Here is a 69,573-nt window from a genome sequence, read left to right on the forward strand (position 1 = left end):
TGTATTCAGGAGACCTCTAGTGGTTACAGCAGAAATCCTTCTATTTGACCACTTGGACAAAATACACGGGAATTAGCTAAAAACCTCTGAGCGGCCGGAGAGGGGGGACTGGAGAGTGACGAGATGCCCCTCCTCCCGATCCTGCCTCGCGCTCCTGCCCTGCCTCCATTTCATGTATTGACAAAAATAGATAATTTTCTTTTTTTCTCCCAGACACTAAATAGAGGAATAAATAACCACAAAATTGTCTGTAAATGTGGTATATTTGGCTTAGGGGTAGAATGTACGTGTGTGATATTATATTATATTATATTATGTTATGTTATATCATGGGGCATTTAGGGTAGAAGCAGTAATGGTGATTTCCTTATCTCTAAAAATTTACTGAAACAAAAGCCGCCCCAGTGCCGTTCACAAGTCATCTTATTATAAATCGACAATTGAGGGAGCTCTCACAAAGTTCACTAGAAAAACGGGGTGCAGCTAAGTGTTTAAATAACGTACCAATCATCAAAAAAGAAGAGGAAGGTTAGACACAATGGTGGAGATTTATCAAACTGGTGTAAAGTGAGACTGGCTCAGTTTCCCCTAGCAACCAATCAGATTCCACTTTTCATTTTTCAAAGAATCTGTGAGAAATGAAAGGTGGAATCTGATTGGTTGCTAGGGCCAACTGAGCCAGTTTCACTTTACACCATGTTTGATAAATCTTCCCATATATATATATATATATATATATATATATATATATATATATTCAAGTGCACACCATTACAGTAAAGTACAATATAAATAAAAAATTTTATTGATAATAATAGAAAAAAACACATCACAACAAACACGGATTAAAAACAATTAAAACACCACATAGGTATATAACAAGCTAAGTAAAGGGATATATAGTACTCCCTCACTTCACCAGGATATCAAATAGTAATGGCGCTCCACATGACGACACGTGTTGGGTTATCAGTTCCCATGATCATAGGGTGACTACCGTATTTTCCGGCGTATAAGGCGACTGGGACATATAAGACGACCCCTGACTTTCAAGAAGATTGTCAGGGGTTCGCCTTATACGCCGGAAAATGTTAACTGCAGCTAAGTAAAAGACAAACAGTTAATAATAATAATAATAATAATTTTTATTTATATAGCGCCAACAGATTCCGCAGCACTTTACAATTCTGGGGGTACATACATAGACAAAAAATAGACATTACAGAGATAACTCACCTGGGGCCCGTTCCCAGCCTACGCGCGCCTCCTGTCCCGTTCCCGGCGCAGGCAGTGTGACGTACACTGACTGCGCCGAAGATCCCAGAAGCTCTCCCGAGTGTTTCATCGGAGAAGCTTGGAGATGCTCGGCTGCAGGGAGAGCTTTGGAAGAATGACGGAGGCTTCGGGTACGTCCGGGTACTTTTCTTCTTTGTGCAATAATTTGGGGCTAATAGGGACATTGCTAGCACGTCCTTTTGCACTTTCTTTACAAACGTTTTTGTGTTACCCTTTTTTTTTTTTTTGTATTTATTGCCCATATTTGCCTTACACTGTATTTATTGCCCAGGGTAGATTGTGATTACATTCATATTTATTAGTTCCTACCTTTTTGCCTAATATAATCAGGGGTACCTATACATACATAGTTAGATCATGTGGAAAGACATTACTATTTGATATCCTGGTGGAGTGAGGGAGTACTATATCTCTTTACTTAGCTTGTTTTTAATCTGTGTTTGTTGTGGTGTTTTTTATTTAATCATTTATTGTCTGTAATGGTGTGCACTTGAATATATTTAGTGTCTAGCTTTTCTCTTCTTTTATAAAAATCACAAGTCATCTTATTGTCTGCTGAGGTATGGCATCCCACTCTAGACCACCACCTCTAGACACACCTGCCCACACTGTAACACCACAACCACTAAACACACCTGCCCTGTACACTGTAATACCACCACCAATAGACACACCTGCCCACACTGTAACACCACCTCTAGACACACCTGCCCAATAGGCTGTAACACCACAACCACTAAACACACCTGCCCTGTACACTGTAACACCACAACCACTAAACACACCTGCCCTGTACACTGTAACACCACAACCACTAAACACACCTGCCCTGTACACTGTAATACCACCACCAATAGACACACCTGCCCACACTGTAACACCACCTCTAGACACACCTGCCCAATAGGCTGTAACACCACAACCACTAAACACACCTGCCCTGTACGCTGTAACACCACAACCACTAAACACATCTGCCCTGTACACTGTAACACCACAACCACTAAACACACCTGCCCTGTACACTGTAACACCACAACCACTAAACACACTTACCCAGTACACTGTAACACCACCACCACTAGACACACCTGTACAGCACAGTTACTGTACATCCAGTGACTCACAACTCATCTCCACAGAATCTGCCAGACAAACAATTTACGCTGCAGCACCATCCTCACCTCTATGGAAAGTCCTCATCTGTATTGCTCCACCCTGTATCGGTGCCCACTTTGTCCTCCTCTGTCATATGTAGACTCAGTTTGAGCCCTCAAACAGTACTTAGGCCCCCTCTATGCCCTTACATAGAACAGAGGCCACCATCTGTGCCCTCATATAGTAGATAAGCCCCCCTTGTGCATCCATATAGTAGTCAGATAGCCCCCCACCCATGCATCTATACAGTAGTGTGGCCTCCCTCTACAGGTTGTATTCTTCATTTAGCTTAAAATACCAATGCCAATACTGCCCTGATGGCAGCACCAGTGGTGGTGAAACTCTGTATCCCAGAAAGTCAATGACCTAAAGGCTTCCATACAAGAAGAGGGGGATGCCAGACAATAAGATGACTCGTAAATAGCATGAGACATCGTTGTCCAGCTGTAATTGATGCTCAAGGTCACATGACAAGTTCTAGAGACAGTCACATGTTGTTGGGGTATACCCACCACTAGTGTGAGTATACAAAGATGATTAGATCATTAGATCGATAGCAATGAAAAAAATCTCCATTTTTTCACACCTACACGATCCGCAGCAGATCCGCAGCAAATCTGATGGTGCAGATTTGATGCTGTGTTCAGTTATTTAAATGAAATCTGCAGCGGATCCGCAGCAGAAAATACGCTGTGGATCCGGTAAGTGTGAACGTACCCTTATACTGAAAATACAAGCACTCTATGGGGACATTATGAATGCAATACCATCCACCTAATGTCTAATATTATTATACTGTATACAACCCTGATCATATTACAGCACAGTTACAGTACATCCAGTGACTCACATCTGACTGGAGTCTTCCTCTTTTGTCTTCTTCCCCATTTCTCCCAGCCATCATGATGACTTCTTCTGCTCACAACTCGTCTTCACAGAATCTGCCAGACAAACATTTTAGGATTTTTGTACAGGCACCATCCTCACCTCTATGCAAAGTCCCCATTTGTATTGCTCCACACTGCATCGGTGCCCACTTTGTGCTCCCATGTAATATTTAGATCCTATGTGGGCCCTCAAATAGTACCTAGGCCCCCTCTATGCCCTTACATAGTACAAATCTGTGCCCTCATAGAGTAGATAAGCCCCCTTTGTGCCTCTATATAGTAGTCAGGTCCCCCCTCTGTGCATCCATATAGTAGTTCAGCCTCCCTGTGCAGGTAGGCCCCCAGTAGGTAGTAGTCCCCATTTAGCTATCCTCCCATAGGTACCCACCCCAGAGGTAGCACCCTAAGTAGGTAATCCCCCTCCCCACATAGGTAGCCTACCTTGTATGTAGTATCCCTTAGTTTTCTCCCTGTAGATAACATCCCCCAGTAGGTAAAAAACACATACTCACCTGGCTTGCACTGTCCTCCAGCGTCTCCTCTTCCTCTCCCTCCTCTGTCAGCGCAGGAGTGCCCCACTGGTGCACTGCCGTAACGCTGGGAGAGGGAGCAAACTCTTGTGGCTGGAGCAAAAACGCTGACTGTGGCCACAAGAGAGCCAATGGCCCCTTGCTATGTCAATCACAGGGCTGTTTTAAAGGGGTTGTCCACCTGAAAACTTTTTCATTTAAATCAACTAATCTTAGAAAGTTATATAGATTTGTAAATTACTTCTATTTTAAAATCTCCAGTTTTCCAGTACTTATCAGCTGCTGTATGTCCTGCAGGAAGTGGTGTATTCTTTCCAGTCTGACATACTGCTCTCTGCTGACATCTTTGTCCCAGACAGGAACTGTCCAGAGCAGCAAAAAACCTCCCCTGCTCTGGACAGTCCTTGACATGGACAGAGGTGGCAGCAGAGAGCACTGTCTCAAACTGAAAACACCACTTCCTGTAGCACATGCAGCAGCTGATAAGTATGGGAAGACTGGAGGTTTTTAAATAGAAGTAAATTACAACTCTGTATAACTTTCTGACACCAGCTGATTTGGGGGGAAAAAAAGCAAAAAAAAAAAAAAAAAAAAAAAAATATTTTTGCTGGATAACCCCTTTAATTCACCATCGATTTTGGTTTTGGAGATTTTTCTGTATTTAAAGTTATTTACAGCTCAAACTCAATACTAGAAAAACATCCCCAGAAAAGTTTCGAAACTTTAGGAACTCAAGTACTGTACAAGCGCTGCCCCCTCCCGACTCTCGTCTAATCCATCTGAAAGCGTCTACTACCTCCCACCAGCAGGTGTCGCTGCTGTTACTTCCGATACCTCCGCAGTCTCAGTGATGCGACGCTCTATAACAGGACTACCATCGCTCTATCGGCCGCACTTCCTGGTGACGTGTTTCCGGTGTGTCTTGTGCTGAGCTCAGCTCTGTAGGAAGATGGTTCTGCTTGAGAGTGAACAGGTGAGTGCGGTGTGTAGTCATGGCGGGGCACGGACTGACTGTTAGTGGCGGTGGAGAGCTCGGGCAGTCCCGGAGACACGGAGGAAGTAACGAGTGACCGGGGCATCATGTTACTTCTCTGGCTTGTAGTATAATGTACCGGAGGGGTTTATGATTGATAGACTGTGGGCTAGTGTAACCACCAGCAGGGGGCAGTACTGTGTGTAATGGACTGTGGGCTAGTGTAACCACCAGCAGGGGGCAGTACTGTGTGTAATAGACTGTGGGCTAGTGTAACCACCAGCAGGGGGCAGTACTGTGTGTGTAATGGACTGTGGGCTAGTGTAACCACCAGCAGGGGGCAGTACTGTGTGTAATGGACTGTGGGCTATTGTTACCACCAGCAGGGGGCAGTACTGTGTGTGTAATAGACTGTGGGCTAGTGTAACCACCAGCAGGGGGCAGTACTGTGTGTGTAATAGACTGTGGGCTAGTGTAACCACCAGCAGGGGGCAGTACTGTGTGTGTAATAGACTGTGGGCTAGTGTAACCACCAGCAGGGGGCAGTACTGTGTGTGTAATAGACTGTGGGCTAGTGTAACCACCAGCAGGGGGCAGTACTGTGTGTGTAATGGACTGTGGGCTAGTGTAACCACCAGCAGGGGGCAGTACTGTGTGTGTAATGGACTGTGGGCTATTGTTACCACCAGCAGGGGGCAGCACTGTGTGTAATAGACTGTGGGCTAGTGTAACCACCAGCAGGGGGCAGTACTGTGTGTGTAATAGACTGTGGGCTAGTGTAACCACCAGCAGGGGGCAGTACTGTGTGTAATAGACTGTGGGCTAGTGTAACCACCAGCTGGGGGCAGTACTGTGTGTAATGGACTGTGGGCTAGTGTTACCACCAGCAGGGGGCAGTACTGTGTGTAATGGACTGTGGGCTAGTGTAACCACCAGCAGGGGGCAGTACTGTGTGTGTAATGGACTGTGGGCTATTGTTACCACCAGCAGGGGGCAGCACTGTGTGTAATAGACTGTGGGCTAGTGTAACCACCAGCAGGGGGCAGTACTGTGTGTAATGGACTGTGGGCTATTGTTACCACCAGCAGGGGGCAGCACTGTGTGTAATGGACTGTGGGCTAGTGTAACCACCAGCAGGGGGCAGTACTGTGTGTAATGGGCTAGTGTAACCACCAGCTGGGGGCAGTACTGTGTGTAATGGACTGTGGGCTAGTGTAACCACCAGCAGGGGGCAGCACTGTGTGTGTAATGGACTGTGGGCTAGTGTAACCACCAGCAGGGGGCAGTACTGTGTGTAATGGACTGTGGGCTATTGTTACCACCAGCAGGGGGCAGCACTGTGTAATGGACTGTGGGCTAGTGTAACCACCAGCAGGGGGCAGTACTGTGTGTAATGGACTGTGGGCTATTGTTACCACCAGCAGGGGGCAGCACTGTGTGTAATGGACTGTGGGCTAGTGTAACCACCAGCAGGGGGCAGTACTGTGTGTAATGGGCTAGTGTAACCACCAGCTGGGGGCAGTACTGTGTGTAATGGACTGTGGGCTAGTGTAACCACCAGCAGGGGGCAGCACTGTGTGTGTAATGGACTGTGGGCTAGTGTAACCACCAGCAGGGGGCAGTACTGTGTGTAATGGACTGTGGGCTAGTGTAACCACCAGCAGGGGGCAGCACTGTGTGTGTAATGGACTGTGGGCTAGTGTAACCACCAGCAGGGGGCAGCACTGTGTGTAATGGACTGTGGGCTAGTGTAACCACCAGCAGGGGGCAGTACTGTGTGTGTAATAGACTGTGGGCTAGTGTAACCACCAGCAGGGGGCAGTACTGTGTGTAATAGACTGTGGGCTAGTGTAACCACCAGCAGGGGGCAGTACTGTGTGTGTAATGGACTGTGGGCTAGTGTAACCACCAGCAGGGGGCAGCACTGTGTGTAATGGACTGTGGGCTAGTGTAACCACCAGCAGGGGGCAGTACTGTGTGTAATGGACTGTGGGCTAGTGTAACCACCAGCAGGGGGCAGCACTGTGTGTAATGGACTGTGGGCTAGTGTAACCACCAGCAGGGGGAAGTACTGTGTGTAATAGACTGGGCTATTGTTACCACCAGCAGGGGGCAGTACTGTGTGTAATGGACTGTGGGCTAGTGTAACCACCAGCAGGGGGCAGTACTGTGTGTAATGGACTGTGGGCTAGTGTAACCACCAGCAGGGGGCAGTACTGTGTGTAATGGACTGTGGGCTAGTGTAACCACCAGCAGGGGGCAGCACTGTGTGTGTAATAGACTGTGGGCTATTGTTACCACCAGCAGTTTGTTACCACCAGCAGTTAACACCAGCAGGTGGCAGTACTGTGTGTAATAGACTGTGGGCTAGTGTAACCACCAGCAGGGGGCAGCACTGTGTGTGTAATAGACTGTGGGCTAGTGTAACCACCAGCAGGGGGCAGCACTGTGTGTGTAATAGACTGTGGGCTAGTGTAACCACCAGCAGGGGGCAGTACTGTGTGTAATAGACTGTGGGCTAGTGTAACCACCAGCTGGGGGCAGTACTGTGTGTAATGGACTGTGGGCTAGTGTAACCACCAGCAGGGGGCAGTACTGTGTGTGTAATGGACTGTGGGCTAGTGTGTACAACTACCCTCATAGATATGAACGTTAGAGATAAGCGAGCATGCTCACCCAATTATGCTCTTGAGAATCTGGCTCAGCAGCCCCATCCTATGTGCTGTGGTTGGGGCTGCTGGCACTGCGCCCCTGCTGGACACTTCATAACAATTACATCCAGCCCTGCTCTGATTCGTGACTTCACTGTTTTTAAAAAAAAAAGTCTGCCTGATCTACTAAATTGAGGGAAATAGCACTTTTTATTTATTTTTATTTATGCTCCCATAATTAGTGTATATTAGAAGTCTGTCTAACTTTCCTTATGTGATAACATATTAAAAAATACCTTTTGCCAGGAGTTGTCCTTTAAGTAGGGATGTTCACACGTACAGGATCCGCAGCAGATTTGATGCTGTATTTAGTTACATTGATATCAAATCTTCTGTGGATCGTGTGAACGTACCCTTACAGGGGTTTTCTAGCTTATGTTGAAATACCTTTTAATATGTCTAATTGGCCTCAATTGCCAGTTTAGTCTTTTTCATGTTCTCTGGGTTGGTCACATCTCTGACTAGGCCGCCCTCTAAGGGCCCTATTACACAGAGTGATGATCTGCCGAATCAGGCCGTGTAATGAAGACAACGATCAGCAGTATCTGAAGAAACGGGTCACTCAGCCAATCATTCAGCCAGTGGCGGAACTACCGCCGTAGCAACCGTAGCGGTTGCTATGGGGCCCGTCGCATCAAGGGGCCCGGCTCCGCCAGCTAGTCGTTTGTGTCTCCTCTCTTCTCAGAGTGCACTGCAGACAGTTTCTCCCCGGGTGGCTGTCTGCACTCTGCACTCTGTATCTGAACTATGGATGGGCCCACACCTACCCGTATGGGGCCCGCCCCCACATCTCTATGTCGCCGCCTCCCGCGTTGCTTCCTGGTTAATGGGCCGGCCGCCTGCGAAGTCACTGCTGAACTGTCTTCTCCTCCCCCACGTAAGTGCACGTACGCAGGTCCTCTCTGTTCTGCCGTACACTTACGCTGGGAGAGGGGGGCGGAGTCACAGTCCGAGGCAGGCGCCATTATGGAGGAGGAGGAGGAGGACGGACGGACGGGAAGCAAGTGACCTGGGCCGCAGAGTTATCCCTGCTGCTTAATAGCTGCCTGTGCAGTAACAGCTACCAGGGTCAGGTAAGAAGCCCACCATGCCCCCTCCTCCTCACCCACACAGTCCCCGGCTGGTTCTGATAAGCTCCGCCCCCATCACGGCAAGCCCCGCCCCCGGCGCCCACCGCGGGTGGGATATTAGCTTACTGGAACAGGATCTGAGGAGAAGACAGCCTGAATGATGGTAACTATCACTGCTAGCTTCCCAGCATCCTGTGTAATGGGGGTCACCAGCTATCCCAGCATCCCGTGTAATGGGGGTCACCAGCTTTCCAGCATCCTGTGTAATGGGGGTCACCAGCTTTCCAGCATCCTGTGTAATGGGGGTCAGTCAGCTTCCCAGCATCCTGTGTAATGGGGGTCAGTCAGCTTCCCAGCATCCTGTGTAATGGGGTCACCAGCCTCCCTGGCATCCTGTATAATGGGGTCACCCAGCTTCCCTGGCATCCTGTATAATGGGGTCACCCAGCTTCCCTGGCATCCTGTATAATGGGGGTCAGTCAGCTTCCCAGCATCCTGTATAATGGGGTCACTCAGCTTCCCTGGCATCTTCTATAATGGGGTCTCTCGGCTTCCCTGGCATCTTCTATAATGGGGTCTCTCAGCTTCCCAGGCATCCTCTATAATGGGGTCACACAGCTTCCCAGCATCCTCTATAATGGGGTCACTCAGCTTTCCTTGCATCCTCTATAATGGGGTCTCTCAGCTTCCCTGGCATCCTCTATAATGAGGTCTCTCAGCTTCGCGGCATCCTGTATAATGGGCTCACACAGCTTCCCAGCATCCTCTATAATGGGGTCTCTCAGCTTCCCTGGCATCCTCTATAATGAGGTCTCTCAGCTTCCCAGGCATCCTGTATAATGGGCTCACACAGCTTCCCAGCATCCTCTATAATGGGGTCTCTCAGCTTCCCAGCATCCTGTATAATGGGGTCTCTCAGCTTCCCTGGCATCCTGTATAATGGGGTCTCTCAGCTTCCCGGCATCCTGTATAATGGGGTCTCTCAGCTTCCCAGCATCCTGTATAATGGGGTCTCTCAGCTTCCCTGGCATCCTCTATAATGGGGTCTCTCAGCTTTCCTCAGCGTCTTAAAGCAGCCCGCACCCCGCAGGTGTCTCAGAGCCGCCCAAACCAGCAGAGACCAGTTACCCATCACCCCCCACCCCAGGGCACAGCGTCTCAGAGCTGCTGAAGGGGGGACAGCACCATATCGCTGGGACATGTGAGTATGTTGGGGGGCCCCATACACTTTTTTGCTATGGGGCCCCATGAATCCTAGTTACGCCCCTGCATTCAGCCATCTCTATATCCCTTACTGCATGATTATTGTTCTGTGTATGGCCTCAGTAGATGCAAGCAAACTATTTGTGTTAGGTATTGTCATTGAGGGGCAGCTGAATGTCAAAAGTTATCTGCAATTGACTATTGGTATTAATGCAAAAATGGACATTTTTATTCCTCCTTTGATTTTTTTTTTTTTTTGCAGTTTTTAACTGAGCTCACACGTCTGTTCCAGAAATGTCGAACTAGTGGAAGTGTCTTTATTACATTAAAGAAATGTAGGTATATTCTACAGCTATTTGCTTTCCTATCAGTCCGTGTTTCTATTGATGGTGCAGGTTATAAACAGACTGGAGAAGGATATGATATCACTATAACAAATGCCAAATGTAAAAAACGTATCCTTAAAGGGGTAGTGCGGCGGTAAAGAATTATTGATAGAATAACACACATTACGAAGTTCAACTTTGTAATATATGTTATGTCTGTGAATGGCCCCCTTCCCCGTGTCCCACCACCCCCACCCGTGTACCCGGAAGTGTGGTGCGCTATACATACCTATCACGTGCCGACTCGTCTGCGATGTTGTCTTCGGACAGCTGGGCCGAATCCCTCCGAGCGTCCTGAGTGCCGGCCGCCCTCTGCCGCGTCATCGGCTGCTCAGCCGCGATTGGCTGAGCATAACCGTGCTCAGCCAATCGCGGCTGAGCATCTGATGACGCTGAAGAGGGCAGCCGACACTCAGGACAGGTGACAGGTATGTATAGCGCACCACACTTCTGGGTACACGGGTGGGGGTGGGGGGACACAGGGAAGGTAGCCATTCACAGACATAACATGCATTACAAAGTTGTATAACTTTGTAATGTGTGTTCTGTCAATAATTCTTTACCGCCACACTACCCCTTTAAAGATCTTTTATTATCTCACCTGACTGTCTTTGTCCACTCAGTTAAATTGAGTGACATCTTGTATGTCCGACCACTCTACTGGGAGGGAACACTGTTCCACAGGGAGGGTCCAGCAGATCAGATACATTGCCTAGCCTGTTGGTGGGGCACCCCTAAAAGGCTGCCGAAGATAGCAGAGTGCCGTATTGAATCACTTTCTTATTATGGAATGACTTGCAATAACCTAAAACAAAAAAAAAAAACTTTTCACATATCTGATGACATATCTTGGACATGTCAGAAGTTTTGATGGACAGATATGTATATACTTCATTATTTTCTTTACACATTCATCAGCCGTCGGCCGCGCATTATATGTGGCTTAGCACTGCTGTGCCCCCCCCCCCCCAAATATCTCTTCAGTAGTGACGATACATTTTAAGGACTCAAGGCCCTATTACGCTAAAAGGTTATCTGCCTTAATTGGCCGATTACTGACCTTCGGGGCAATAATCGTTTAGTGTAATAGCGCATGTTAAAAGGCAGTGATCAGCTGACTTGCACTGTCTGAATTATTATGTTGATGACTGTCTGCTGTGCGTTACTCCAGGAAAGAGGCCACTGACTTCAGTGGGCTGCCCAAAAGATCTAATGGTGCTCCTACACAGCACGATGACGAGGGGGAAGCGAGCTGACAGGTCGAAGCTCGCTTCCCCTGGAAAATTGTGCCGTGTATTATGGCCTTTAGAGTTAACTTTCCTAGGTTGGACTTTCCCAAACTTCTCAGGCATAGCATAGTTTTTTTAGAGAAGTTTAGTAAATTTTGCTTCCACTTTCATTATAGATGATGGACGAACAAAGCCAATTCCCGGTAAGGGCCATTCAGAAAGCTTTGAACCAGCTGACAACAAATGTCTTCTGAGAGCCACAGATGGAAAAAGGAAGATCAGCACTGTGGTGAGTGGTCGGGAAGTAATGGGGGGGGGGGGGGCATCTCCTCCTAAACACATACCGGAGCTCATGTTATGTCTTCTGCCTCTACAGGTCAGTTCCAAAGAAGTAAACAAGTTTCAGATGGTGAGTGCTCCACGTGATGGTGTCATATAGGTTGTAAATGGGTCACTGGGAAAAGTCAGGGATGATACTTTGTGTGTAAGCCGTGCACTTTCCAATCCCCTGCTCTGATCTATATAGAGCAGGGTCTGTTGTACTGTATATTGTTATATACAGTATCTGGGGAGGGGCTGCCAAGTGTGATTGCTGTGTCTAGTAGCTTAGATAGCCCTGATGGGGGTTTCCTGACACAAACATTGGTGGCAGCAGAGGGGCCAGTGTCGCCCCTTACTGCTGTCACTCAATTGAAGTATGCATTAAAAAAAACCCTGCAATATAACTCATACTTTCCCTTATTATTCCAGGCCTATTCCAACCTACTCCGTGCAAATATGGATGGACTGAAAAAGAAGGATAAGAAAAGTAAAACAAAGAAAAGCAGTGCCAACCAGTGATGGACTTTGGACTTTTTATTTGCTATAGAGGAGAGCAGTGAGGAAAAGCACAGCCTATAGAAGAGTATCACACCTGAGGCCAGTAACCAATGGGGCCATAGGCATGCATTGCTCTGCTGCTGCCTGTTATATTTAGGATTATTATATATAATTTTTTTTTTGTAATTGGAAGGAATATTGTTTGGGTTACTGTATAGGCTGTCCAGTTAGGACAAACGTTCTTTCATTTAACTTCATTATACTGTCAAATATTTCTCCTAGCACCCCAGTGTGACTGGGTGACATTCCTGAATAATACTGTAGTGTAAAGTGCCCTGCAGAACATCAGCCACAAGTTCTTCCTGGAGACCACAGAGATGCGTCTTGTGGGGCTAGCGAGGATCACCAACTTGTTGGCTACATCAGATCCTTCTACAAATGTTGTGTGGGTATAAACTGTAGGGCAAGCTGTGAGCACATCTGCTGCTTATTACAATAAACAAAACCTTCCTGGAAATTAACGGCATTGTTTTTATTGGGAAAAATCTACATTAGGCCAAACGTCTCTTCTGTTCTTTAGGCAGGTTCCTTAGAGTATGGTTGCAGCATGACCCCACTAAATGGAACCAGATCTGTGGCATAGAAAGTGAATCCCATGCTCTATATCAGAGGTTTTTTGCATAAATTTTCACTTAATTCCTTCCACTTTAATCCCCCCCCCCTTATACACTAAGCCACTGGCTGGGCATCCTACAATCTACTTTTTGGTGACCCTTTTGATGCAAAGGGGTTTTCTAAAGTGGTCAGATATAAAATAATGTATTGAATAATCCTTATAAAGTTCTTTGCACCATGCAATCTAAGGTGTTATGCCTAGGTTTATAGACTAGGGTATAGAAACATATTTATATAATATACATGTATATAAGGCATAGGGGCATTTCTATCATCTTCTATGTACATTAGATACTATATACTGCAAGCCTGGTGCCAGTCTCACCTCGGCTGCCATATGACTTTGTATTTTTAATCCTAGCTTCTTAGTTTTATTTTGTACCTGTATTTTTAATCCTAGCTTCTTAGTTTTATTTTGTACCTGTATTCAGTGTGAGGGCTAATTCTAGCTCTCGTAAGAATTTCAAGTCACCTTTGCCATACATACAGAAGTCTCCAGCGTGGTTTCCATTATAACCAAAGCAACATAAAAGACCTGCACCAGACTCCAATAGCATCTGGCCTACCACATACATTATAATTGGGTCAGCTAGGTTCCATAGAGGAGTCTATAATTTTGATGGACCGTTCGGCAGGTGATGCAGTTATTGTCCTAAAAAACAACTTTTAAACTGGCAGCCCCGTGTCTAAAGGGAGTGGCCTAGAGTATGTGTATGCATTAGGCTGGCACAACCTCTGTCCCTCCTCCCCACCCTCTTCATCATTAGGAATGCTCCAGGCAGATTGCCTCCTATTCCCCACCTGTTTAGCCCGGCACATGGGATGGTTTATTAAGACACCTGTGCAAATATTCAGCATGGAGAAAATGTTCCAGTGGCATTCCTAATGATGAAGAGGGTGGAGAGGAGGGACGGAGGGGTGGTGCAAAGTTAGGGCACAGATATTCTAAGCCATGCCTGTAGGGCACGGGGCTGTAAGTTTAAAAGTTGTTTTTTAGGACAATAACTGCATCACCTGCCGAACGGACCCCAGGACGGATCTTGGATTAAAAGCAGCTATCCAAAGATACAAGTGGTTTGTTGGGGTCATATTGTGGGTACAGAGTCGCTTTAAAGGGGTTATTCAGCGCTACAAAAACATGGCCACTTTCTTCCAGAGACAGCCCCGCTCTTGTCTCCAGCTTGGGCGGGGTTTTGCTGCTCAGTTCTATTGAAGTGAATGAAGCTTAAAGTGACTGTACCACCAGGCCCAGGCTGAAGCACTGGAGGAGGGCTGACCCACCCTTAGTGGGAGGAAACCCTAGCCCCTCTATAATAGGGTTCCATTGTATCTAATGGAGTCACGTCATGGAGGGGCTGGAGTTTCTTCCCACTAAGGGTGGGTTGGCCCGCCTCCAGTGCTTCAGCCTGAGCCTGGTGGTACAGTCACTTTAATTGCAAACTGCACCTGACCTGGAGACATGATTCGTGTTGTCTCTGAAAGAAAGAGGCCATGTTTTTGTAGCACTGGATAACCCCTTTAAGTTCACCGGCTCCCCTTCATCAATATAGAGGTGGCGGCCTGCAGTAACATGCAGTGTCATTTGTGGATGACAATTTGACGGCTTCAGAAGCAATTCTTAGTTTTCCATGGAGCGGAGGTATCAGGATAGAATATGAATTGGTTCCAGGATGACCTGCTGTATATTACAATGTGTAACACTGCTCCTTGTTCATGGTGCTTTTGCTTTAACCCTTTAGAACCCTTGTCACCCAATCTTTATAAAGCATGAGGTTCTTAGCACACAATGTGATCACGTTGTGCGAGCCCATCTGCCACGTCACATCGACCTCGTACAGATGGGTCCCTACTCTATTATACCAGGATGCATGATGGACAAGCACATCACCTATGCCACCCAATGGATCCTGTTATACAGGTACAGTGTAGTGTATATATACACAGTGTTAGTGTAGGGACCCACCTGAGGGCAGACGTGCCGCAGATGGGATAGATAATAGACAGAAACTGCACCCGTGGGATATGATAACAATATTTGGTGAAATAAATATATACAGTAAATGTACTGTTTGTAGTTGCTATAGAGGAGAAGATGATAGTGTGGGTGTATGTTTACTATATAGTGTACAGATGCTCACTAAGAAATTTGCTTGAAATTTGTATCTGGTTGCCTAGTACCTGTGGTTGCCTGGATACCGGTGATGCCTAGTACCTGTGGTTGCCTGGCTACCGGTGATGCCTAGTACCTGTGGTTGCCTGAATACCGGTGATGCCTAGTACCTGTGGTTGCCTGAATACCGGTGAGGCCGAGCACCTGTGGCTGCCTGGCGGCCGGTGAGGCCGAGCACCTGTGGCTGCCTGGCGGCCGGTGAGGCCGAGCACCTGTGGCTGCCTGGCGACCGGTGAGGCCGAGCACCTGTGGCTGCCTGGCAACCGGTGAGGCCGAGCACCTGTGGCTGCCTGGCGGAGCACCTGTGGTTGCCTGGCGACCGGTAATTTACCTCAACCTATAACCAGGAAATACCCTCCAAAAACATTACATAATCAAATGTCATTAAATCATATATTTCTTTATTAGTTCTCATATGTAGCAATAAACAAAGTATAAAATGTGAGGAAGACACATTTGCATAGATACCAGTAATACTTAGTACCTGTGGTTGTCTGGACACGGTTGATGACTACTACTTGTTGTTCTCTATACCGTTGAGGCCTAGTACCTGTGGTTTCCTGGATACCGGTGAAGCCTAGTACCTGTGGTTGCCTGGATACCAGTGAGGCCTAGTACTTATGGTTGCCTGGATACCAGTGAGGCCTAGTACTTATGGTTGCCTGGATACCAGTGATGCCTAGCACCTGTGGTTGCCTGGATACTAGTGATTTACCTATAACCAGGAAATACCCTCCAAAAACATTACATAATCAAATGTCATTAAATCATATATTTCTTTATTAGTTCTCATATGTAGCAATAAACAAAGTATGAAATGTGAGGAGGACAGATGAAACACTCCATCATTCCTGGATGAATAGGAAAGGGTTCACAGGGTCATGTGACCAGTTACCAAAGCAAATGTATTATAGTATCAAAGTGGAAGTGCAAAATACAGTACACAAATATAGTAACAACCCTGCATATAACAATAACCTACAATAAAGATGTCAGCAGCACTAGGTAAAAAAGTGTATTAATTGCATCTAGCCGATATAATACCCCCAGAGAGAATACCCATGGAGGTGGCCGGGCAAAAACAAAAACCACACACAGGCTCCCAAAAGTAAGGGTAAAGGCAAGGCACAAAACGAAAACAACACTGACATACTGTACCAGAGAAATGTGTCTACCAGAAAGCCCCCCAACACACATTAAGGTGCTTTGTAATTGGGGTTGCCTGGATACCAGTCATGCCTAGTACCTGTGGTGTCTGGTTGCCTGGATACTAATAAAGCCTAGTACCTGTGGTTGCTTGGAAACCAGTTGCATAGATATTGGTAAAGCCTATTAGTTGTTGTTGCCTGGATACTAGTGAGGTCCAATACTTCTGGTACCTGTGGTTGCCTGGATACCAGTGATGCTTAGTACCTGTGGTTGCCTGGATACCAGTGAGGCCTAGTACCTGTGGTTGCCTGGAGACCAGTGAGGCCTAGTACTTGTGGTTGCCTGGATATCGGTGAGGCCTAGTACTTGTGGTTGCCTGGATACAAATGATGCCTAGTACCTCAGGTTGCCTGGATACCAAAAAAGATTAGTACCTGTGGTTGCCTGGATACCAGTGATGCCTTGTACTTGTGGTTGCCTGGGTACCAGTGATGTGGTTGTGGTAGTACCAGTGGTTGCCTGGATACCAGTGAGTCCTAGTACCAGTGGTTGCCTGGATTCCAGTGAGTCCTAGTACCTGTGGTTGCCTGGAGACCAGTGAGTCCTAGTACAAGTTGGTTGCCTGGAGACCAGTGATGCTTAGTAGCTGTGGTTGCTTGGATACCAGTGAGTCCTAGTACCAGTGGTTGCCTGGATACCAGTGAGTCCAAGTACCTGTGGTTGCCTGGATACTAGTGATACCTAGTACCTGTGGTTGCCTGGATAGCAGTGATGCTTAGTAGCTGTGGTTGCCTGGATACCAGTGATACTTAGTAGCTGTGGTTGCCTGGATACTAGTGAGGCCTAGTACCTGTAGTTGCCTTGATACCAGTGAGGCCTAGTACCTGTAGTTGCCTTGATACCAGTGAGGCCTAGTACCTGTAGTTGCCTTGATACCAGTGAGGCCTAGTACTTGTACTTGCCTTGATACCAGTGAGGCCTAGTACTTGTAGTTGCCTTGATACCAGTGAGGCCTAGTACCTGTAGTTGCCTTGATACCAGTGAGGCCTAGTACCTGTAGTTGCCTTGATACCAGTGAGGCCTAGTACCTGTAGTTGCCTTGATACCAGTGAGGCCTAGTACCTGTAGTTGCCTTGATACCAGTGAGGCCTAGTACCTGTAGTTGCCTTGATACCAGTGAGGCCTAGTACCTGTGGTTGCCTGACCCAAGATCATAATTCCAGCAGTAAGTAGCATTAAACAACGGGCATTCACACACAGCCGCTGTTGTCTATACAGTGTGTCACCATAGCTCTATTACCCCAAAAATCTAAAGAAACGGCTGTGTAAAAATGGCAGGTACATTATGACGCAGGTAATGCCCATGTGTAACACACCCGCTGTAAAGCTCCCACATCTGCACTTATGGCAAATACTAGATATTTCTCTTTGGTGTGTGTGTGTGTGTGTGTGTGTGTGTGTGTATATATATATATATATATAATCTCATATATATCTTAAAGGCTCTGGATGCCACGATGGATATAAATTTGCGAGCAGACATTGCCATCTTGTGGACAGTTGTGAGTATGGATCGTTTTATATTCATGCACTACCCATGTCATTCATATATAACAATGCCATATTGAGGACAATTGTGGGTATGGACCATTCCATAAATCACGATTTATGTATTACCCGTGTAAACTATATGGTTTAGAGATACCCGTTGAACATGATTATCATATATCATGGCAAGCTTGTACTCTATTGTGTATATACTGGAGATCCCTCTGTTTGATATTGCTGCGTGAGTCAAGCAGGCAGATAGCGCATGTGCAAGGTATGAGAAATGTGAATATCATCTGTACATTGTATGTCGGGCAGCATTTTGTGTATAATTAGATGATTCCCAGTTCCTTTCTCTTTTCCAGCTACTACAAGAATGCCGCTCTTATGCTTCTGTGTGTCAATAGACATTTTTTTATAATCCATCAAATTATGGAATTAGAGAGCTGTGAGACTCGTGATGTGAGCTTGAGGAGACTCATGATTTCATTTTTTTTTTTTTTTTAATTTCAAATTCGATTTAAAAAAAATAATAAATTGCGCACTCTGTCCTGCAGCTGCTCCTGAGCTACAGCCTGCACGTCCAGGAGCGGCCTGTGATCCAGGGTGACTGTCTGCTCCACAGAACAGATCTTCACCCTAGTCGCAGTGCCCCCTGCTTCATCCAGCACTGCAGAGGCTCTCCGCTTCACCCCTGCCTCCTGCACACAGAAGCGGAGATCCTCCAGCAGCAGCCAGGCCCTGGAGAGCCCCCTGGACCACAACTTAGGGAACAATGTGAACCGTCAGGAGAGCGACACAAGACCAGATCACTGGAGAGTGGGTGAGGAACCGGCATGATGCCCTGCCCACACTATGCCTACTTGTACTATACCCTGCTACTAGTACCCCCCTCATCTACTATACCTCTGCTACTACTCCCCTCATCTACTATACCTCTTCTACACCCTTCATCTACCATCACTATTCCTCTCATCCACTATACTTCTACACCCCTAAGCTACTATACACATCTACTGCTACTACACCCCCCATCTACTATACATCTACCACTTCTTCCATTTACTATACTTCTACTACTATTTCCTTCAGCTACAATACTCATATACTACTACACTCCTCGTCTACTACTCCCCTCATCTACTATACCTCTACTACTTCTCTCATCTACAATACTCTTACTTCCTTCATCTACTATACAGCTACTAATACACTTGTCATCTACTATACCTCTCCCATTCTGCTCCCCTCACCTACTATACCTTTACTAATACTACACTTCTACTATACCTCTATTACACCCCTCATTTACTATACCGCTACCACTGATACCCCCCTCATCTACCATACCTCTACTATACCTCTTAGTACAGGTAGATTGCCTACAAAGGGGATAATTTTCCCCTTAGAGTTAAAGGGGTTGTCCAGCGGAAATCTTTTTCTTTCAAATCAACTGGTCTCAAAGTTATATAGATTTATAATTTACTTCTATAAAAAAAAAAATCTCAAGTCTTCCCATACTTATCAGCTGCTTTATGTCATGCAGGAAATGTTGTTTTATTTTCTGTCTGACACAGTGCTCTCTGCTGACATCTCTGGCCGAGACAGGAACTGTCCAGAGCAGGAGAGCCAGAGCATGGGGATTCATAGAAAACCGAGACAGAGTTCATGTCTGGCCAGAGATGTCAGCAGTGTGTCAGACTGAAAATAAAACATTTCCTGCAGGACATACAGCAGCTAATAAGTATGGGAAGACTTGAGATTTTTTTAATAGAAGTAAATTACAAATCTATATAACTTTCTGATATCAGTTGATTTGAAAGAAAAAGATTTTCTCTGGAGTAGCCCTTTAATATTGAAGCTCACCAACATTCCCGGATTGGAGCAGACCTTTCAGGCATAGCATAGTTTTTCAGAGAAGTCTAGTAAATTTGCTTTCACTTTCTTAACAAATGATGGATGAACAAAGCCAATTCCCGGTAAGGGCCATTCAGAAAGCTTTGAACCAGCTGACAACAAATGTCTTCTGATAGCCACAGATGGAAGGAAGATCAGCACTGTGGTGAGTGGTCGGGAAGTAATGGGGGGGCATCTGCTCCTAAACACATACCGGAGCTCATGTTATGTCTTCTGCTGGTTTCACACATGGCAGTTTTTTGGGAAAGTCCTCCCCTTATATTTTCCATCCCAAATATAAAATACGCTGTGAAACAAAAAAAAGTATATATTTGCACAGTGAAATTAAAAAAATAAAGTAATTTTTTTAATGGGGGGGGGGGGGGGCGGTGTTTTTATGTCAGCGCGTTCTATGTTTAAAAAATTAAAACTTTATAAAAATTTATAATTGTGCCTAAAATCGCTCTATTGGGATCCTTATAGCGCTTTTGACATGTCACTTCTCTCAACGGAATGCGGAATCCGGCTGATATACGCGCCGCTGTGAATGGATACGAGCGACAGAATCCGCCGGAACTTATCCGTGCAGATTCCATAAGGGGCTATTTAAGGGCTATTTTTTGGCCTTGATCTGTACTTCAAACATACTGTCACCTCACTTGCATAGATGAGACTTTTTGACCTTTGTTTTTTATTATTTTTTCGCAATGTGATGTAACAAAAAATAAGCAATTTTGCACTTTGGCAGCTTTTTCCGCTTACTGTGAAAGATCAGAAATGTGATACTATAATAGTCTGGGTGATTCCACACATGCTGATACCAAATATATATATATATATATATATATATATATATATATATATAATATTTATTTTTTTATTTTATTTTTTCAATAGGAAAAGGGGGTGTTATAAACTTTTACTATGATATGGAATTTTTATTTATAAAAAAATAATAATTTTGGAGCCCCCCCTAGGAAATTCTGTGAGCAACACTATAATTGCTTATAGGGATCAATGCAGTACATATGTACTGCATTAATACTTTATCTTACAGCTCGATAGCTTCAGCCAGCTGCAGAAGAGCCATAGGAAATCCAGATGTCAGGCAGATCGGGAGGCCTCGCAGAGACCTTTGGCTGCTCTCGCATTGGATTGGTTCCCTGCAATCTTGCACCAGGGGAGCCGACCCAGCCACTGGACCACCAATGCAGGTATGCTTTCAGTTATTACAAAGTACAATTGTTACAAAAAATAAGGGCTCATATGCTTCTGTAGGTTAAAAGATGAAAGCGCTGTAGCCTTTAAAACACGAAGAGGAAAAAACAAAAATGTTAAAAGAAAAAAGTTGCATGTGTGACTCATTATACTTTTCCTCTGCTTATCTTCCTCCCAACCCCCACCTCCTTGGTTTTCGCAAATACTGTTGTAAAATACACAAGTGTGAACTAGGCCTGGATGTGTAAACCCTTAAGTGTTCAGGTACAATGGAGATTGTTGCGGAGGGTGTTGTCTTTGCAGGGGAGGGAAGTGAGGGGGAGAGTGAGTAAACATTGCCGCAGCTATCTCCAGTGTTTCTCCAGGAGTCAATATTTTCCTAAGACTCTTAACGAACTTGAGACTCATTGTGTGACAATAGAGGATTCTCTGAAGATTGAGGGCTTTAATGGTGGCTTTCTTCTCCTGCCATAGGGACCTCCTGCCTCATTATATGTTAAGTCTTTTAACCCTTTTACAGTTTTTATGCTGTTGACAAACAAATGACAATAAAATAAATGTGCTTAGTATTCTGCTGTCTATTCTCACCTTTTCGGCAGTATGTTTTATTGTGGCTTTGGCTCGTGAATTGGTCCTTCACTGTCCTAGATTCGCTAGCTGACTACATCAGTCTATTAACCTCTTAAAGGGTAACTCTGGCAAAATCTTTTTCTTTCGAATCAACAGGTTTCAGAAAGTTATATAGATTTGTAAATTACTTCTATTTAAAAATCTCCAGTCTTCCAGTACTTATCAGCTGCTGGATGTCCTGCATGAAGTGGTTTATTCTTTCCAGTCTGACACAATGCTCTCTGCTGCCACCTCTGTCCATGTCAGGAACTGTCCAGAGCAGTAGCAAATCCCCATAGAAAACCTCTCTTGCTCTGGACAGAGGTGGCAGCAGAGAGCACTGTGTCAGACTGGAAAGAATACACTACTTCCTGCAGGACATACAGCAGCTGATAAGTACTGGAAGACTGGAGATTTTTAAATAGAAGTAAATTACAAATCTATATAACTTTGTGAAATCAGTTGATTTGAAAAAAAAAAAAAAAAAAAAAAAGATTTTCAGAGAGACATATAAAGCGTTTTGATTTAAGAGTTCAGATATGTCTCTAGGACATGACAAAAATTTTTTGTAGAATAACAGGTAGACTTTAAGGGTGCGTTCACACATACAGGGTCCGCAGCAGATTTGAGTTGAGTTATTTACATTGATATCTGCACCATGAAATCTGCTGTGGATCCTGTATGTGTGAACACACCCTAAAGGGGAACTCTCAGTAGATTAGACGAATCTAACTCTCTGCTAGCTCCCTATTGCACATGGGGTGCCGAGGATGATAGTATGACTCTTACCTTCATCCTTGGTGCCATTCCCATGCAGTTTGTTCCCAGCAGAGTGGATGGTCACTCTGGGGGTGGTAGCCCCTCCCCTTAGTGCTCCAATCGGCCTTACCGGACATAGGATTACAATACAAACTACACGAGAACAGCGCTGAGGATGAAGGTAAGAGATATACCATCATCTACAACAGCTCCCTCCTGTCGCACACGTTGGATCGGTCTATGCGTTGCTCTCTCCTTGTGCAAACGTTGGGTCAGTCCACGGGACGCTCTCTCCTGGCGCACACGTTGGGTCGGTCCACGGGTCGCTCTCTCCTGGTGCACACGTTGGGTCGGTCCGTGGGACGCTCTCTCCTGGCGCACACGTTGGGTCGGTCCACGGGTCGCTCTCTCCTGGTGCACACGTTGGGTCAGTCTGTGGGACGCTCCCTCCTGGTGCACACGTTGGGGTCGGTCCACGGGTCGCTCCCTCCTGGCGCACACGTTGGGTCGGTCCGCGAGACGCTTCCTCCTGGTGCACACGTTGGGTCGGTCCGCGGGTCGCTCTCTCCTGGTGCACACGTTGGGTCGGTCCGCGGGTCACTCTCTCCTGGTGCACACGTTGGGTCGGTCTACGGGTCGCTCTCTCCTGGTGCACACGTTGGGTCGGTCTACGGGTCGCTCTCTCCTGGTGCACACGTTGGGTCGGTCTACGGGTCGCTCTCTCCTGGTGCACACGTTGGGTCGGTCTACGGGTCGCTCTCTCCTGGTGCACACGTTGGGTCGGTCCGCGGGTCACTCTCTCCTGGTGCACACGTTGGGTCGGTCTACGGGTCGCTCTCTCCTGGTGCACACGTTGGGTCGGTCCGCGGGTCACTCTCTCCTGGTGCACACGTTGGGTCGGTCTACGGGTCGCTCTCTCCTGGTGCACACGTTGGGTCGGTCTACGGGTCGCTCTCTCCTGGTGCACACGTTGGGTCGGTCCGTGGGACGCTCTCTCCTGGTGCACACGTTGGGTCGGTCCGTGGGACGCTCTCTCCTGGTGCACACGTTGGGTCGGTCTACGGGTCGCTCTCTCCTGGTGCACACGTTGGGTCGGTCCACGGGTCGCTCTCTCCTGGTGTACACGTTGGGTCGGTCCGTGGGACGCTCCCTCCTCGTGCACACGTTGGGTCGGTCTACGGGTCGCTCTCTCCTGGTGCACACGTTGGGTCGGTCTACGGGTCGCTCTCTCCTGGTGTACACGTTGGGTCGGTCCATGAGCAGCCTAGTACACAGGCAGGAGAAAGTTAGTACTGTTGAGCGGACCTTTGGAAAATGTTTGGGTTCCCCTGTTTTCATGTTTTCCAGGACTCCCTAGGCCGGCATCCATCTTCTCCAGCCACTGGAAGTCAAATACCAAGATTTTGGGGTTTGAGAAGTTGCCAAACCTGAACCACTCAATGCTATCCAGAAGTCTTCCTATCAGTATGATGAAAAGGTCTTAGATGCAACTAAACATGAAAGGCATTTAAACAAAAAAAAATTTAAAATACAATTTTTATGTACTGAAAAGGTTTTAGAAGCCTGAGTATATGGAGTTTTTATTATTCTCCAGCAGAGGGCGCTCCTACATGGATTAGTGCTCACAGGACACAGTTGAGTACCCAGTGCGGCGCTGCAGCAAGCAGGTTTATATTATTATATATGTAGCATATAAGGACGCTGCGCTGACAGACCGATCACGTGATCGCATAACACCGGAAAGGGATCCAAGCCACGCCCCGCTACCTGCCCGCTTGTTTCCTCATAACTTTGGTGGGCGGGGATTTGACGCTCAGGTGGGCGGGGTTGTCGCGTTTGCCCCTCTCGCCGGTATAAATAGTGGGGGCTCGGTGTGTCATATCACAGAGACAGGAAGCGGCGGCGGTCAGGATGGGGTCCCGGGCGTCTACCCTGCTGAGGGACGAGGAGATCGAGGAGATCAAGAAGGAGACCGGATGTAAGTGCCGGGAGAGGCGGCTGGGGGTTGTAGTACTCCTGCGGAGCTGTCACTGACGAATGGCTGTCAGATCGCAAGGTCTTATGCGGTGCGGTACCGGCTCAGTGTGAATGTGTTTAATGGGACTGCAGTGTCCTACTGCCTGGGGCTCTCCTGCTGCTGCTGCAGTACTACAACTCCCATTATGCCCTTAGAGAGTTGTAGTGTCACTACAGCTGGAAATCCACTGGCTGTCAGGACTCAGGACATGGGGTCTCCTGCCCTGTGCCAGGCTGTGCCCCCCCCCCTCCTCCTGCCCTGTGCCAGGCTGTGCCCCCCCCCCTCCTGCCCTGTGCCAGGCTGTGCCCCCCCCCCTCCTCCTGCCCTGTGCCAGGCTGTGCCCCCCCCCCTCCTGCCCTGTGCCAGGCTGTGCCCCCCCCTCCTCCTGCCCTGTGCCAGGCTGTGCCCCTCCTGCCCTGTGCCAGGCTGTGCCCCCCTCCTCCTGCCCTGTGCCCCCCCTCCTCCTGCCCTGTGCCAGGCTGTGCCCCCCCTCCTCCTGCCCTGTGCCCCCCCTCCTCCTGCCCTGTGCCCCCCCTCCTCCTGCCCTGTGCCCCCCTCCTCCTGCCCTGTGCCAGGCTGTGCCCCCCCTCCTCCTGCCCTGTGCCAGGCTGTGCCCCCCCTCCTCCTGCCCTGTGCCAGGCTGTGCCCCCCCTCCTCCTGCCCTGTGCCAGGCTGTGCCCCCCCTCCTCCTGCCCTGTGCCAGGCTGTGCCCCCCCCTCCTCCTGCCCTGTGCCAGGCTGTGCCCCCCCTCCTCCTGCCCTGTGCCAGGCTGTGCCCCCCCTCCTCCTGCCCTGTGCCAGGCTGTGCCCCCCCTCCTCCTGCCCTGTGCCAGGCTGTGCCCCCCCTCCTCATGCCCTGTGCCAGGCTGTGCCCCCCTCCTCCTGCCCTGTGCCAGGCTGTGCCCCCCCTCCTCCTGCCCTGTGCCAGGCTGTGCCCCCCCTCCTCCTGCCCTGTGCCAGGCTGTGCCCCCCCTCCTCATGCCCTGTGCCAGGCTGTGCCCCCCTCCTCATGCCCTGTGCCAGGCTGTGCCCCCCATCCTCATGCCCTGTGCCAGGCTGTGCCCCCCTCCTCATGCCCTGTGCCAGGCTGTGCCCCCCCTCCTCCTGCCCTGTGCCAGGCTGTGCCCCCCTCTTCATGCCCTGTGCCAGGCTGTGCCCCCCCTCCTCCTGCCCTGTGCCAGGCTGTGCCCCCCCTCCTCCTGCCCTGTGCCAGGCTGTGCCCCCCCTCCTCCTGCCCTGTGCCAGGCTGTGCCCCCCCTCCTCCTGCCCTGTGCCAGGCTGTGCCCCCCTTCCTCCTGCCCTGTGCCCCCCTCCTCATGCCCTGTGCCAGGCTGTGCCCCCCTCCTCATGCCCTGTGGCAGGCTGTGCCCCCCCCCTCCTCATGCGCAGTGCCCCCTTCCTCATGCCCTGTGCCAGGCTGTGCCCAGCCAAGAAAAATGTTTTCTCCCATTCTCTTTAGTTACCTAACCTATAGGTAAGAGTTAAGGTATAAGCTTATGACCCCCACCCTATGGTCATGACTGGGGGTCCCATGCTGCCTCACCTCGCCCTGTGTGATTGGGGGTGTATACAGCTTATACTGATCACCACTGCTGTATACAGTGACTGTAGCGCCCATTCATGTAGGGTGGACGCTGGGATCTCCTGATGAGTGGGGTCCCAGCAGGCAGACTCTTATCACCTGGGCTGTCATCCCTGGGTAATGTGTGGGCAGTGCCCCCTATAATATAACTGTGGGGTAAGGGGGTTACCTTCCTATATGACAGCAAGTAATGTCCAGGTGAGTGTGTGTATATATATATATATATATATATATATATATATATATATATATATATATATATATATATATATATATATTATAATTAGGTGAGGGGACTCCTGTGGCACTGGCACCTACCTGTAATCCTCCTGGTGAACATACCTTCCTGGAAGGGTGACAACCTTGGGATGTAAAGTGACATCTCCAGCAATTACCTGAACAGTATTTACCCCCTCAGGGTTACAGGTGAGTATTCTGAATGTCACCCCTCACCCCCTGAGGGTTACAGTAAGGTGACCTGCGGAGCATTTACCTGTAATCCCTAACATATACACACCGTCTGGGTCAGGTGACATCTGGAGCACTTCAGTCCTATAGGGTGCGGGGGACATCCAGAGCATTTACCACTATTCCTTTGGCTGTGAGTGTCCCGGATGTCACCTTACACCCCCAAAGATTACAGGTAAGTGTCACCCGACCTGGACGCTATCTATACCAGGTGGATTACAGGTAAGTGCTATGGATGTTACTGTACACCCTGAGGTATCACCTGACCTGGACATTATGTACACCCTGCAGATTACAGGTAAGGAGACATCTGGAAGAGTTACCTGTAATCTACAGGTATATTCTCTAGGTCAGGGGCTTGTAGTTTGTATGTTCTGTCATGTTAGTTGCAGTATGTTTCCGGTTCTTGAGATTACACCTTAAAGGTGTACTCTGGCAAAAATATTTTTCTTTTAAATCATCTGGTTTCAGAAAGTTATATAGATTTGTAACTTCTACTTAAAAATCTCCAGTCTTCCAGTACTTAGCAGCTGCTGTATGCCTTGCAGGAAGTGGTGTATTCTTCCCAGTCTGACACAGTGCTCTCTGCTGCCACCTCTGTCCATGTCAGGAACTGTCCAGAGCAGTAGCAAATCCCCATAGAAAACCTCTAGTAGAAGGACTGGAAATAATATACCACTTCCTGCAGGACATACAGCAGCTGGGAGACTAGAGATTTTTTAAACAGAAGTGAATTATAAACGCGGTAAGGAGGGCCCTAGGAGGAGGGGGGGAGAAAAGGAACCCACAAAGAGCCGGTTGTCAGGGTAGCTCTAGCAATGTTGTGGCAGCTGAGTGGGCAAGGGTCACTTGGGCACTTGTCACAGTAGCCTGGAGTGGTGTTACCCACCCCCAGTCAGATGGCTTTCGTGTCCGCAGGTTCAGATAGCCCAAGTTTACACTGATGTGTTGGTGCAAAGGAATAGACAGAGTCCAATGACTTAACCAGAATAACGTCCATTTACCTAGAACTTCAGTGTAATACACACAAATAGGTTTCCGCTTCAATAACACCAATAGGTGCAGACAGGAGAGCGAAGAAGTGTTAGTCTGTGAATGGAAGGAAGTGGAGAAGTGGAGTGTCATGAGGGCCCTGCCCAATGTAGCATTGTACTCTGCCTGGGATAGCATAGCTGAGAGTAGGAGAGAAGATACTCATACTCACATTTACTGAACCGCCTAATGCCCTACAGTGTTGAGGTACCCGTCCTGGCAGGGTAGTATGAGACCCCAGGTTCCTGCGCTGGGTTGAGCAGACCTCCCAAAACTCTCCAGGATAACCGTGCGTTACGCATCCTTACACAGGTGCATAAGAAACTTAGTGCAGCACCTTGTGCTGGGGCTCTACACAAATCTATATAACTTTCTGAAACCCGTTGATTTGAAAATGATTTTCTCTAGGAGTACCCCTTTAAAGATTACAGGTAGATCCTCTGGTTGTTGCCTTACCTGTAATACATACAGTGTACATACTGTCCAGGTAAGGAGACATCTAGGGCAGGGGCTTGTGGTTTGTTTACTGCCATGGTAGATGCTGTTTGTCAAACCACACACACACACACACACACACACACACACACAGCGGTGTTGGTGTTAACACTTACAGTGAAGATGTGGTGGTGGATCCTGTAACTTGTCACACCAGAGCCTTAACCTGTCTGTCTGGTGAGACTATTGGTGGGGGGTGATTGTGCAAGAGCGCAGCTTTGATTCTGTGCCGGGAAAACGAGCTGCTCATACCCCTGATGTCTACCAGAGCCCGAGAGCCACATTTCTGCTGTGTAATTGACTGAAGAATCTGCTGAAGATGGTAAATGGCATAAACATGGGTGTCAGAGTGCCAGGGTATACACATACAATGTGACCATAAATCCTATAGAAATAACAAGTCATTAATGGCTGTAATTATATATATATTTTTTTCTTCTTCTAGTCTCCCACAGTCAGATCACCCGTCTATACAGCCGCTTCACCAGCCTGGACAAGGGAGAGAATGGAACACTAAGGCAAGTCATTGTAGCTTCTAGTCCATAAACCCAGGTTATGTCTGATCTAGGAGTTTACGCAACTTAGAAAAGCAGGTTAAACATGAACTCTATCCTAGGTTTTTGCACCACCACTAGCCCAGACTTTCGATACTTTGGACAAATGCTTTGTCTCCTTAGGGATTGCACACCGTACCATACTCTGTGGATTACATGGGGCCCTATAGGTCAGAACCCCCCCCCCCCCCTTCCCCATGATATGATAATTATTCCCTTTAAAGCAGTGCTTCTCAAACTTTTTCTACTGGAGCCTCACCCAACAGACCAGGGCAATGCCTGGGCCTCACTATCTGTAGTGAAAGTCCATTTAAAAGCTGAAAATAATGCTAGGGCTGCCTTTCACCCGTCTCCCAAGCTCTATATACTAATAAAGCAAGTACAAAATAACATAATCTTGCTAAAATGGAGATTTTTGCAAACCGCAAAAGGACTCTGCAGATCATAGTTACTTTTCTGAAAACTAACTCCCCAGCTGGGCCTCCCCAACAACTAGGGGGCTCCTTAACTGGTGAGGCCCGCCTCACAGTTTGAGAAGCACTGCTCTAAAGTACCTTAGAGTCCTATTCCACGGGCCGATCAACGATGTAAACGAGCGCCGATCTGCTAGATCGCTGCTCGTTTACTGGGATTATTCCATGGCCCGATCGTTGAGCGAGGGCTGCAGGGACATCGTTACCGATGTCCTTGCAGCATACATTACCTGTCAGTTCTTCTCTTCCGCTCTGTCTTCCTCCCTGGGTCCCGCGCGCTCTAGCTTCAGAGTGGCCTGTCAGCTGACAGGCCACTCATCCAATCACAGGCCACGGCGGTCCCTGCCTGTTATTGGCTGAGCGCTCCGTCAGCTGACAGGCCATTTTGCAGCTAGAGCGCGCAGGACCCGGGGAGGAAGACAGAGCGGAAGAGAAGAACTGACATGTAATGTATGGTGCTTCTCAAATCGTCAGTCGCCCGCCGTGCACCGCTATTGCACCGTAGCGATTCGCGGTGGGGGAACAATGATTTTAGGTCTGGCCCTAAATGAACGATCAGCCGATGACACGATCATCGTCTGATCGTTCTCTCTATTCCACCAAGCGATAATTGGCCGCATGGGGCCTATTTGGACGATTATCGTCAGGGAATGGACAGCAAGACGTATGGAGACCCCTATTATATTTTGACATTTTTATGGCTTTTAATATGGTGGTAGAGAAGGGTGTGCACATGTACCCCAAACATCTACATCAGCCAAACCAGAGGCCAGGCTATACTTGGCTCTCATCCACTAATGTACTGAAATGATAGAGTGCACGCCAGAAAAAGCTGCTGTGCCGCTAACGTGTAATTATCTGGTTGATGGGAAATGCGTAGTATACGTTATATGAAATTACAGCTTAACGGGAACCGCTCACCAAGACAAGGCTATCTAATGTATCCCCATCATGTTATAGAGCAGGAAGAACAGAGCAGACTGATAAATTTATCATTGTGGGAAAAGATTCTCTATAACCTGTAACATGTTGATATAAATCCCTTCTCATTCTTTGATAAGGAGTCCAGTGGGCGGTGTCACTCATGGACTGGACTCTTTAGCCTGGAAACATCAGATTTAACTAGTTATACTGATATAATGATATATATCAATCCACTCAGCTACTTAAAGGGGTTATCCAGCGCTACAAAAACACGGCCACGTTTCCCCCTACTATAGTCTCCAGTTCAGGTGCGGTTTGCAATTAAGCTCCATTTACTTCAGTGGAACAGAGTTTCAAAACCCCACCCAATCTGGAGACGAGAGGGGGGGGAAAGTGGCCATGTTTTTGTAGTGCTGGATAACCCCTTTAAGCCCCAGTCTACTATAACCTTTGAGCATGAGCCTATAAGAGAAATACTTGGCCACTGAAGTTCAGCCTTGCCAGGATATGAGATGGCCGGGAAAGGCTTAAAGGCTACTTTCACCTTTGAACTGTCTGTCTACGTATACAGTAGTAGTCTACGTAAGACTAGTGGTGACTGTGCAAATATATTGTATTCTGTATCTATTGCATCAGATTACACCACATAATTTACAGTAGTGAATGCTAATCACCGGAAGAGATTTCAGCTCCGGAGGCTGGACAATTGTGAATGCAGCTTTGGGCTATAACCCAGAAACCGTATGCGATAGGTGATGCACACTACTTAGAGTTCTTCAGCATTCCATGTAGGTTATAGCTGATCTGACAGCCAAGTCTGCCCCCTATAGATGCAGGTTATTGTGCGGTATTAGCCAGTAGGAGAGATTTATACTTGTGTCGCTTGGTAAAGGTCGTGTTCACCATCTTTATTGTATTGAGCAGGTTTCGAGAAGTCATATAAACTGGTTATGGGGCTGATCAGCTGGCGTTATATAGATGTGTACATACACTTTACACCTCCAGCCTTGACTTGTGTACATCTATTTTAGTCTGGTTTGTTTCTGGTTTGAGCTGTAAATACTTGTACAGACGACTATGATCTGTATGGGGAGGGTCTGCTCGCCTACCTTGTTTACCCAAAAATAAGACCGTGTCTTCTATTAAACTTTGCTCCCAAAGATATTCTAGGTCTTATTTTCAAGGGATGTTGTCTTTTTCATGAGGGACAGAGCTTACGGTGTGGTAGCTTCCAGCCACTAGGGGGAGCTTACCACAGCACACTAGTACAGCACAGCAGGGACAGTGTATGGTATGGCGGCAGGTGACAAGATAACTGCAGACTGTTCAGCTCTACATCTGGCGGTAGGGGATAGCAGCAGGCAACGAGCCTCTTGACGGCCACGGAAGGGAACATCAGGGTTGGCAGCAGGTGGCGGTCTTCACGTCCAGCGGTGGGCTAAAAATCACAGCTGCATGCTCTGGTGTTCTGCTTCCAAACAAAAACTTTGCTACATCTTACTTTCAGGGATGCCTTATATGTAGCAATTCAGCAAAACCTCTACTAGGTCTTATTTTCAGATAAACTGGGTACAGTAGTGCCCCCACTTCAACCTGTGATTCTCCAGCTGTTGCAGAACTACAACTTCCAGAAGGCCGTCAGGGCATGCTGGCAGTTGTATTTCTGGAACACCTGACTGGTCCAGGTGTTAGACAAGCGTGTCCTGCAGCGTCTTCCTGTGATGGAGCTCGTACGTGAAGCAGTATTCTGGCATTGGTTAGCAGGAGAGCTGCATACCACTGTGGTTTGGGCTGGAACACAACTTAGACTGTGATCCTAATGCCAAATGCATGGGTGGTGAAGGATCAGAGAACTGGCATCTAAACTGAAGGTCACATTAGGTTAAGCACGTCTGTGGACGTTTATGGGCACAGTACTAAGCCTGGCATCCATCCCAGTGAGCGGTAGGTTACAGTCGGTGTAGTGGGACTACTGGAGATCACGGGGTTAATCAGGTAATTTTCTGTAAGCATTCCTGGGTGCCCTCCAGCAGTCAATCAGTCATGGTGGTGACCAGTAATGGATGTTCTCGGGACCTAATTACATGTTGGGCCATTATGGCCGGCCATTACGGAGCCCTGGTTAGGTAAGGCTGGCCGTCATCTGCTTCTACAGCCGTTCTGTCAAGCGTTACATCTATAAAAGTGAAGGCGCACAGTCCCGGCCACATGATATCGCAGTTTCATTGCTGCTTTTAGTGCAGGTTCTTAAACTTCAGTGACCTTTTTATGGACCTGCTTTTATTTACCTCTTTAAAGGAATTTTAGAGGGTCAGAAAAACATGGCTGCCCTCTTCCAATAAACCATACCTCACCCGTCCACAGCTTGTGCCGAATTCGAGCTGTACCGCCGCTCCAGACACGGCCCTTATTGTGGCACTTATTGTGGGATAAGGCAGCCATGCATCCTGATTTTTGTACTGCCCCTTTAAATGCGGGACTGTTATAGTATGACTTCAGTATGGGAGCATGCATCGGCAGTCTTTTATGGCAGTAGAAACTGACAAGGACGTACTTGGAGGTGAGATGTCCATACGCTTTAGTGACAATGTTTGTCAAGGCTGAACTTAATAGCCTCTTGTAAAGTTTGTTGCACGTTACTGGAATTGTTGGTGGATTTTATATGATGATAAACTCCAGAGGAGAACCCATTGTAAGGCAGAGTTAAAAGGAATATCCGGCATTAGAAAAACATGGCCACTTTCTTCCAGAGACGGCATCATCCTCGTCTCTAGTTTGGATGCAGGTTTTGCAACTTGGGTCCATTGAAGTGAATGGAACTTTAAAGGGGTATTCCAAGAAATTTCCCCTATCCACAGCATAGGGAAAAAGTAGATCACAGGGGGTCCGACCTCTGTATCTTCCCCCCCCCCCCCCCCCCCCCCCCCCAAAAAAAAAACGATCTCCATATCAGGTGCTGGCTTTTCTAATATGAATAGACGCTGGTATGGCACAGGTAGCTCTATTCATTTCTGTGGAGCGATGTAAAGAGCCGAGTAGACCAAAAGAGAGCTGTACTTGACTGCTCCATAGGAATGAATAGAGCCGCGGTTAATCTTCTACTTTTTCCCTATCCTGTGGGTAGGGGGAAAGTTAATTTTCTTGGAATACCCCTTTAATTGCAAACCACACCTGAACTGGAGACAAGTCGAGTTGTCTGGAAGAAAGTGGCCATGGTTTTCTAATGCTGGGTATTCCCCCTTTAAAGGGAACCAATCACACAAAAATTGGCTATAAAGCTAAGGAAACGTGCTGGTAGATCAGCCAGCATGCTTCCTAACCGTCCCCTCCGTCCCCTGTACATACAGCCCGCAAAGTTAGTTTTAGTCTCCTGGGCTCTATGTAAATTACCATGTAAGTAGTCACAGTGGGCAGGTGTCTTCTTAAGTAGTCCGTGTCCTGGGCCGGCTGATCTACCAGCACGTTTCCTTAGCTTTATAGCAAATTTTTGTGTGATTGGTTCCCTTTAAGGGGATGTCTCATAAAAACTGGCTAATTTTGCAGCAGGTTCATTTTCATCATCTTTCAATAAGTGCGGAAGGTCCACATGAGCCACATCCAAAGCACTCTGGTTCAGAAGGGTCCTGTAGGGGTCTTTATAAACCAACCTTGTCTAATGCTATTAGTTGGCCATCTAGGGAGTTGGGTGGTGGGAAAAGTCCCCCCATAAGGTCTTATACACATGTTTTGTGCTGCGTATTGTCATGCAGATGTTTCCTTGCGTTGGGGGAAGAATCCACATCTGGCCTCCCACAGATGGCATGTCCATTAAACACAGAACGCGTATAATGCATTAGGGTTAAAATAATAAAAAGAAAAAAAAAATGTTTACGCCCTCTGTCTGATCAATGGGGTGCCAACAGTCGGCGAACCAGATCACATATTTGTTTAGCGTTTCTGGTCTGCCGCCATCATGTTGTTGTTCAGGAAGAGATCAGCATATTGATTCTGTATTGTTATGGAAAAACATTCACTAGAACTTGAATTTTTTACAACGTAAGAAACAGGCACTAACCTATCTTGCAGCTTGATTTATTCCATATACATCATGGTGTAAGGCAGGATAGGAGAACAGCTGGACAGGCGAGTGCACACTGCCCTTTCCACAGCTGTTTCACACCTACTGGCACTTCTTCCGCCTTGGGGATTGCGGGTGTTATTTTTTTATTTATTTTTTTTTGTCCCCCGCCCCCCTTCCAGCACTTGTCAACTGCTGTATGTCCTGAAGGTTGTGGTGTGTATTCTTTCCAGACCGACACAGTGCTCTCTGCCGCCACCTCTGTCTGTGACAGGAACTGTCCAGAGCAGGAAGATTTCTTATTGCTCTAGGCAGTTCCTGTCACAGACAGAGGTGGCAGCAGAGAGCACTGTCAGACTGGAAAGAATACACGCACAACTTCCTGTAGGACATACAGCAGCTGATAAGTACTGGAAGAGGGTGTTTTTGTTTTGTTTTTTCTTCCCCCACCTCCCACCAGTGTACCCCATGAAACGTTACAGGTTCCCTTAAAAAGACCCGTGGTATTAGCTGACTTTAGGACCAGTGAACGCAGGACATTGCTGTCACTACAGGCTGGAGACCTCTGCTCTACATAGCGGTCTCTTCCTGGTGCCTCCATAGCAGGGCACACACAGTACTGGGTCACACACTTGGCTCGTAGGTTTGACGGCTAAGGTTTCTTGTAATGTCTCCCGGGTTGCGTGCCCCTCCTGTCCTGCCACTTATCTCGCTGCTCTTTTTATTTAACTATTTGTCTTTCATAAACAGGACGTGAATGCGGACTTTGCACCGCGCTCTGTAATAAAAGTCAGTGTTACATAACTGCGTTGTGCAGCACAGTACACATTACTGCTACCTGGGTCTCCTTGTTTCTGCAGCGTCACCTCTGAGAAATCCGCCCGGTTAGATTACAATGTTTATTGGCTTAAGGACCGTGTCTGGTCCTGTTATAACCTATTCTGTGCGCTCGGGCATTAAAGAGCTTAGCTGCTCAGAGCTCCTGGATATATACAATAGTGGTCATATTGGTTATTTAGCTAGCCCAGGACTGCACAGAATGGCCACTAGAGCCCCCAGCTAGTAGCATGGTGGACCTGCTTTGGCCTTCCAAACTGCAGCAATTCAGTAATACGAGAGTTCCTAAGCAACAACCACTACACCATGTGTCCCTACGTGTTTCCCACACAGAAGTGGGATCATCAGGGGACAGATAACAGGCTAATAACCGTATATAGTGTAGGTATTCAAATGTACGTGCGCAGACAGTGCTGAATCATGGACCCCCAGTAGGGTCACTTACAAGACCCACATGCCAGTGAGGTGGATGGTTCTGGGACAGGGAAGCAAGGGTAACTCTGTATGTTCCTAGACTGAGCGATGACTACACAACCTTTGTTGATGGTGCCTTGTCCTACTTACGCTCTTTTTGCATTATGGTTTGCCACATTCATCCCTTAAAGGAGTAGTTCACAAAAAAAAATTATTATAATAATTCTTTCAAATCAACTGGTGCCAGAGATTTTTAATTTCTCTCCTCACCTTCACGACGGCACCATAGGAGGATAGGTTATACCCTAGGGACAGGAAAAAGCACGAGAGGTTAAAAGCCCCTCCCTTTCCTCCCAGCACCAGTGCTTTTTCCTGTCCCATTAGGGCAGGCACGAGAGGGAGGGGATCCGCGTGAAGGCAAGGAGAGATCCCCTCTGAAGAAAGTTACCAGGAGGCTGTGGGGTCGATCGGGGCCTGGCTCCCTTCCTCCCAAATCGACAGCCGGTCTCGGGGCATGGAACGGTTCCGTCGTCCATAGGGGGCCTCGCACCGTCCAAGCACCAGGTGGATGCGGAATCGGCGCCGCCATCAGAGGTAGGCCTCAATTTCCCCACCAGAATCATTGCGGAGCGTCGGGCGTCGCGGCGCTCTGCGGATGACGTCGGACGCCGCGTCGCTCTGCGCGTGACGTCGGACGCCGCGTCGCTCTGCGCGTGACGTCGGGCGCCGCGTCGCTCGGCGCGCGACGTCGGACGCCGCGTCGCCTCGTGATGACGTGGGACGCGGCGGCGCTCCGGAAGTGACGTGGGACGCCGTGCGCTTCCGGGACGCACAGTTAAAACCACACCGGGAACGGGTCGGATCGTCTTGCCGGTAAAGATGGATCCCTCCACGTCCGACAAGACTGCTGCAACGGTAACCGTGAGTAATGATCCGGCTCCGGCCGCTTCCGCATGCGTAGCTCTGCATTTTCAGCACGCTTCCCATGCAAACTCTGCAGTCCTTATCCTTGGGATCTGTGCATGTCTCCTGGGGGTGCTTTATTACCTTGAATGATATCACTATGGTTCCCTCTCCACTCACAATATATATTCGGGTGCAGGGAATGCATATGTATATGTGTGTATACTGGTATATATATATACAGGGGATATACATGCATCTATACAACTGGTGTGTGGGTACTATCCATCAGATCATTGTGTCATATGGATTCTGATGTGCATATTGCTTATCCTCCCTAGGAGACTAAAGAATCCAATCCTAGGAAGGATAAACCCAAAATACCAGAGAGGAGATGTGTGACCTGCAATTCCAAATTGTCACATAGTTGCAAGAAAAACATTTGCCCATCTTGCATTGGAGATATTATAAAGGAAGACAGATCATCTTTCCTAGAAGATATTAGAAAGATGATGAAAGATGAGATTGCTACGTCCATAGCTAATCTCCCTCCTCCTCCTCTACTACCACCTCCACCTCCTCCTGCTGCGCTAGATCCAAATCCTCCTCATGTATCCCCGGTCCATCAGCCAGTGACTAATGATGCGCCGGTGGAGACGATTACTAATTATTCAGCTTCTGTAGCAGCGTCAGATGAATCCACATCATCCAGGAAACGCAGAAGACATTCATCTGCGTCTTCCTGTGAGTCGGGTCAGATTCAAGAAACAATTGAATTAAGTGACAATGACACGGAACAAAAAGAGGAAATAAAGAAATATTTCTTCGCCTCAGACCACACCTCTGCTCTTCTTAAAGCGGTCAGAGATGCTCTGAGTGTAGAAGAGATTCAGGAGCAAGTGGCTCCCAAGGATAAAATGTTTCAGGGCTTGAAAACCAAGAGGAAATTGGTTTTTCCAGTTCATGAGACTCTACAACAGCTAATCTCTGATGAGTGGGAAGAACCTGAGAAAAGACTACAGGTGCCCAGTGAGATCAGGAGACGATTACCCTTTGGGGAAGAAGATATGTCCAAGTGGGGAGATATCCCTAAGATTGATGCTCAGGTGGCAAAAACCACTAAAAGATCATTACTTCCCTTTGAGAATTCTTCTCAGCTTAAGGAACCCATGGACCGCAAGGCGGAAAGCCTGTTAAGGAAATCCTGGGAGACGGTATCTTACTCCTTAAAAAATAACATTGCGGCCACTTGTGTAGCCAGGGCCCTCCACGTCTGGGTAGAACAGCTTGAGGACCATTTAAATGATAAATGTCCAAGACAACAGATAGTGGACTCCTTACCCCTACTAAAGGACGCCACGGCCTTCCTAGCTGACGCCACAGCTGAATCTATTAGGTTTGCAGCTAAGGATGGTGCTTTAACCAATGCCGCCCGCCGAGCGCTCTGGTTAAAAAACTGGACCGGTGATAATACTGCAAAATCAAATCTTTGTGGTATACCCTTTGAAGGGCAGTATGTATTCGGGACACACCTGGATAAAATTATAGAGAAATCAGCAGATAAAAAGAAAGCCTTACCGGAGGAAAAGACTCCGCAAAAGAAACAACAATTTAAACGGCCCAAATTCCAAGATAACTACCGCGGTAAAGGGAAAGGAGGCCGCTGGAGTTATGCCAAAGGAGGGAAGGGGAGAAATATTTTTTTCAATCCCAAGACCTCCCAAGATAAACAGTGACATCGGTCCGGTAGGGGGAAGACTGCAGGGCTTTTCAGGTGTGTGGGAATCTATTACCAACAACAACTGGGTAATAGATATCATCAGAGAGGGCTATCGAATAGAACTGATTCACCCTCCCCCACACAAATTCACCATCTCACGCCAGTCTTCAGATCCCCTACAAAAAGAACTACTAAAAAGCGTGAGGAAACTACATCAGATGAAAGTAATCTCCCTAGTTCCACCAAAGGAGAAAGGAGCGGGTCATTACTCGAACTTGTTTCTAGTAAAAAAAACCAACGGCTCCTTCCGTCTAATTATAAACTTGAAACCGTTGAACCAATATGTCAGGTACCAGAGGTTCAAAATGGAATCAATAAAGACAACAACACCATTAATAGCGTCCAATGCCTTGATGGCCTCCATAGATCTCCAGGACGCTTATTATCACGTCCCAATACATCAGGACTCCCAAAAGTACCTAAGATTTGCGATACTAATAGGGAAGGAAGTACGCCACTATCAATTCACAGCTCTCCCATTCGGGATCTCCTCGGCTCCAAGAATCTTCACCAACGTGATGTCAGAGGTGATATCTTTTCTCCATCTCCAGGGAGTAAATATAGTGGCCTACCTGGACGATCTTCTGGTCATAGCAGACACACAAGACAAACTACTACGGGATCTAGAAACAACTCGCAGCCTTCTTACATCCCTAGGTTGGATCATCAATGCCGACAAATCCGACCTGACGCCATCACCCAGAAAAATATTTCTGGGAATCCTCATAGACTCGACTCTCCAAACGTCCTTCCTCCCAGAGGAAAAAATACAAAAGATCATCACAAAAGTCAGGAGACTAAAGAGCGGTTCTCTGACATCCGTGAGAGAGGCCATGTCAGTACTAGGCTCAATGACTTCATCCATTCCAGCGGTACCATGGAGTCAAGCCCACTCCCGGTGGCTTCAGGCTCAGATCCTAAAAGCCTGGAACAAAAAACCCTCGGGATTGGACATGAAGTTTTCTCTCACCCCGCAAACGAAGTTATCTCTACGCTGGTGGCTAAAAAGAGAAAACCTACAAAAAGGGGTACAATGGAACCCTCAGCCCAAGATAACAGTAAAAACGGACGCAAGCCAGACAGGTTGGGGAGCCCAAGTCGGGACCCAGTTCTTTCAGGGGGTTTGGGACACAAACAATTCAAAAGACTCCTCAAACCTCAGAGAACTCAAGGCAGTAAAAAATTCATTACTGGCAGCTCAGAACACCTTAAAAGGGACCCACGTTCATGTCCTATCAGACAACATAACTACGGTAGCCCACCTAAGACACCAAGGCAGTGCGAAACACAATCTCCTGTGGTCAATATCAAATCAGATATTCACTTGGGCAGAGGCTTACCTTCTGTCTCTGTCAGCAACTCACCTGAAGGGAACAGAAAATATTCAGGCAGATTTTCTCAGTCGCCACCAGGTCCATCCGGGGGAGTGGTGCCTCAAATACCAAATCTTCCATCAACTAGTACAGCGCTGGGGGAACCCCGAGATAGATTTGTTCGCCACGAGAAAAAACAAGAAAGTGGCAAACTTTTACTCCTTAAACCCGACAGACCATCCGGCCGCAGTAGATGCCCTGACACAGGATTGGAAGGTAGATCTAGCATACGCCTTTCCACCCATCCCATTAATACCAAAGGTACTCCAGAAGATCAGGGACCAAGGAGTAAAAACGATTCTGGTAGTTCCGTATTGGCCAAAAAGAAGCTGGTTTGGCCTCCTCAAGGCATTAGCACTAGAAGAGCCAGTCCTACTTCCACATCTAACAGACCTTCTCTTTCAGGGTCCGATTCTCCACCCAGAACCAGAGAAACTACAACTGTCTGCATGGATCCTGAAGAGACAATATTAAGGAGTCGAGGCTTATCAGAAGAGGTAATATCCACTCTGATGAAAAGCAGAAAGAAAGTGACTAACTCCATCTATCTAAAGGTCTGGAAGGTGTTCTCCTCCTGGTGTACATCTCCCCCACCAATCACGGCAGAACCAAATATAGCCCAAATACTGGACTTCTTGCAGGCTGGTCTATCCAAAGGCCTTAGACCAGCCACGCTTAAAGTACAGGTTTCCGCCTTATCGGCAATCTACGACACTAACTTAGCCGACCATAGATGGATAAGGAGATTCATAAGAGCCGCGTCTAGGATTAATCCTAGACCTCAGTCCATTCATCCGTCATGGGACCTAAATTTAGTACTAGAAGGGTTAACAGGACCAACCTTCGAGCCTATAACAGATATCAACATAAGACTACTCTCATACAAGACAGTCTTTCTGGTCGCGATATGTTCCGCCAGGAGGGTGAGCGAGATCCAGGCCTTAACTATCCGCAGACCATATTGCACTATCTCAGAGGACTGCATTACACTAAAAACAGATCCATCATTTCTACCCAAGGTAGTTACAGAATTCCATAGGAATCAGGACATTATCCTTCCATCGTTTTGTCCAGATCCAAAAAATTCATCAGAAGAGAAATTCCATACTTTAGATGTCAGACGAGCAGTCTTACAGTATATGGAAACTACGGCCCCCTGGCGAATTGACCAAAACCTGTTCATACAATTCCAGGGAAAGAACAAAGGGAAGAAGGTGTCAAAAAGTACCATCGCTCGATGGATAAGAAATTCAATAACAGAAGCTTATAAAGCTCAAGACCTGCCTTCTCCCGTTAACATCAAAGCCCACTCTACGAGAGCAATGTCTACATCGTGGGCAGAAAGAGCTTCAGCTTCTTTAGAACAGATCTGTAGGGCCGCGACATGGTCGTCCCCTCACACATTCATAAAACATTACAGACTACGTCTGCAGTCAAAAGAAGACCTCACCTTCGGCAGGAAGGTGCTGCAGGCTGTGGGCCCCCCCTAAGAGTAATGGTTGGTATTGCTCCTATGGTGCCGTCGTGAAGGTGAGGAGAGAAAATAGGATTAGTCTTACCGGTAAGACTGTTTCTTCGAACCTTCACGACGGCACCAGTATCCCTCCCTAGTATTGTATGATTAAATATAATACTCACGTGGTGCTATTGGTTGTTATAAAGGCACTGGTGCTGGGAGGAAAGGGAGGGGCTTTTAACCTCTCGTGCTTTTTCCTGTCCCTAGGGTATAACCTATCCTCCTATGGTGCCGTCGTGAAGGTTCGAAGAAACAGTCTTACCGGTAAGACTAATCCTATTTTTCTCTATTTAAAAATCTCCAGTCTTCCAGTACTTATCATCTGCTGTATGCCCTGCAGGAAGTGGTGTATTCTTTCCAGTCTGGAGAGCAGGAGAGGTTTTCTATGGAGGATTTGCTACTGCTCTGGACATGTTCCTTACATGGACAGAGGTGGCAGCAGAGAGCACTGTCATACTGAAAAGAATACACCACTTCCTGCAGGACATACAGCAGCTAAGTACTGGAAGACTGGAGATTTTTTTTTTTTTTTTTTTTTTTTTTCAATAGAAGTACATTAGAAATCTCTCTGTTTTTTTCTGGCCAAGTTGATTTGAAGTTGTTGGTGAACAACCCCTTTAATGGCAGCTAAGCGTGTGTTCTCATAAGTGCACTACACTGGGGTATATGTTGGCATACCAGTCGTATAGTAAGATAATATATATTGCAACATACCGGTGTCGGGCCCAGTCAGGTGAATTCAATAAACCTAGCCCACGAAAGACAGTGTTCAATCTAGTGTTTGTAGGACTGAAGAGCACATCCCACCCATGTTGGTGTATGCCTGACCATAAACCGAGCCTGGGATACTTGTCAGATGTGAACATGGCTCAAGATGGTGGTTCTGTTCTCCACCAGAGCGGTATAAGATCTAGTTATAGGTAACTTTACGTTGTCTATTCAATTATTATATTTTATTTCTCTTCAACAGCCGGGAAGATTTCCAGAGAATTCCAGAACTCGCTATTAACCCTTTAGGAGATCGGATTATCAATGCATTTTTCAATGAGGGGTAAGGAGTAGGTGGTGGCGTGTGCCCAGTTATAAACTTCATCTGATGGGAATACTGTAGTCTATGGGCATAGTAGCCTGACACAGATTTTCAAGGTGGGTATTCCCAACTGGAAAAGTTGTGTGCTATCATGGGAGTCCAGAGGCCAGCAGTGTTCAGAATCCTTATAGAGCATGAATGGTGCGCCAACTGTGCAAGAATCTCCGTTCATTCCGGGGGTGCAACGGAGATCAAATAGCGCTCCTGACATCCAGAAAAGTTGCTTGAATAAAAAATAAACTGGTGACTTTGCGCTTCACCACTGGACCAGCACCTTTATTAGGCCCATCTAGCGGATGTGAGTATCCTCTCCAGCCACATTGGAATCATGAGTTTGCCATATGACAGGAGATGTTCATGTTCTCCAAATGGACCCGATGAAGGCAAGATGCCAGATTATGCAGCCATTTATTAGAATAGGTCAAAGGTTTCTTAAACACCACCACTTTAATTTCCTGGGTTCTTACTTCATCTCCATTTTTTTCCTATTTTCCACCACAATGGACAACCCCTTTAACTGTACACTTTGGGTTTTGGATAGATGATGGGTTTGTCACGTTTGTTTTTTTTTTTTAATTACTCTTCAGAGAGGACCAGGTAAACTTCCGCGGCTTCATGAGGACGCTCGCTCACTTCAGACCCATTGAAGATAACGAGAAGTCGAAAGATATTGCCAGCATGGAGCCTCTGAACAGCAGGAACAACAAACTTTTATGTAAGAGTCATATCGTGGTGCCATAAAAAGTGGCAAGGAATGTAACCGTATGAATGTCTGTTAGCTGATCCTGAGTGGCGGCCTCACATCTCCCCCATATAATGCAGGATGTGTTATGGCCAGAAAGCGCTGTACAACTGATTGAGTCTTTTTAAGCTTGGCGAGCATAGATTGTCGCTGGTTTAGGCCATTTAATGGGCACCGATACAGTACCAGGTATCACCAACAATGCCAGGCCATGAACAAAAGATGCCCATTAGCTCTTCTATGACTGGTTGTAACTGGGCAAGTGCATATGACTGGTCACTGCCATGAGACCTGCCCATTACATTGATGATTGACTTTAGAAACCTTTTTCTCTCTTAGTTGCGTTTCGGCTCTACGACCTGGATAAAGATGACAAAATCTCTCGGGAGGAACTCCTGCAGGTAACGCCACTAGATTGTATAGCTATTCGCCCTCAATTAAGCCAACATTGCTGCCACCCCATATAGATTTGATTGTCCAGGCATGATGGGAATTGTAGTTTTGTAACTGCTGGAGGGCCGCTGGTTTTCCTTCCCTGACATATAGGGAGTTATTGGATGCCTACACTGGGGCAGGTCACTTAGCATACCTTCTGATCTCTTCATCTGACTTTAGTGGTCCTCTTGTCAAAAATGTTTTGCCCACCTTTAACACCTTAACGACCAAGGGCGTAAATGTACGCCCTTGCATCACTAGGGGCGTTCACATGGGGGGCCACGTGGCGACCCCGCTCTGAACTGCCGCAATCCCGGGTGCTATCTACAGCCCGAGACCGCGGCAATTAGCTAATTAGCCATTTAAATGCAGCTGTCAAAGTTGACAGCCGCATTTTAAAAGGCTTGTTTCGACGATTGGTGGTATAGTGGGGGGGATCCCCGCATCTGTGTTGGCCCGCATCTGCGCCGTAATGGCGCTGATCCCGGCTCTGCAATCTATTGCTCTCGACTGCAGCATCCAAGAGCAATAGAACATAGATCTCATTGATCTATGCGTGTTTTCTATATTGCATAGATCCTAATGAGAGATTAGAGCAGTAATACTAGAAGTCCCGAGGGGGAATAACCCTAACCCCAGGGGGACTTTTAGGAAGTGTGTAAAAGAAAAAAAAATTTATTAATAAAAAATTCCCTCCCCTAATAAGTCTGAATCACCCCCCTTTCCTCATTTTATAAAAAAAATAAACATATTTGGTATTGCTGCGTGCGTAATCACCCGAACCATTCATTTATTTCATCGCTGATCTCACGGTAAGCGGCGTAAGCGCAAAAAAATTCCAAAGTGCAAATCTGCACATTTTTGGTTGCATCAAATCCAGAAAAATTGTAATAAAAAGCGATCAAAGTCGTATATATGCAAACAAGGTACCGATAGAAAGTACAGATCATGGCGCAAAAAATGACACCGCACACAGCCCCATAGACCAAAGGATAAAAGCGCTATAAGCCTGGGAATGGAGCGATTTTAAAGGAATCTTTTACAAAAAGCTTTTAATCTTTTAAAAGCCATCAAATAAGTTATGCAAGTTAAATATCGTTGTAATCGTACTAACTTGAGGAACAAGGGCGAACGGCATAAACACAACCCCCGCCCACTCACCCCCCCCCCCCCCCCCCCCCAAATAAAAAAAATGTTTTGTTTTTTTTTTTCAATTCCACCTCAAAAATTCAGCCTGTCATTGCAAAGTACAATTAGTGGCGCAAAAACTAAGGGCTCATGTGGGTCTCTAGGTGGAAAAATGCAAGTGCTATGGCCTTTTAAGCACAAGGAGTGAAAAACCGCAAACGCAAAAGGGGTTAAGTCATTGGAGGGATTGCTGATAGTATAGTAGTGTCCCCATTCTTTGTTCCCATTGTAGGTGCTGCGTATGATGGTGGGAGTAAACATTTCAGATGAGCAGCTAGGGAGCATCGCTGACCGCACTATCCAGGAGGCAGACCAAGATGGAGACTGCGCCATTTCCTTCACTGAATTTGTTAAGGTGCGCATTATTCACTGTGTAACCCATTAGAGGGTAAGGTGCGCATTATTCACTGTGTAACCCATTAGAGGGTAAGGTGCGCATTATTCTCTGTGTAACCCATTAGAGGGTAAGGTGCGCATTATTCACTGTGTAACCCATTAGAGAGGGTAAGGTGCGCATTATTCACTGTGTAACCCATTAGAGGGTAAGGTGCGCATTATTCACTGTGTAACCCATTAGAGGGTAAGGTGCGCATTATTCACTGTGTAACCCATTAGAGAGGGTAAGGTGCGCATTATTCTCTGTGTAACCCATTAGATGGTAAGGTGCGCATTATTCTCTGTGTAACCCATTAGAGGGTAAGGTGCGCATTATTCTCTGTGTAACCCATTAGAGGGTAAGGTGCGCATTATTCTCTGTGTAACCCATTAGAGGGTAAGGTGCGCATTATTCTCTGTGTAACCCATTAGAGGGTAAGGTGCGCATTATTCACTGTGTAACCCATTAGAGGGTAAGGTGCGCATTATTCTCTGTGTAACCCATTAGATGGTAAGGTGCGCATTATTCTCTGTGTAACCCATTAGAGGGTAAGGTGCGCATTATTCACTGTGTAACCCATTAGAGGGTAAGGTGCGCATTATTCTCTGTGTAACCCATTAGAGGGTAAGGTGCGCATTATTCTCTGTGTAACCCATTAGAGGGTAAGGTGCGCATTATTCACTGTGTAACCCATTAGAGGGTAAGGTGCGCATTATTCACTGTGTAACCCATTAGATGTCATCCATGGCTTTCCATCCTCTTCTGTAGCATAAGGGTGCGTTCACATGTACAGGATCTGCAGCAGATTTGATGGCCCAGAATTGATTTGCTTTGAATCTGCAGCTTCAGATCATCTGCAGATCCTGTACATGTGAACGCACCCTAAAGGAACCTTTGTACCCCCCAGACTGTAAGGCAGAATGTGGCACTAGCTACTATGTATAATGAGCAGGATAGTTGGGTGTTCCTGTCAGATTGGGGTACTGTACACAATAGGCAGCCCCCACTAACATAAAGCCAGCTGTACCCTTACCCCCTCCCCTTGCTTCTGAGCGGCCATTGAAAGACACTGGCAACCATTTGTTGGAAATGACCACAGCTGTGAACCAGATCAACTTTCTTGGGGCTATAGCAACCAACTCCTGTTTTATAAGCCGAGATCCCAGCACTTCACACACATGGTGGCCGTATACCTATAATAGCTGTTGGCTGAACATTCGATTGTCCAACTCTTAATTCCTCCATTGTCAGACCCCTCTCTGACAGCAATAGGGCTGAGCAGTTTAAAACCACTTCCCATTGTTTACATAGCTACCTGGTGCCATAGGCTATATTGCCATGCCAGCACCTTTTTCCCCATATACCGTGGCTTGATACTTTCAGAACTAAACGGAAATCCTAAAATAAATTATAAATAATATATTTTTTTTTTCCCCTTTTCCCCCTCATTCAGGTTCTGGAGAAAGTAGATGTTGAGCAAAAAATGAGCATCCGATTCCTCCACTAACCCATCCTGACTGTAGATGAAGCAGTAGACCTGGCTGATGTCTTAAGGCCTGGGATGAGGGAGCACAACACTACTGCCGCTATGTCTTCTGTGTGACATGCTACCGCGACTTTAGTAGGGCTAGTCACTAATTTATACGTTTATGTCTTTTCTGCTTTTTGGCAATAGTGCACAAGCTATAGTATTTTCAGCACCTGGTCAAAAAGTGGAGACTAAAATAATCCTTCTGCAGCCGTGTCTGTGTCTTTAAGTTGCTGTGCAGCGCGGCTCCGCCTCCTGACTGCGCCACGTCTACGCCTCTTAATTTAAATATTCCGATAATATTTTGAAAACGTATCAATGTGTAACTGTAAATAAAGTTTTGAAAACTTGGTGTCTTTAATGTGGCTACCTTACTGTATTGTGTCTTCTATGAAGGGAATGAGGACTTTACTGTCACGTCTTACAGGAGGATTCAACCTATTAATGGACTAACTATATATATATATATATATATATATATATATATATATATATATATATATATATATATATAAAAAATTATTATTATTTTTTTTGGAAGGATAAAAAATAGAGGGTATTAAAGGGGTTTTTCTGATTATACTATAATAGACCCCCATTTAGTGGCATAGTGGACGCCCTTCACAAGTGCAGCAATTCATTGTTGCATAGATTTTATTAGCATTCTAGTTCTCCGCCATCGCTACCCTGAAAAACTGATGTCACCCGGCTTCACACAGGTGTATTACATCCCTGTATATTTTACTAAAAGAGTAGTAGATGCTTGGAATAAATGTCCAGCAGATGTGATTGGTAAACCTGCCTGGGATTAACACAAATCTGTCATAAAGGAGAATTTTTACCAAGGTTAAAAATTGCAGGCAGGGGGTGCGGAACATAATAAAGAAAGCATACTTGCCTGTCCACGTGCCACTGTTGTCAGCCACCAGCAGCTGGGTATGTCATGTACCCAACTCCTCCACCTGCAATGTCACAGCTTAGCTGAAGGATTGCCCGCTCAGCCAGTCAGTGACTGCAGCGATGTCCCTCTCCAATCACTGATTGGCTGAGCAGGCCGGGGGTGTGACCTTGCTGCTGGAGGACATAGCTCAGAAATGGGTAAGATTACTTTATTATTAGAGATGAGCGTCAAGTTGATCCGAACCCGAACGATCGCCATTTGATTAGCTGGGGCTGCTGAACTTAGATAAAGCTCTAAGGTTGTCTGGAAACATGGATACAGCCAATGACTATATCCATGATTTCCACATAGCCTTAGGGTTTTATCAACTTCAGCAGCGACCGCTAATCAAATGCCGATCGTTCGGGTTCAGATCGACTCGAGCATGCTCCAGGTTCACTCATCTCTAATTATTATGTTCCTCCTGTCTGAGATTTTTAATTTCTCCTTTAAGAACATAATAAAGACAGGCTGCAATCTTCTAGGTAGAGATGTCTGGCGGCAAGTCCTGACCTGACCTCGTGTCTGAGGGGTTTGGGTCAGCTGTAATACAGACAGGAAGATGTGGCTATGATCTGCCTGTGAGAAGGTAATACATGTAATGGTGCATTTACACAGACAGATTTATCTAACAGATTCCTGAAGCCAAAGCCAGGAATGGATCTGAAAAGAGCAGAAATCAGACTTTCCTTCATGACCTGTTCCCTGTTTATAGTCTGTTCCTGGTTTTGGCTTTAGAAATCTGTCAGATAAATCTGTCTGTGTAAACGCACCATAAGCTGGTGATGAGGGGGGAGAAGGGGAAATGTTATTAAAAAAATTAAATTGAATTACCGATATTTCTGAGTAATAAAAGTTTTCTCTTTTTATAATCATGGAGAGTATTTTAGACTTTGCAAACTGCTTTAGGATGTGTTCACACACAGCAGGTCAGACTGAGAATAAGGGCCCTATTCCACGGGACGATTATTGTTCAGATTATCGTTAAATCGTTTAGACTCTAAACGATAATCGTTCGGTTGAATAGCAGTTAACGATAAACGACCGGACGAGAAAGACCTGGACCTATTTTTATTGTTGCGCGTTTGCATTGAATAAGACGTCGTTCGCAGTAGCGACAAATGTAACAGCAACGACAAGACGACCGCAAGAACGAACATTAGTAACGATTATCGTTCCGTGTAAATGGGTGAACGATTTCAGGTCTTTCGCAATAGCGGTCGTTTGGATCGTTTATCGTTAACGATTATGCGAATGATGTGGATTGTGATAGCGGTATGGATTACCAATAGAAGTCTATGGGATGCGTATTTTTATGGACGTCACATTAAACCAGTACTGTTCACATTTTACAGAAACTGATGCAAATACGGATGTTTTTCCATGGATCGTGGAGGAAAAAAAAAATATTGGGAGGTTTTGTGGCCCAGAACTATCAATGTGAATGAGGCCTAACCAAATTAAAATCCAAAGCAGAGCGAGTAAACCTGCCGTGTGGCTGTACTCTTAAGCGTTTTTTTTTTTTTTTTTTAGGGAGTAACTTTTATGAAGAATTATGTGCAGACAGGTGGTAAGAAGACAAAACCCGCTGCTTTCCTTCTGCCATTATCATGGAGCCCGGCCCTGCTGTACGCAACCTTCAGGACAGCTCTGCATTGGCCACTACATATACCAACTCCAGACATGCTGCACAGCAGGACCAGCAATACCCACCTGAGTATAACGATATAATACAACGTACTCCCCAGAATAGCATGGTATTTAGGAAAAAGAATAAACTTAGAGGAAGCCTTAGGGTGGTATTACATGGGCCGATAGGGGCCCGATAATACCTGTAAACGAGCAGCGATCTGCTAGATCGTTGCTCGTTTACTGGACCTATTACACGGCCCGATAATCGTTAAACAAGGGCTGCAGGGACATCGTTACCGATGTCCTTGCAGCCCTTGCTTAACTATATACATTACCTATCCAGGCTGCAGGGCTGCTCCTGCGGTCTTCTTCTGCACGGGTCCCGCACGCTCTAACTTCAAAATGGCCTGTCAGCTGACAGGCCACTCAGCCAATCACAGGCCGGGACCGCCGCGGACTGTCAGCTGACAGACCACTCTGAAGCTAGAGCACGCAGGATCCAGGTAAAAGAAGACCGCAGGAGCAGCCCTGGAGCGTGGATAGGTAATGTAGATCGTCAGTTCCCGGCCGTGCACCGCTATTACACGTAGCAATCGGCGCCTTACGAAAATAGTGTTTTTTGTCATAAAATGAAAACTTTTCAATAATTTATTATTTTTTTTTACAAAGCATTTTACCCTGACATAAAGGCTAGAGAGCCCAGAACACCCCCCCCCCCCCCCCACACACACACACACACCACCACCACACCACCCTACCACCATAGGAGAGCTGGCTTTGAGGTCTGTGCAGTCCTCTGGGAGCCCCCCTCTTCCTGGCACACACTATACGCCAGGGGTCCCCAAACTACGTGCGCCCCCCCCCGAGGCTATTTATCCCACACTTCCACACCGCTGCCTATCCCTGCCCTTGCCCCGCATCCACGCCGCCGCTGTCGTCATCCCCGGGCGGGTCGGGCCCCTCGCCCTCTTGGAATCCCTCCAGTCAGTTGCCGGAGGGATCCCCCAGCAGGTGCAGCGACGTCTTCACTGCCCCTGCCGGGGGGGGGGGGGGGGGGGATAGATGTGCAACGGACCGCAGATCCCAGGGCAGTGTGAGATGTCGGCCCTGCCGCCTGCCTCCTCGGCGCCGCACGGACCACCAACCCCCCGCCCCGGATGTAACCTGGAAATGATCTCTGAGGGATCCTCCGGCAGGGGCAGTGATGACGTCGCTGCACCTGCTGGGGGATCCCTCCTGCGACTGACCGGCTGAAGAGGAGAGAAGAGGCCAGGAGAGATGAAGACAGTATTAGGTGAGTATAATTTTTTTTTTTTTTTTGTAGCAATGCAGTGGGACATTATAACCATATGGGGGACATTGCAGGGGAACATTATTACTATATGGGGGACATTGCAGGGGGACATTATTACTATATAGAGAGCACAACAGGGAGCATTATTACTATATGAGGGACAATGCAGGGACACATTATTAGTATATGGAGGACAATGCAGGGGACATTATTACTATATGGGGGGCACAGCAGGGGATCCTACATACAGGGGGTAACCCACATACCTGCTTGAGTGCTGCTTGAGGGGGTGAAGGTGAAGTGGGGGAGTTGGAAGTGGGGTAAGGGGACTGGTTGAGGGTGTGAAGAGGGAGTTAGGGGGGGCTGGTTGAGGGGGACGTAGGGGCTGGGTGAGGGGTGGAAAGAAAGAGGGATGCTTTTACTTTGGGGGGGCGGTTGTGGCATTTTGCACTGGGATTTGATTATAGTTTGTTTTTTTATAGTCCGGCCCTTAGACGGTCTTAGGGACAGTGAACTGGCCCCCTGTGTGAACAGTTTGGGGACCCCTGCTATAAGCCATAGGAGGGTGACAGAGCAGGAAGGCAATGCTATGTCCCATCAGGTTCCCATGGCTGTCCCCTAGGATGCCTGGGCCAGAACAATGATCCCCCCCATAGACTGTAATGGGGTCCTTCAGGTTTCAGCCCCTTGAGCTGATACTATAGTTCACCTCTATCCTGTCCCTCATAGACTATGACTGGATCTGATGGGAAGAATACAGCAGCATACAGTCTTGTACTCCCCACAGTCCAGGACGCTGATGTGAACACAGCCCTAAAGCCGCACGACTCCCAGATCCGGTTTTATCTATAGACTATCTATGGGAATGTTCACACGGGGCTGAGCTGCCGCCGATCGGGGCTCCTGTGTGTCATAAATCGGCGTCATGTGAGCGGAGTCTCCGGGGCCGCCCCTGCACACAGCCCGGAGGCCGCACCGCCCGGGGATTTCCGCAGTGACCCTGATGACGCTGTGCACACTTCCGCCTGGATACGATGCCGCATACAATGTGACTTTGGCAGCGGCGGGGGGGCGGTTGTTGCGGTGAGATGAGTGACCGGCCACGTATACGGCTCCCCCGGAGCGGCCCGTAGATCCCGGGCTGGCGGCTGTGTGCTGTGCCGGCTCCGGCAGGGATCGCCATGGCGCGGGATCGGGACTGCCGCAGCCCCCGTCATCTGCACACAGCGGCGGCAGCGTTCAGCCCCCGGAGCGGCACTCATGCGGCCGGGCAGGACTGATGCCTGCAGGTGACCGGCACACGAGGCTGCAGGTGAGTGTCTACACCGCACGGGCTGTAAGGCGCTGTTCACACCTACATCCTGCGGTTTATCTCATGCCTTTGGTCGTATTTGCAGCAGAGCAGCTTATTGTAATGTGAACAGATCCTTAGCTGACCTATCCATAGACATTAGATGTGGTCATCAGAGAAGGGGTCTTTTTTTTTCTGCCCCCCATATGATGTGTTGTAACGATTTAGCAGTCACATGACCATGTTACCTTATACTGCAGGGGCGTAAATCTTTGGATGACAGGGTCACATGACATAACATGGCGGTCATTGAGTAGTAACCCTATTACATGGGGCAGCTATCGACAATACAATGATCAGCCGACATATGGCCAAATGCATGGTAGACTGGCCAAAAAACGGCCGCACACCTCCATATGTTATAGGGGAGAATGATAGAAGTAACGGGATACATGGATGATCCAGCGACTATTCCCGCATGATAACCCAGCTGTGTGATAGGCATGAGGGACAATCTAACAGACGGGCAGTATGCCCATGGATTGCCTCTGTTCACACTGCTGCCATAATGGATACCAAACAACACCCAACGTATCCTGTTGACTGTGCTATTCCTAATATCGGACAGCAGTGTCAGCCTGATGGAGCCCGCTAAAGATCTGTAAGGGAAAGAATAGTGGAGCACGCTGCAATAGGGTGGGTCCATACTACGGATAAGGGCTGGCGGATTCCGTCACTTGTTCCCGTTCAGGGCGGCGTGCATATCCACCCGTCCCATAGACACATTCTATGGCCGGGCCGATTCTGATATGTCAGTTCTTTCGGCGGAAGGCGGAATCCGGCCAGCCATAGGATGGTGTCTAGGGCAGGGGCGGAGATGCAAGCGGGAACGAGCGACGGAATCTGCTGGAACTTATCTTCACGGATTCCATAGTGTGAACCCACTCATACGGAGGAAGGTGTATCCGTTAACACCCAACCCCAAAGTTCTGAGTAACACATTGGAGTCCAGTCAGAATAATGAAGATCCCTAGAAATAATGGAAAAATCCGGCAAGTCTGCACGCGGTTTATGAACCTTAGAGGATTGACGTATGGAACTTTTTCTAGAATTTTTACTATAAAAAAAAAAATACTAGAGCGTGGAATTGGGGTTTAAAAAAAAAAAAACTAAACTTACCTTTAGGGCATGTGCACACTATGGAAAATAGGCGGAGAAGTGGATTCCGCCGCTCACCCACGCTTGAAGTTCCGCCCATCCCATAGACTCCATTTTATGCTCAGGCAGATTCCTCCGCCCTCCCAAAGAATTGACATGTCAATTATTTGGGAGGATGGTGGAATCTGCCTGCGAATATGGAGCCTATGGGACAGGCAGCAGAAGGCGCACAGCAGAATCCGCTTGAAGTTCTCCGCCTATTTTTCATAGTGTGCACATACCTTTAGGGCTCGTTCACACTGAGTAAAATCAGAGGAATTCTGCGGCGGAGCCCCCAGCTGCAGAATCCTGCCTGCGTCAGTGTCCCACAGTATCTCTATGGGAGGACCTGCTCGCCAGTGGAGAGCGACAGAAGCGGAGGTGTGCCAGCCATGCCATAGGGACACTGTGTGACACTGAGAGGTGGAATTCTGCAGCTTTTACTCAGTGTGAACGGGCCCTTAGGGTGTCTTCACACAGGACGAATTTGCAGCGAGAGCCGCTGCGGATCGCTGCCCTGTAAAGTCTATGGGCAGACATACTCGCAGCAGCATGGACCGGAGTACCCCTTTAAAGCGACTCTGTACCCACAATCTGACCCCCCCCCCCCCCCAAAACCACTTGTACCTTCGGATAGCTGCTTTTAATCCAAGATCTGTCCTGGAATCAGTTCGTCAGGGGATGCAGTTATTGTCCTAAAAACAACTTTTAAAGGGGTAGTGCGGCGCTAAGTAATGATTCACAAAATAACACACATTACAAAGTTATACAACTTTGTAATGTATGTTATGTATGTGAATGGCCCCCTTCCCGTGTACCCGGAAGTGTAGTGCAGTATACATACCTGATCCGTGTCGACCGACCCCGTCAAAGACGTCATCTTCGGGAGGCCGGCCGACCCGCTCCTGCCGTCCCCCCTCTGCCGTGTCATAACTGTGCTCAGCCGTGATTGGCTGAGCACAGTTATGCTCAGCCAGTCGTGGCTGAGCAGCTGATGACGTGGCAGAGCACAGTTATGACGCGGCAGAGGGGGGCTGGCATGAGGGACGGCAGTAACGGGTCGGCCAGCCTCCCGAAGATGACGGGTCGACACGGATCAGGTATGTATACTGCACTACATTTCCGGGTACACGGGCGGGGAACACGGGAAGGGGGGTCATTCACATACAAAGTTATACAACTTTGTAATGTAATGTGTGTTATTAGTGCCGCACTACCCCTTTAATCCGGCAGCGCTGTGTCTAACGGCCGGGCTTACATTTGTATATGCATTAGGCTAGCACCCCCTCTCTGTCCTTCCTCCCCATCCTCCTCATCATTAGGAAAGCTCCAGGCAGATTGCTTCCTATTCCCCACCTGTGTGTATAATGAACATGGGCTGGATCGTTAATACACCTGTGCAAAGCTCAAACAGCAGTTAATGTTCCTGGAGCATTCCTAATGATGAGGAGGGTGGGGAGGAAGGACGGAGAGGTGGTGCCAGCCTAATGCATATACAAATGTAAGCCCCGGCCGTTAGACACAGCGCTGCCGGATTAAAAGTTGTTTTTAGGACAATAACTGCATCCCCTGCCGAACGGACCCCAGGACAGATCTTGGATTAAAAGCAGCTATCTGATGGTACAAGTGGTTTGGGGGGGACAGATTGTGGGTCACTTTAAAGCAGAACAGTGCCGCCATTAAAGTCACTACTCTTTATGTATGGATAAAAAAAACTCCCATTGAAATCAATGGGTATTTGGACATCCACAACCATGTGGGTTTAACCTGTGTTTGAGTCTGCGTAGCCATGTAAAGTAAATGCAAACCTATGGGGTGTATATCATTGTACGAAGCTGATGACGCAGGACCTGGCTGTATCTATAGAAATTTAGAATTATACCCGTTGGGAGAGATTCGGTAAAACAGAATCCATCTTTGTTTTCTACAGAAACCAATCACAGCCCAGCTTTTTGGAAAATGAAAGCTGTGATTGGTTGCTATGAGCAACAAAGATGGCAGATTTTGTAATTCTAACCCCAAAGCACTTAAGGCTCAATGGCAGAGCGTTCTCAGAACGAGGGCACCTTTGGGTGCCAATGGAACCATGCCCAACCCCTCACCAAGTAGCAATAGGCATGAGACAACCATCTATCAAACCTTATGTAGAGGAGCAGTTGCCTATAGCAACCCATCAGGTTCCAGCTTTCACTTTTGAAAAGGCCTCTGAAAAATGAAAGCTGTGATTGGTTGCTATGGGCAACTGTTCCTCTATGAAAGCTATCAGAAATGTCCATGTACATCCCTGCATGAGGAGGTTGTAGGAAGGAAGTTACAGTGCTGTAATGTCGGTGTGTGCATGGGTCCTTAAAGGGTTTTCCTATTATCAACACTATATCCAAGTTACATAGTGTATGATCGTTGTTGGTGGGGCGATCTTTGTCGGTCCCCTGTAGGGAGGGAACAGGTGCTGATAGTGGGTCAACCCCTTTAAGTAAACAAAACAAAAAAATCTATTAGAAAGTAGGGGACAGATGACAGTGGGTTTATTTGTAGTCTGCTATCATGGAGACACTTAGGCTGCATTCACACGTTCCGGGAAGTTGTCCGTGCTCACGGACAATTTTACAGTCCATTGCTTTCTATTGGGCTATTCAGATGTTCCGTGATTTCCTGGATCCGTGATCCATTCCGTTAAAAAATAGGACATGTCATTGCTCGGAACGGATGCACGGAAAGGATTCCCCATAGAAATCAATGAGATCCGTGTTTTTCATAGATGTACACGGATGTGACATCCGTGTTCTTCCGTGAAAAACACGGATGTGATGTAATCAATGTAATTTAAAATGCTTTAAAACAGATCCATGAAAAAAAATGGACATGGATACAAAACGGTTGAAAAACGGACTGTTTTGCACGGATCACAGAGGTTGCTGCCGGACCACAATCACGGACCTGGAAAAACACTGAACGTGTGAATGCAGCGGTTTCCATAGGAGAAGACTCAATAACATCGGAAGTTAGTAGAAACGACTGGTACCCTTTAAGGTGTTACTGTCGTTTGAGTATTCATACCTGTACCAATCGTGAGAACAAGCCGGGAGAAGACCTCGTGTCATGTGATGAGTTGGGTTTCTAATGTAAGTCTATGGAGCCTGACTCTTTCACTGACACGGCATGTGCTGCTCCCCGCTCGTTTTCCCGATCAGTACAGGTCTGAACACTCCAGACCCAGACCAATCCAAACTTTTGACATTGCCTCTATGACTTTACAATTTTTTTTTTTTTTAAATGACAGTGACACTTTAAGTAATAATATAAAGGTATACATATAATGCAGTTGTACTATATAGAAGTTGTACCAGTTTACTAGAGATGAGCGAACCTGCCGAGGTTCGTGTTAGTATGAACCTGAACCCTTGGCTTCTGTCTGCCGCTCCGTGGAGAGGGTGGATACAGCCGGAGGACCGCCTGGAAAACTGGGATACAGCCTATGGCTATGGCTGTATCCCAGTTTTCCAGGCGGTCCTCCGGCTGTATCCACCCTCTCCACGGAGCGGGCAGACAGCGGCAGTCAGAAGCCGAGAGCTCAGGTTCGCTCATCTCTACCCGTTACTATACCAGTTGTACTATATACAAAGCAGAAGTTTGATGGCCCCCAATGTTTCCCCACCAGGGTTGTGCCTGTATTTGCTGTTATACCACATACTATAGATATAATATTATCTCTTTTAGGCATAACCTATAGGATGTTTTCTCACCTTCTCTGTATAAGGAACAGACTGGAGAAGATGCACGGACCACATGGCCTCTTCTCTTCCTGTGCATTAGTACACAATGCTTAAAGGTCAAGTGAAGATCTGCAGCCTCCAGGTCTGTATATGCCCCTACAGTGAGTATTTTATATTGTAACTGGCACTGTCTGTGTGGCTATTTATTATGTTATTATATTGCACTGATTGTGACATGTTACAGCTGGAGCCAAGTGTGACTCTGGGGCCTCCAGCCTGTGGTACTAGGACATCGGGTCCTCCTGTTTTACCAGGATCCCTCTAATACAAATACTGCATCGGCCTAGATGATCAGAAAGTCACAATAACCGTTCACATCTAATAGCAGCTTTAGGATGAACCTGGTCTTTATTAAATTTTCTCATTTCTAATCCTGGCATTTGGTATTTTGTTTTCAACACTCGCCATAAGGGATCCGTAATGTTTTTTTTTTCCTCATTAATTTTACTTGGCCACTCGCATCAAATGACCGGGGTCTCTAATTTCCAATCCCAGCCAGACTGCGAGCATGAGTGGCAGATGGCTCTGCAATATGTTAAACAATTAATTGTATTTTTCTTAAAGGGCTTGTCCAGGGATTACATTTTGTTTTAGAACAAAGCATACTCACTTGCCCCAATACCCCACTGCTGCTGTCAAAAAGGTCCCCGTCCCTGTGTTCTCTGCTTCTGATGACTTGCTGACCCTGCAATGACTGGCTGAGCATGCACATCCACATAAATGTATAAATCAGACACTGTAGAGCACTGGTCATTGGTTTTCTTTTACATTTTACTTTTTGAATCATGAAGGAAAAGTAAAATGTAAAAGAAAACAAATTACCAGTGCTTTACCATGTCTGATTTATACATTTATGTGACTGGGTAGGGTGAGAAGCGACTCCCAAGTAAGACACGTTACACCCCCTGAATTTATTGATCGGCGTTCACACTTGATATTGAGCGTGCACATCATCAGAATCAGGAAGATTTTGAGAGCACCAGGGAGCAGCAGCAGGGGATCAGGGGAGGTGAGTGTGCTTCATATTTTATTTTTATAGCACCTGGGTTCTTTCTAAAAAAAAATAAAAATAAATAAATATAGAAAACACCCCAGAAAACTCATTTGGTTCAATTTTATTATGATCTGTCATACCACCTAGATAGCATTGCTAGAAAATTCTTTAGTTACCTTCCCTAGTCTTCAGCTAGAACTCCAAATATGCTGGGAGTTGCAGTTGGTGCAAAAAATCATTATGGGCAGAGGGTGGGGGGGAAATTAAAAAAAAGACAATATGCTCCCCTGTGCCCATGCTGTGCCACATCACCAGGCTCCCGTACCCCACTGTCCTTTTCTCCTAGTTTCCCCGTACGTCTCGACCCTGGTTGAATTTCACAAGTGAGTATGGTTTAAGCCTGGTCGTCCAACAAGTGACAGCAGTGGTGTCCTTCCGCAGTCAGTGACTGGCTGAGCGGGGCATCTGTCAACCGGCTCATGAGGTGCTAAGAACAGGGGTCCAGGAGCGGGAGGTGGCACTGCACAGTCGCCGGGACTGGTCAATATAACTTCTTTTTTTATGGTTCCCCAGCCCAGATTTTTTTTTTTTTTCCCCGTGTTTGATTTCTCCTTTAACGTTGACATGACCCTTTTGTATATTGTTACAGATTACACCTCTTTCCTCTCTGTAGGTTTGCAAAACAACAAAGATGGCCATTCTGTCTATGATCAAAAGTGGCACCCTGACAAGTAAGATGTGTTGGGCGATGTATCCTGAGTGTTCTGTTACCACGGTAAAATTTACACCCATTTGGCACAGAGCTTCCATCCCACTAACTGCCCGAACATCCTAAGGACTTTACCATGTAAGTTTCTAGGACTGTGCCAGGAACGGAGACGACGGGTCCTCAGTCCTTTGAGATTCGGTCTCCATGTCAAGAGGAATAATTCTTAGATCTACATTACTGTCCTGAATTCTGACCGGAATCCTTGTATCTCAGGCCATTGATGGCTCATACGTCTGGAGGTTCTGTAACAAGCGATTGTGTATGTGATCTAGCAGTGATGTATTGGCATACAACTCTACTGTTATCCCATTGAGGACCACGCTGAAGACATGTAGCCAAGTAAGCCACAGCAAGGCGATGAGTCGGACTCTTGAGACGGATCTGATCTGTTTACATTGTCCACTTCTCCAATGGACGGGACTGACGCATCCAGAGATGTACATACAAGACCAAAGCTGAACCATTGGGTGTGCATCTTTACTATGGGACATTTCTGGCTTCTCACATTCACTCGTATCACGATGTTAACCCCATCACTGCTTGTTCAGTAACCCACGCTTCATTTCTTTCTGTAGCAATTATCCGATAGCAATGATTTTATAGGAAAATTCTAATGTTTTACACATAGAAGCAAAAGGAAGTCCATAGTTTACCTCAAACTCTGTGCCAGGTAGACCAAGCTGGTAACTGGTTTCCGTACGCCGTAGTTGTCGCGCGTATGTTTGCAATAAATGCAATAATGTTCATTTTGCTTATTTCTCAGGTTCTCCACCGGGTCTTAAGACGCATTGACTGGTGGAGTCTGACCCTTTACTGTTCCGAAAATCTGCTAAATAGAGAAATGATGGGGACTAGTGCGCCCCTTAAGGATAGTACAATGTTTATAAGGATTGAGAAGAAACAATACTCTAGTTCTTTGGATAGGGGAGGGAAGTTCGTATCGGGTAGTCTCTAATGTTGCCGTAGACTGTCCACCTATATATGTATGGAATTATACAGCTACATATGATTAATTCAGCTGCAGGGAAGTATTCCCGTATACTTTGGAAGCTACTAGTGTCAAAAAGTAAGTAAATCTCATATGTCTAAAGTTTAACCCCTCTTGGCTGTGGTCCCACAATGGGTCCAATTTTTATTTTTTGTTATAATGTGTGGGAGTGGTCTGATACACCTTGAAAGTTACCTGCTCAACAATGTAAATATAAAAGTAGTCATTTTACAGTCTTTAATCCTGCCAATTCCTTGGATGGGTATTACATTTACTTTATAACTAAAAGATTAAAGAATTTTAGTATTAAAAGGGAACTCCAGTTAAGAAAGATCTAACCCTGTTCCATCCCCACCCATAATCTAAGCTTGTTTGTAATAGGTTTCTATTACATGAATTGGGCCGTTTGTCTGCATCCTGACTTACACCCTGAAGCTGCTGAAAATAGTCCCTTCCTGGACCACTCTGTCCTCCCCCTCCCTTCTGAGACGGAGGTCACATGATCTGTCTTTTCTGTTGCCAGGTGAGATGTAACCCCGCCCACCACTGACACCTCATGACTAAACACCAGGCCAAGGGCGGGAAAAGAACAGCCTCTCCTGAGCAGTATAGGGGAAAGGAGACTGTGTTGTTTTATATCTCTCTCTCTCTCTCTTTCTCTCTCTCTCTCTCTCTCTCTCTCTCTCTCTCTCTCTCTCTCTCTCTCTCTCTCTCTCTCTGATACCGTGTTTACTGTGCAAAGCAGAAGCAGGTACTTCAAGACAGGGGTGGGTACTCGACAGTTATCTGTGAGATGCAATGCATGCTGGGAGATATAGTTTCCTGGCCGGGTGCCATGATGTAAAACTGGAATAATTTGTAAAAGTTTGACTCTGAGGCTAGGAGCAGTGTGGACAAGTAAGAAGGGGGTGTCAAACCATCAGTGGGGGATTGGTGAGTGCACCTATATGCTCTTTATTTTTTTTTATGGGATCGCTGGAGTTCCCCTTTAACATGAATCTAAGCATTCTTAATCTGATAATTTTTATATGACTCTGCCTCTTCCATTCTGCAAATTGTTCTAGTTAAAATGTGACTTTTAAAAGGGAAGGGTAAAAAAAAAAAACCTTTGACATGTACTAGAGAGATGTCAAACGTTTTGATCGGTCGCGGTCTTCGTGTTTAGACCCTGGCCAATTGAGAGTCTCTGAGAGTCTCAGACATGTAGCACAGAGGTGGGAGAAAATTAGTTATTCACGCACTTCTTTTGGCTTGTTCTAGCAATCGTCTGGGATCTGAACACCCACACCACAACCTATCAAATCTACTACATGCCAATTTAAAAAAAAAAAAAGGGTTTTAGTGGGCTCTGTGTAATACTTCATTTCTCCTGTAGGGGTGCTGCAGGGAAATCAAACATTTTCTCCCTCTACAGCTGTTCTGATCACTCGGGTCCCATCAAAAAGACACCGAGTGATCAGCTTTCCTTAGGAGTGAAAATACATTGACCGATAAGGACAATAATCCCTTTAAGTATAGGAAGCTTCATTCTTATGACCTATTAAGCCGTCTATATACTAGAAGTGTCACTGTTAAATATTTTGCACATCTTTGTTTTTTTTTTTTGTTCTTTCGCTTTGTGGTTACTGTGCTAGTAACAAGTCGTAATGAACTACTGGGAAAAGTGCAATATTAGTGTATGTACTATATATTTTACTACTTGTGGACAAAATGACGTTACAAGTTGTCTGAGAACAACAAAATCACCAATGTCTTCCATTTTTTGATATGTGTATAGCTCCATAAAGAACATAAGTGTTATGTAGCGGATTGTAGTGCCACTGTAGGGCCAGTGCATGATCTATTAATGTTTTACTATGTAACCGACCTATACGTGTATAAACTGAAGCTATTGTATGGCAGAGGTGCAGAAGTCCATTGACAGCATGATTATTGGTTTTCACTAAAGATCTACTCCTGGAGGTATGTCTTCATTTATAATCCCGGCATGATGATCCCTATTTTGTGGCGTCCCTTTTTTTTTATAAATATTGTTTGGGGTATCTGTTCCCTTTAAGTGTATTCTGCATGCTATTGTATTCTAAGATGACGTCCCGTCTGGGTGACCACCCTTTTTCTACATGAACCACAGTGGTTGCAGATAGCTTTTGTTGCCATAGGAAGGATAGAGAGGCATAATAATGTCCACTTACCTTATAAAGTACGTGCCATGTGATTTAGGGTGGCATAGGGAGTCAATAAGTAGCATGCACACATAGATGTTAATAATGGCTCAAAAAAAAAATTGAATGAAAACGTTCTATTTTCCCTGGTTTCCTCAATTTCTGCACACTTCTGGGACATGTTGTACTGCTGACTATCTGCATTGTAGTTTGGGATCAATAGAAAGGAGGTTTGTAAAGTGAACACTGCTTTTCTCACTCTGTAAAGGAGTTGTTTCATGTAGAAATGTTGTTTCAGAGCAACAATTTGGAGGACCCAAACGAACCCGCTGTAATGCTTCCTTTTTCCTGCGGAGGCGCTGCAGGGAAACACTTTCTACTAGATTCCCCAATGAACCGCAACCGAGTGCTGGGGGATTCCGCTCTGAAACATCTTTATGATCTGCTTATTGTCCCCGTATTGTCCCTAGCAAGGCCACTTAATGTTAGATAATTTTTTAGGGTTGGATATGCCTTTATGTTGAGTACTCAAGAGCATATAGAAAGAACAAGAACATGAGAAGTGTATCCAATATTGAGGTAGAAAAGACCTCAAGATTCCTTGTTGTATATAAATAGGCGCTGGAATTATTCACGCAGACTGGCCATTCTTTCATAGGGTAGCGTTATTTCCCCGCTCCCATCCAATTGAATGGCTCCCGTGACCTGCTCCCTGACCTTCCATAATCTCTTGGGTTTATTTGCTGTAGAGTAGGAGTCACTGGCGCCTATGTATCTCTGAGATGTGCCTTCTTTAATAATAAGAGAGCACATCCAGCTAGTTTATCGTAAGGCATATAAGAATATGCATTGTGGACCATAGCAGTGGTCTTCCAAGGTAAGGGTTTGTGCACACTACGGAAATCACACGGATAACTTGCCGCGGATTCCATCGCTCGGATCCTATAGGCTCCATTCTGTGGTCAGGCAGATTCCTCCCTCCGCCCAAAGACTAAACAGGTTCATTCTTCTGGCGGACAGAGGAATCCACCTGACCATAGAATGGAGTCTATGGGACGGCGCCGAGTGAAGCGCGGATGAACAACGGAATCTGCGGCAAGTTATCCGTGAGAATTCCTTAGTGTGGAGTTACTCTTACAACTATGGGGGATAGAATTTACCAGGTGCTTGCATACTCCAGTAAAAGTATACGTTAGGAGGATTTCCCAGCACATAGTGTCATAGTGTTATCCGCCACCCATAGGCTTTCATATTAAAAATGAACATATACAGCACGGTTTTTCCTTTTTTTATAGCTAGCAGAAAATATATGTATACTGTCCTGTCCGAGGCCCAGTGGTCACTTGTTGGAACTAGCTGCTCTAGTGCTGCATATCTAGTGAACATGTGAGGTTTACATGCACTAAAATGATATCCAGGATTAGAAAAAGCACAGCTACTTTCTTGCAAGAACAGCGCCACCCAATGTCCTCCAGGTTGTGTGTGGTATTACAATTCAGCTCTATACACTTTGAATGGAACTTCACCCAAACTAAGGACATGAAAGGTGCTGTTTCTGGAAGAAAGCGGCCATGTTTTTCTAAACCTGGACAACACCAATAAAGGATACAGGATAATATTTCTTGTAACTATATATTGGAGTCTGCCGTACCCTCTGACTTTAGTCTAAGGTATAAAGGCGCCTTAAGATACATGAAAAACCTAGAAGAAAAAAAAAACGTAATGGCAGCTTTAGCAAAAGTCAGTATCACTATAAAGACTATAGGGCAACCCCAAAGAAAGTGGTGTGTATAAGTGAGGCTCCCCCTACATTGAGCATGTATAGTCAGCTCCATATTTTTCCAGGTTTCACGGCAGACCCTTTACTGTATAAGACCTTTATGGGATGCCACATATAGTGTGTTTCTTCCTGCACTGCCGAGTACCTCCAATAGTGCAGTTTATACTATAACCGCTGCCTATCACCTTGCATGGTTAAGGGGTGTGTGTTAAGAATAGGAACCTGCATGCCTAGGATTCCTTATTGTAAAGTCTAACCAATGCACTTAGAAGAATCATTACTTGGTGTTAACCAATGGGCTAGGTTACTGCAGCATGTGACAGAACAAAGCCCTGCAATATTTTCCAAGGGAACTTAGTATTATATATATATCCCAAATATATACATTACATTGCTTATTTTTACAGCAAGATTTCGGTGCATGCATATTGTAAGATAAGTGGTATATATAGTATGACGGCTCGGGCCTACTGTGTAAATCAGGCTTCGAGCCGACAGATCTATAGAAGTGTAAATAAGAAACCTGAAGACGGACATGGTGTAAAGTGTACGTAGTAGTAGTATCCTCCAGGTATTCATGTCATTATACTCTACTCCAATGGAGGAAGCAATAAGAACTGAACTTTGCTTGCAGTAGCGTACAATATGAAATACCTCTAAAACTGTAATGCAAAATAGCACAGTATGTATCTGAGGCAGACAAAGCCATACAACGTGTGAGATGTTTTGCAGCAATAACTGTCTTGCATGGTACAGAACGGGACTGCCCACTCAGTTCCATGTAGCGGTGTGCATGTATTTTATATATTTTTCTTCCTTTTTTTTTTTTTTTTTTTTCTTCTAATGAAATTAGTTGTAACTGGACACGATTTTCCATACATGTCATTAAGTTGTTTCCTTTTTACCTTGTTAATATATAAGACATCACCTTTTTGTGTTAATGGTCATAGAACTGAATAAAGTTGAGGTATTGCTACTATTATTGTCTCGTGTATGTTCACTTGTCTTATTTTGAAGGGAATCTAAGGGCAGGTTGGGGCATCCTTTGGCCTTTGGCTGTATCCAGGGGCGGAGTAACTTTACCATAGGCCCCGGGCTGTTCACCAAGCCTGGGCCCCCCCCCCCACCCCACGGTAACTGTGGCAGCACTAGCATGGAGTTCATAGTACAGGACAGATAATGTCATGATGCCCTAATTTGTGGTAAAAAAGCAGCGAAAATGTAGCCAGGAGACTGTACACCACTGAAAGTATAAGTCTTTTTTGGGTGGCCATGGGCCCCCCAGGAGCTCAGGGCCCCGGGCTACCGCCCAAAACGGACCTATTATAATCCACTACTGGCTGTATCCATGTTACCCAGGCAGCCTTAGGGTCCTATTACATGGAGCGATAATCAGCTGAATTAGGCCGATTCAGACTATTATTGTTCCTTGTAATAGAGACAATGCTCAGCCGATGACAATGATTAGGTCCAGACCATTGGCCACTGACTGTGTGCGTTGCTACATGTAATATCGCTGCACGGCCGACAGCAAACAATTAAATAAACTGTAATACATTACCTCTCCACGCTCCTGGTCTTCTCCTGCCCTCTGCTCGGCGGTCCCATCCAGTGCTCTTAAAGGGAACCTGTCACCCCCCGTGCCGGGGTGACAGGCTCCCGACCCCCTGTTAGAGCCCCCTATACTCACCTAATCCCGCCGGGTCCCGCTTCTGGAGGTGGTCGTGTGATGAAGATCTCAGCCGCTGCAGCCCGGCGCGCGCGCTGAGAGATGAGTCCAACACCCATAGAGAATGACGGAGCGCTGGACTCTCCTGTCATTCTCTATGAGCGTTGGACTCATCTCTCAGCGCGCGCCGGGCTGCAGCGGCTGAGATCTTCATCACCCGACCACCTCCAGAAGCGGGACCCGGCGGAATTAGGTGAGTATAGGGGGCTCTAACAGGGGGTTGGGAGCCTGTCACCCCGGCACGGGGGGTGACAGGTTCCCTTTAAGCTGCAGTCGCGGCGCCGGGAGTAAAAGCAGAGGGCAAGAGAAGACTGAAGGGCAGGAGCATTGAGAGGTAATGTATAACAGTTTAGGGTAAGGGCTGCACGGACATCAACTAACAATATATATATATATACATACAGCCCTTGCTAAACCATCATCAAGCCATATATTAGGTATAGTAAACGAAAGGCGTTCTAGCAGATCGTCGCTCGTTTACATTGGTCTTGCTACCATCGGCCCGTCTAATAGGACCCTTAGGGCTGCATTCAACTTCTGCAGCCACCAGTAATCACATTCTGCATGTTCTGGTTGGGATGAACCTGAGCGTTCTTGAGATTCGCCGTTCTCTAGCAGTACCTCAATGGCACGTGGTGTGCCATTTTTATGTTGTTTATGTAAGGTTGTTTTACTGATATAATAAGCTGTTTTGTACAGAAGAGTGCTCTTTTACCTCTCAGTGCACTGAAGAGGTTGCCCACTCCTCTAGTGACTCTCCCTAATGAATATTGAGCCTACTTCTCTCTAGTGGCGGCCACTGGAGAGGGGCAACTTAGTATTCATTGGGGGAGTCGGCTAAAGTGACCAAAATACTATATTTGAACCAAGCCAAAGTACATGAAACAGCCCATTTGGCCATTTTTATGGATAGTCCTATGGACGATGGGGTCCGTTGAAGCAAAACAAGCCTGTTTCCTGCACCTGTTTGGCGTCTGCCCCGACTATGTCTATAAAATGATAAATAATTTTTACGAGTATCAAGATTGGTGGGTGCTGCTGTCTTTTTCTAATGTTCTTTAGTCCTATGGTTATGCCATGGCTCAGATGAGAACATCGCACTAAAGGAATACAACAGAGCCACCGAACTTTGACAGGAGAAGGTGCACCCAACCGACAGGAAAGCCTGATGAAGGATCCATAATGTGAGCGGCTGTTTCTGGGACTAGAAGAATGAACGTGGTACAAGAACAATGAGGTCAGAGGATTATCGGAGCATTTTTACACTAGATAACACCTTACCGTTGCACCCACATGACGTACCCAGGAGATGTTAATGGAATACCCTCTGATAGGTACTTACCCCCTGCTTCCCATAAACCAGCCTATACTTACCCTTTTCATGATCTCCCACCGTACTCTGTCGAAAAGAGACATTTTCCTAGTTGCCATGGTAACTGAGCTTTCTCCAGCACGTGGTTTGTCTCCTTTAAGCGTGGGTCTTAGCTTTTTGCAGCATAGGAAATTGTCACTATCCGTTTAATCATCCGTGAAATACTGGGCTTATAAACGCCTGTCACGCCAGAGCAGTAAGTATATTAAAGGGATTATACGACGGGAGCTTCCAGACTTTGGGGTCTGAACTTTAGATAAACTTTGACAATTTTTTTTTTTCTTTTCTTTTGGATATGACCTGAGGTCCTTGACCTAATAAACCCATCTACTATTGACTATCCATAGACTGGATACTGGGGATAGTTCAAGTAAAGTACTTTCTATGGATTATCTGGGTGGTTAGAGCGTAACTAAGTAGTTGTATTTGCTAAATAATTTTTTCTATTTTTATACATTTTAGCTAAACTTTCCTCTTAATTTTGCAATGTAAAGGGAATCTGTCATCACATTCAGGAACCCTGACCCACATGTCAGTGGGGTGGTCCCTAGTGACCTCACTCCACCGGCCTTGATTGATGGATGACTCTCTGGGTATAGGGATAGATCTATCGATCAGGGCAGGGAGCATCTGTCGAGGACCGCCCCAATGACTCCTGGTTCAGGCAGCATGAATGTTCCCTTTAAACCCTCATAGCTCATAGCTGTGGGCTTCTTAGGTCACCTGATAGACGAGATTATCAGCAACATGGCTGTCGGGTTAATGTTTTGCAGGAGATCAATAAAGTCAACAATCTACTTAGCTTTTCATTGTTTTTCCTTTTCCACCTGCGTAACCAATAACTTTCTCCTGCCTCCTGCCCAGGAAACTTGCTGGGACCCTGTGTGCTAGAGTACAGATGTACAGAGCTGTGGTCCAGTCCTAAAGGACCAGCTATGTATTTGAACACTACAGTAAATCATAGAGAGTAGTAGGCCTCAAGCAGCTTTCAAGTTTTCCAAAGCAATCCTGGAGTTTATTGCATCAGATCACTACGATTAGCTGCACATGAGTGTACACTATTGGTATATTGTTCAAATTCAAAGTGTCTCTGTCTTTTGAAAAAAAAAAAAAAAGATTGACCAGTCAGAAGTTTTGATCAGTCCGGGTCTGAGTGTTCAACCCTATACTGATTGGGAGAACGAGCCGGGAGAAGACACAGCTAAGCAGTAGTGTAGCTACCATAGAGGCAGGGTAGGCAGTTGCTATGGGGCCTGTTCAGGAGGGGGTTCGGGGGAGAAGGTAAGAGCGTGTGTCCTTCTGCCTAACCCCTTATGTACTGCAGTGTGTAAGTGACCCAATGTTTACTTACATGCTGCAACACAAAAAAGGGTTAACAAGCAGGAGACAAAGAGATCTCCTCTGATAACCTCTGACCTCTGTTTTCCAGCTGCTAAAGTAGGAAAAGAAAATGTGCAGAGGTCAGGGGTTACCAGTGGACGAGCAGTAAAGCAGATATCTCTTTGTCTTCTGAACTTTGGGTCACTTACACACTGCAGTACACAAGGGATTAAACAGAAGGTAGTCTGCTCCTGCACCCATGTATTTAACCATGAGGGCCCCAGGTAAAAACAGTGTACTGTCATAGCAAGCAGCCATTGGCTCTCTGCTTTGCCAGTCACTTTTGTGGCTGCAGCCAGGTACATCACAGAGCATATACTGTGTGCACATATATATATATATATATATATATATATATATATATATATATATATATATATAGAAACCCCCCCCCCTCCCGCTAGAGCTCCCTATACTTACCTGATCGCGCCGGGTCTTGCTTCTTGATCCGGTCGCGCACTCCTGAGATGAGTCTGACGCTCATAGAGAATGAATGGAGCGTCGGACTCACCGGATCAAGAAGCGGGGCCCGGCGCAATCAGGTAAGTATAGGGGGCTCTACCGGGGGGGGGGGGGGGGGGGGTTCAGGGTCGGGAGCCTGTCACCCCGACACAGGGGGTGACAGGTCCACTTTAAAGGAGAAGTCTGGCGGATTATAAAATCCTGCAGCCACCAGGGGCAGGGGGGAAATTCATTACAAGTACTGACTTACCTCTCCCTGTGCCTGTGGTAAGCAGCTGGACCGGCCCTGGAACCCCCACCAGCAGGGCCGCCATCAGGAATTTCGGGGCCCCATACAACCAAAGTGTCTGGGCCCCCCACATTAATAAAAAAAAAAAAAAAATTGTGTGTTCGCCCCACGCCTTGCTGGGAGGTATAATTTGGTTCAGATCAATTCTAGAGAACTGGCTCATATTCCCCATTTTCCCCAGTGGCTTAAAATGTAACCTCTGTTATACAGTTATAAAATCGTAGAAATTAAATGTGAACAAGGTGCAATTCAAATAGACACTTACTTGTATAGCTGCCTCTTGTGCTCTGTATGCAGTGCATTATATTCACCCCTGCAACGTACAATTTATAGCGTGTCTACAAGCCCAGCGAGGCTCATTATGATGGAGACTAAAACTTATACAAGAGTAGGGGTTCCCCTGTATTCAGAATGCTGTTGAGTACTAGGCAATGCCCCGTTTGGGGTTATTGAATTTCGAGGGTCTGGGGGGCTGTTTGATTTGTATATGTTCACCAATATCCCCCCCCCTGGTATGCTCACTAACATAGAATATGTTGATAAGGCTAATATAATGAGGCTGTTCCATGTTAGTGAGCATATACAAATCACACCCCCCCCCCCCCCAGGCAGACTAGTTTAGCTCACCCAAGCCAGTGATAGCGAATACATGGCGGTGAGAACGCTTTCTAGGAGATCCTGTTTGTGCAGCAGAGGTGCCTTTATCCTGCTCTGCATAGACCCTCGAAATTCAATAATCCCAGACGGGGCATTGCCTAGCACTCAACAGCATTCTGAATACAGGGGAACCCCTACCCCACTCTTGTATAAGTTTTAGTCTCCATCATAATGAGCCCCGCTGGGCTTGTAGACACGATATAAATTGTACGTTGCAGGGGTGAATATAATGCACTGCATACAGAGCACAAGAGGCAGCTATACAAGTAAGTGTCTATTTGAATTGCACCTTGTTCACATTTAATTTCTACAATTTTATAACTGTATAACAGAGGTTACATTTTAAGCCACTGGGGAAAATGGGATATATGAGCCAGTTCTCTAGAATTGATTTCACACACAGACACCAGCACACATGTATACAGACACCAGCACACATGTATACAGACACCAGCACACATGTATACACACATACAGACACCAGCACACCAGGGCACGATGAAGTTTGAACTTCTGCAACCTGGAGAAATCACCTGATATCACCTGCAGTCCTATGTAACACCACATAACACAGTGGTATCTCTGAGTACAGATAATGTAGTAGATTTCACCTGCAGTCCTATGTAACAGCACAGATAACACAGTGATACCTCTGAGTATAGATCATGTAGTAGATGTCACCTGCAGTCCTATATAACAGCACAGATAACACAGTGATATCTCTTGAGTACAGATAATGTAGTAGCTGTCACCTGCAGTCCTATGTAACACTACAGATAACACAGTGATATCTCT

The 69,573-nt window shown here is 46.6% G+C and overlaps 2 protein-coding genes and 1 long non-coding RNA gene across 3 annotated transcripts; all 3 read left to right on the forward strand.

Annotated features, from left to right (window-relative positions):
* Nucleotides 1-4,737: 4,737 nt before the first annotated feature.
* On the forward strand, nucleotides 4,738-12,783 carry SRP14 (signal recognition particle 14). Its single transcript, XM_069949928.1, has 5 exons — nucleotides 4,738-4,844; nucleotides 10,091-10,163; nucleotides 11,620-11,732; nucleotides 11,820-11,852; nucleotides 12,194-12,783. Exons 1-5 carry the CDS (start codon nucleotides 4,821-4,823, stop codon nucleotides 12,281-12,283), a joined length of 333 nt encoding a protein of 110 aa, XP_069806029.1. The 5' UTR covers nucleotides 4,738-4,820; the 3' UTR covers nucleotides 12,284-12,783.
* An 11,296-nt stretch (nucleotides 12,784-24,079) lies between these two features.
* Nucleotides 24,080-46,430, forward strand: CHP1 (calcineurin like EF-hand protein 1). The gene is made up of 7 exons (XM_069950481.1): nucleotides 24,080-24,264; nucleotides 28,325-28,397; nucleotides 41,681-41,761; nucleotides 42,388-42,515; nucleotides 42,882-42,943; nucleotides 44,398-44,520; nucleotides 45,995-46,430. The coding sequence occupies exons 1-7, from the start codon at nucleotides 24,198-24,200 to the stop codon at nucleotides 46,046-46,048; spliced, it is 588 nt and encodes a 195-aa protein (XP_069806582.1). The 5' UTR covers nucleotides 24,080-24,197; the 3' UTR covers nucleotides 46,049-46,430.
* Nucleotides 46,431-50,944: 4,514 nt separating this feature from the next.
* On the forward strand, nucleotides 50,945-57,970 carry LOC138770808 (uncharacterized). The gene is made up of 3 exons (XR_011359506.1): nucleotides 50,945-51,247; nucleotides 56,141-56,278; nucleotides 57,864-57,970. It is a non-coding gene; the product is annotated as an uncharacterized lncRNA (long non-coding RNA).
* Nucleotides 57,971-69,573: the final 11,603 nt, after the last annotated feature.

Source organism: Dendropsophus ebraccatus, chromosome 13, assembly GCF_027789765.1.
Source record: "Dendropsophus ebraccatus isolate aDenEbr1 chromosome 13, aDenEbr1.pat, whole genome shotgun sequence".
Lineage (NCBI taxonomy): Eukaryota > Metazoa > Chordata > Amphibia > Anura > Hylidae > Dendropsophus > Dendropsophus ebraccatus.

Coding starts and splice junctions, on each gene's coding strand:
- SRP14 (XM_069949928.1), top strand. CDS start 4,821: ATGGTTCTGCTTGAGAGTGAACAG. Junction 4,845..10,090: donor TTCTGCTTGAGAGTGAACAG/GTGAGTGCGGTG, acceptor TTTTTTTTGCAG/TTTTTAACTGAGCTCACACG. Junction 10,164..11,619: donor CTTTATTACATTAAAGAAAT/GTAGGTATATTC, acceptor CTTTCATTATAG/ATGATGGACGAACAAAGCCA.
- CHP1 (XM_069950481.1), top strand. CDS start 24,198: ATGGGGTCCCGGGCGTCTACCCTGCTGAGGGACGAGGAGATCGAGGAG. Junction 24,265..28,324: donor GATCAAGAAGGAGACCGGAT/GTAAGTGCCGGG, acceptor TTCTTCTTCTAG/TCTCCCACAGTCAGATCACC. Junction 44,521..45,994: donor CCTTCACTGAATTTGTTAAG/GTGCGCATTATT, acceptor CCCCTCATTCAG/GTTCTGGAGAAAGTAGATGT.